The sequence below is a fragment of the Cannabis sativa genome, chromosome 5 (genome assembly GCF_029168945.1).
Source record: "Cannabis sativa cultivar Pink pepper isolate KNU-18-1 chromosome 5, ASM2916894v1, whole genome shotgun sequence".
Classification (NCBI taxonomy): domain Eukaryota; kingdom Viridiplantae; phylum Streptophyta; class Magnoliopsida; order Rosales; family Cannabaceae; genus Cannabis; species Cannabis sativa.
The window spans coordinates 57,375,145-57,447,233 of record NC_083605.1 but is presented as its reverse complement, the minus strand read 5'-3'; positions in this window follow the sequence as shown (position 1 = coordinate 57,447,233).

Below are 72,089 nucleotides of genomic sequence, written 5' to 3'. Positions count from 1 at the left end.
AATCCGCGGGCGCATGAGGTATGCTACTCAACCCCGATTTTTTCAAAACTTCAAAAAATCATAACTAATTCAAATTAAATCGAAATTGAGTTCTGTAAAAAAGTAACTTGCTTAATGTTTTCCATACTATCCAATAAAAATAATTCCAAAAACAAATATTCAATTATTTTTCACAAAAATTCACAAACATCAATCATTCATCAAATAACACTCAATACAACATGATACCATCCAAAACATCAAACAAGTGTTTTAAAGTCCAAATTTCTTACAAGCAAATCAATTACCATGGCTCTGAGGCCAGTTGTTGGAAATTATTTTACCAGGATCTTAGATCTACTCACAAGTATGTTGATTAACACCCTAAATATGAATTTTCTAAAACGATGAAATAAACACATATAAAGTTTAAGAAACCTTACATTGGGTGCAGCGGAATTAAATGACTCCTTCCGTTCAGATCTCTAACCCTTGTATCCTTTCTATCGCAGAGTATTATCAAGATCTGAACCTGGATCTATTTTTCTGAATCTTTGATGCTGAAACTCCTTTTGCTGAAAATCTTTCTTCACGATCTTCCTCACTATGATTGAGGTATTGCTTGCTGTGTGTGGGCACTACTCTAATCACTAAGGGGTTTCGAAATATGAAGGAAGAAGAGAGAGAGAGAGTGGCGGCCAAGGTAGAGAGAGAGGCTCAGGTTTTTCTGAATGAAAGTGTGTTTTTCCTGAAGCCTTCACTACCTATTTATAGCATTCCACTAGGGTTAGGTTTGAATTATTTGGCATTAAAATAATGAAAATATCAGAGGTAAAACTCCTATAAAAGTGGCCGGCCAAGGCTTATTGGATTTGGGCCTCACTTTTTGCAATTTTGCAGTTTTATCACTTTTGTCTCTGATTTTCTCAAAAACGCCAATTTTCTAAATTCAACCATTTAAATGCCAATACTAACTATTTAACAACTATAAATAATTATTAAATAATATTGTCATTTATCATATTTATTAATTGAACCATACAAAGTATCATAATTAACAAATATGCCCCTAAGAACTCTTTCTTTACAATTTCGCCCTTACTTAGTGAAAAATACACAAATAGACATAGTCTAATTTGAGAATTATAATCGATTAATCAAAACCAATTACATGAGTCTTACAAGAAAAATTATCTCAACTAGTGCGGGGACCATGGGTCTATATAACCGAGCTTCCAATAAGTAGATCAAGAATTTATCACTAAAATTCACTAACTTATTAATTCTTCGTTGAAGCCACGCATAGAACTTAGAATTGCACTCTCGGTATATAGAATGCTCTATATGTTCCACCATATAGACGCATCATTAGTTATCCATTGTTATAATCCTAATTTGATCAATGATCCTCTATATGAATGATCTACACTGTAAAGGGATTAGATTACCGTTACACCCTACTATGTATTTTATCCTTAAAACACTTGACCCTGTATTAATGATATTTCAGCTTATGTGAAATGAGTACTCCACCATTTATGTTCGTTTGGTCAAGCTCGAAGGAGATCATCCTTTGCTTACTATTTGCCAGATAGAAGCTATAGATTCCATGTTTATGTTAGCGCTCCCACTAAATTGCACTACCGTGTTCCCAAAATGTTCGTATCACCCTGACCTAAAAGTAGGCTTAACTAACAAATCAAAGAACACGAATAGCCTTTCAAGATTGAGTCTAATCATAACAAGATTAAGAACATTTGATCTAGGATCAACTAGGCGATATTGACTTGAATAGATTTTACGGTAAGTTTAATAAATCTAAGTCAAAGTTCAATATCGGTCCCTTCCGATGCATACTCCATGCATCCAACCTGAGCTTTACTTTAACTAATATTCTGGAAAGAACATAGCATTTCTCCAAATGCAAGTAAACTCTTGTTGTATATTATTGTTGGGTTTTATGCCCTAAATAAAACTCATTTCAATATAATCAGATTTACTTATTAATATAGATCAGAAATAACATTTAATTGTTGCATGGTTCACATGATTTATTTCATGATTATATGTACATAATGTATAAATTCATCTGAAACCCTTTTCACATACTTGATCCTGTTTATTGTGCCGTCAACACATTGGAAAGTAAACATGACTATGTGAATAAAGTTTCCTAGATTTATCAGACATAGGGTTTTACTGATATGATAATCTACAACAGAGTTTACTTGCATTTGGAGAAGTGCTATGTTCTTTCCAGAGCATTGGTTAAAGTAAAGCTCAGGTTGGATGCATGGAGTATGCATCGGAAGGGACCGATATTGAACTTTGACTTAGATTTATTAAACTTACCGTAATATATATTCAAGTCAATATTGCCTAGTTGATCCTAGATCAAATGATCTTAATCCTGATATGATTAGGCTCAATCTTGAAAGGCTATTCGTGTTCTTTGATTTGTTAGTTAAGCCTACTTTTAGGTCAGGGTGATACGTACATTTTGGAAACACGGTAGTGCAATTGAGTGGGAGCGCTAGCATGAACATGGAATCTATAGCTTCTATCTGGCGAATAGTAAGCAAAGGATGATCTCCTTCGAGCTTGACCAAACGAACATAAATGGTGGAGTACTCATTTCACGTAAGCTGAAATATCATTTATACGGGGTCAAGTGTTTTAAGGAATAAATACATTGTAGGGTGTAACGGTAATTTAATCCCTTTACAGTGTAGATCATTCATATAGAGGATCAGTGATCAAATTAGGATTATAACAATGGATAACTAATGATGTGTCTATATGGTGGAACATATAGAGCATTCTATATACTAAGAGTGCAATTCTAAGTTCTATGCGTGGATTCAACGAAGAATTAATAAGTTAGTGAATTTTAGTGCTAAATTCTTGATCTACTTATTGGAAGCTCGGTTATATAGACCCATGGTCCCCGCACTAGTTGAGATAATATTGCTTGTAAGACTCATGTAATTGGTTTTGATTAATCAATTATAATTCTGAAATTAGACTATGTCTATTTGTGAATTTTTCACTAAGTAAGGGCGAAATTGTAAAGAAAGAGTTTTAGGGGCATATTTGTTAATTATGATACTTTGTATGGTTCAATTAATAAATATGATAAATGACAATATTATTTAATAATTATTTATAGTTATTAAATAGTTAGAATTTGCATTTAAATGGTTGAATTAGAAAATTGGCGCTTTTGAGAAATTCAGATGCAGAAAAGATAAAACTGCAAAATTGCAAAATGTGAGGCCCAAATCCACTATGTAGGGCCGGCCGCTTTTGTAGGGTTTTTCCCTCTGATATTTTCATTATTTTAAATGCCAAATAATCCAAACCTAACCCTACTGGAATGCTATAAATAGATAGTGAAGGCTTCAGGAAAATTACACTTTTTCTGACACTTTCTGAATCAGAAAAACCTGAGCCTTCTCTCTCCCTATCTTTGGCCGAACCCACTCTCTCTTTTTTCCCTCTCAAATTTCGAAATCCTTAGTGTATGAGTAGTGCCCACACACAGCAAGTGATACCTCAATCATAGTGAGGAAGATCGTGAAGAAAGACTTTCAGCAAGAAGGAGTTTCAGCACTAAAGATTCAGAGAAAGAGATCCAGGTTCAGATATTGATAATGCTCTGCTACAGAAAGGAATCAAGGGCTAGATATCTGAACGGAAGGAGTCATTATATTCCGCTGCACCCAATGTAAGGTTTCCTAAACTTTATATGTGTTTATTTCATCGTTTTAGAAAGTTCATATTTAGGGTGTTAATCAACATACTTGTGAGTAGATCTAAGATCCTGGTAAAATAAATTCCAACAATTATCATATCAGTAAAACCCTGTGTCTGATAAATCTAGGAAACTTTATTCACATAGTCATGTTTACTTTCCAAAGTGTTGACAACACAATAAACAGGATCAAGTATGTGAAAAGAGTTTAAGATGAATTTATAAATAAGATGAATTTATAAATCAAATACACAAGCAATTGATAAAGTGAACCAAAACATACACAAATGAATGAAAAATACTTCTGTTTCTTTATTGATGTTAAATAAAATAGATTACATTGAAATGGAGTTTTATTTAGGGCATAAAACCCAACACTTTCATCTGTGTATGACCTAGCAACATGATAGGATCTATCCAAATGTGTGCCTGTATGAGCCTATATGTTTATTTTATTATATAGATGCATATAGGTTGTTGCTAAATAAAATGTCACACCATGATAGATTTTATTTAGGTCCATTTAGTTATTGGACCTATTCAATTAATAACAGTTATTTATTTTAAGGTTAAATTCCTCTCTTTTGGGCCTTGTGTGAGAGTTGGGAGCCATAGAAGTGGGTACGACATACTGAACCTAGCACCCCCTCACATGAACTACCCCAATTGTGAAGGCCCATTTGCCTGATTAGAATAACTGTACTAGGTTAATTATATTAGTTTGACCTAATAAAATTGAATTAGCAACATAATTAATTTTTAAAATATATGAAAATTTATTTTCATTTTTATATTTTAAAGTTAATTTTAAGAAAAACACCTTTAGTTTTAGATATTATTTCTAGACAAAACTATTTGTATTTTTCTTGTATTTAATTAAATAAAGAATTTTAACTAACTAGATTCTTTCTGGAGCTTATTTAATCAAATACTCCTATTTAAGTTATAAATTAGTTGTATCAACTGATTTTTAATATCTAACTTAAATTTGAATATTTTATTTAAATTTAAAATTTAAGTTGAGGAATCCTAGGCATTAGTTATTAAAGATTCTTAAGATATTTTTTAAGTTAGTTTTTAAACTTAAAATGGAATATTTTTCAAATTAAGTGGTTACAACTTAATCTTTGATATTTAATTAAATTTAAATTTGAAAATATTTAAGTTTTAGATTTTTTCTATACAACTTAAATTAGATATTTTTTTTCAAATTTTTGTTGAAAAGACACTTAGTCAAATAAGATATTTTCTAGATAGTTATTTCTAGACTACTTATTATTTCTAATATTTAAATAGGAAAATATTATACATTGTGAAATTAATTATTTAAATAATTAATTTTAGTACAATTTTATTTAAGTATATTTTTCCTAGTATTAAACTAGAAATTAATAATTAAGCCTTCACTACTCTTAATTATTTATTTCTTGAATTTAATACATTTAATTAAATTGAAAAATTTAAATATCTAAGTTGATTCTCATCATGATACTTAAATATTTATTTTTCATGACACTTAATTAAATAGAAAATGATTTTTTAGGTTGAAATTTATTTTTTCAACTTAAATTTAAATAATTTTCAAAATATATTTTTTAATTTTATTAATCAATTTTGAAAATTGCATTTTAATTATGCAATATTTTTGATTTTTTTTTGAAAAATAGATTAAGTTGTAAATTAATTATTTATTTTAATTAATTCTTAGACCAACTTAAATCAATGATTTTTTCATCTATTGATTAATTTAAAATAAATGAATTTAAATATATTATTAGAAATTGAATTAACTAGTCAAAAGAAAATCTAGATAGGTGATATTTTTGCTTGAAGTATTTTTTCTAAGTATTTATTATTTTATATTTTCGAAAAATTGGTATAGTTTTATACTTTATTTTTTCGAATACAATAAATATATTCTTATGGAAATTTTTAAGTTGCTAATTAATTTAAATTAATACAACTTAAATTAATTTCCTTAATATTTATATTTAAAATTACTACTAAGATGGAAATAATTCATTTTATTTCAATCACCATCTAAGTATAATTTTATAAATATTATATTAAATTCTAATTCTAAAATTCGAATTTAATGAATATATTTATTAGAATAATAAAGAAAATACATTTTAAAGAATGAGCTTTATTATTATTAAGATATTCGATCTCCATTGTTGGTTTTACATCGCGTTTGTTTTAGTGAGTAATCCTCCCTAATGGAGGAACGTTCATTAGCAATTTCGCACCGTTTAATCTCGAAAGATAAGTAGTTTGTAAGTGTTTTATATGGTATAGATCACCCTAATGGTGGCGACCATATTTGACTTGCAAATTGCGAAACAATGGTAGAAGCTCCTAAGATAGAATAGCCTTGACTCTCGACTAAACGGGACAACGCTGGATTCCAATCTTGATCGAATAAAAGGTTGCTAGAATGTTTAACATTTTAGATGAGCTGACAACTATATTCAATAAATGATAGCTTTGACTCTCGCCTAAACGGGACACTGATATCAGTTTGTTGAAAAACCTTGGAAATTATTTAGGATTGATTTTTTTTTTTGTATTTTCTCATATCATTCCTACATGCTATATGCTTATAATTTCTGAATTAATTTTGTATTAAACCATTATTGATTTCTATTTGTTGATTTCTTTTATTTTGTAGTATCCTGTATAAGCATGATGAATTCCATGTTATCACTGTTGACTGAAAATAAGCTAAATGGATCTAACTTTCCTAAATGGAATGAGAACATTAATATTGCTCTCATAGGAGAAAGTGCCTTGTTTGTTTTAACTGAGCCGTCACCTGAAGTGCCGGGGGATAATGCATCCAAAGCTGTGAAAGAAAAGTATGAGCGTTGGAAGAAAGCAAATGACAAAGCTCTATACTTTATGCTTTCCAGCATGGTTGACACCCTCAAAACTCGATTTTCTAAAACCGAAAAGGCTGCTGAAGTAATGACGAAGTTAAATGAGCTATTCGGTAAGGCATCACTTCAGTCTCGCTTTGACGCGACTAAGAAGTACATCAATGCACGGATGGAATCCCATCAAAACGTGTGTGATCATGTTCTCCTCATGGCAAGTTATTTCCAAGAAGCCCAGGATCATGGTGCTGAAATGGATAGCACTACTCAAGTAAGCCTTATCTTGAATAGTCTAACTCCAGCATTTCTACCATACACATCAAATTATGTCATGAATAAGAAAGACATAGACTTTCATGAGTTAGTCAATGACCTTCAAACTTATGAAAATTTAATTGGAGGACCCAAGAAGAAAGGGAGTAAACCTCAAAATTCTGGGAATGGTAATGGGACGATCAAACCTGAAGCAAATATTGCATCTGCTTCAAAACCCAAATCAAAGAAGAAGTGGAAGAACACCAAGAAGCGTGCAAAAGCCATGAAAAACAAAAAGGCTGCTGCTTCTGGTGATACTACACTCAAAGGAAAGTGTTTCTACTGCAATGAGAAAGGTCATTGGAAACCCCAGTGTCCTAAACTTCTTGTAAAGAAACAAGGTATTTCTTTCTATAAACTTTAAGAGTTTTAGTGAATTATTATCCACTTGAATTTATGATTCTGGACTAACTTTGTTTATTTGTTTCTTCTTCTTATAGGCCAAGCTACTTGAACTCAGACGAGTTGGATCGGAAAGCTGGACCAAGGGTGAAATCGTCCAGATGAAGATGAAGCTCTTCTATCTATTTTTGAATTAATTATTTTTGTTTAAAGACAATTTGGATTTCGAATTTTAGTTAGGGATATTTATCCCTGTTTTTCTCATATTGTTGCAATTTTTTTTATTATTAATAAAGTTTATTTTATTCAAACCAATTGTAATTTATGAGATTGAGCTTCATTTATTTTATCTTCATCAACAATTACCACATTATATTTATATGTTTGTATGTGTAAGTGTTTTTATTATTGATGCAAATTCTATAATATTTACAACTCTTCATAGAGTTATATTGAATAAACACTAGAAACTAATTCTAGGTTTATTAATAATTGTGAATCCTAAATACAATTATTAAGAATTTGTTTAATAAAAGGATCTTTTGATCTGATAGGGGTGGAGAAAAGTTAAGAAAACTATGCAGTTCAGTGATCTTTTATATCTAATGAACTCTGTATAGTATTCAACTCCACATAAACTCTATCACACTTAGAGAATCATGATCTTTACAACCTTTAGGGGTGGATCATAATCTCTATATACTTAGGGGTGGAGTATATCCACAATACCCTATATGTATATTCTTAGGGGTGGAGTTTACTCCATAATACCCTATGTAACACATATTTTCTTTAAAACATGGAAGTAATATAACGACTTAGCTATTATCAATATAAATCCTTGATCTTGATTGTATGTTCCATTTCGTTTTACTATTGTAGTAAAAGTTTGATATCTATAAAAGTTCTTTGATAAAGTTTCACACTACCTTAATTGAGTGGGAGAATTTTAAAATTCTATACCCATCTTCATCTGGTTGACACTTGTGATAGGAGCTTAAGAACACTACTGAAAAGCAAATCTAACCATACACATGGATAGGTATAACTTATCAGAATTATGAGAATAAGATAAAGAACTCTAGTTTAGTCTATTCGAATGACTTGAACCAAGAATTCTTAATCCTCATAAAATTTTATGGTATCTTAATTTTGATTACTTAATCTCTGGTATGTATTTTTCACTTCAAATACTAGTCTGCTATGTTGATGACTTAGTCTTAACTTAATGTTTCAGACTAATACAAAAGTCACAACTAGATAACTCTCTAAATAATAAAGATGTTAAAAGTATTATTTAACCAAACATCTGCTATTGAGTGGGAGCTATCTGAGATGTAATTAAATAAGGAACATTAGAAGATATTCAAGAAAGGTTTATGAAAGTGATCTTTATTAAGGAACTGTATATCAGTTATCCTTGTATCTCACCAACTCATTCGAAATTCTTGAGATGGTGCTTACTTTGGGGGTGGAGGAGTTATTCTATAATAATTCAAGGTCTACTAGAGAAGAATTATAACTATGTAAATTTGAAATTACCAGAAAGTTATATTGCTGAAGAAAATTCTACGCTGTATTATCTCAATTTCATATTTTAAAATATGAGAGATATGTCTTCTGTTTATTCAGATGTACTTTAAAACAGTAAAGATTTCAGTATCCCTTGATGAGTAAAGCATATAGTAAAGGATGTTTCATAAGTGTATTTATGAACTAGTTTCCAGAAGTTTGGGTGGATTCAAATATACTACACTTGATCTGAAGATCAAGACATTAGATTGACCTATTTGCACACTTTGTTTTATATTAGTGCAAGTGGGAGTTTGTTGGGTTTTATTCCCTAAATAAAACTCTTTACAAAATGATTAGTAATCAATAAAAGAAATTTGAAGTGATTAATGTTTGCATGAATTTTACATGCTAATGGTTTAATATGTTTATTACATTCACACACAAAATCAGTTAAATCCAAATCATATGTTTATTCACAATTACAGTATCGTCAACACAGTGGAATGTGATTGTGACCATATGAATCAAAAGACTAAGTCCCTGTTTCATCAGTGTTTTAGATTTACACTAATGTGATAATCAGCGATGATGTGTACTTACACTTGGAGTAAGTGTTATGTTCTTTCCAGGACATTAGTAAAGTATACTAGTTTCGAATGTATGGAGTATACATTGGACTGGACCGATATTGCAACTTATTTAAGATATTACAAACTTACCGTTATATCTTTCGAAGTCAATATAAGTAGTTGATCTTAAGATTAAAAGAATCTAAATCCTGACATGCTTAGGCTCAACTCAGGAGTGCTATTCATGTTCTTTGATTTATTAGTTAAGCCTACTTTTGGGTCAGGGTGATACGTATATTTTGGGAACATGATAGTATGATTGAGTGGGAGTGCTGAACATAAATATGGAATCTATAGCTTCTACTAGTGTATAGAAGTCAAGTGATGATTCCCTTCGAGCTTAGCAAATAGAAGTAAGTGGATGAGCTCTTGTTTAAGTTACTAATTTTTAGATCACTAAACACCATTTACAGGTAGCTAAGTGTTTTAAGGGGCAAAATACATTGAGGGGTGAGAACTGTAAAATTATCCCATCTCGATGTAAATCAACTATATAGAGGATCTTTGATCACAATAAGATTATAACAATGGTTAAATGAGATAGCATATCTATATCGTGGAACATATAATATGCTCTATATAAGTCTGAGAGTGTAATTCTAAGTTCTAAGAGTGGATTCAACGAAGAATTAATAAGTAGGAATTTACTTAGTAAATTCGGTTCACTTATTGGAAGCTCAGCATATAGATCCATGGTCCCCATTCTAGTTGAGAACATACTGCTTGTAAGACTCAATAATTGATTCGTGATTAGTCAATTATAATTCTAAAGTTAGACTATGTCTAATTTGTAAATTTTCACTAAGTAGGGGCGAAATTGTAAAGAAAAGAGATTCTATGTTTATTTATTTATTTATGGACTTTATATGTCTAATTAATAATTAAATTAAATGACAATATTATTTAATAATCTATTTTAGTTATTAAATAATCAGTTTTGGCATTTAAATGGTTAGAATTGGAACATTGGCATTTTTGAGAAAATAGAAATAAAATTTGTGAAAACTGCAAAACCAAGTGGGGCCCATTCTTCACACCATGGCCAGCCACTTTATGTGGAATTTTCAAATTGATATTTTCATTATTTTAATGCCAAATAATTCCTAACCTAAACCTAGTAGTTGCCTATAAATAGAAAGTGATTGCTTAGTCAAAATCATAACTTTGAATAACCTTTTCTGTCAGAAAATTCTCTCTTCAGAAAAACTGAGCCTTCCCTTTTCTATACCTTGGCCGAACCTCTCTCTTCTCTTTTCTTCTTCTATATTTCGAACCCTAGTGATAGAGTAAGTGCCCACACACAGCAAGTGGTAACTCAATCATAGATTGGAAGACTCTGAAGGATCAAACACAAAGAGAAGGACATTCGGGCTGAGATCTTGATAATACTCTGCGACAGAAAGGATACAAGGGTTAGAGATCTGAGTGGAAGGAGACATTAATTCCGCTCCATCAATGTCAGGTTTTCTTAACTTTATATTGTTGGAAATTATTTTACCAGGATCTTAGATCTACTCACAAGTATGTTGATTAACACCCTAAATATGAACTTTCTAAAACGATGATATAAACACATATAAAGTTTAGAAACCTTACATTGGGTGCAGCGGAATTAAATGACTCATTCCGTTCAGATATCTAGCCCTTGATTCCTTTCTGTAGCAGAGCATTATCAATATCTGAACCTGGATCTCTTTCTCTAATTCTTTAGTGCTGAAACTCCTTCTTGCTGTCTTTCTTCACGATCTTCCTCACTATGATTGAGGTATCACTTGCTGTGTGTGGGCACTACTCCAACACTAAGTATTTTGAAATTCAAGGAAGAAGAGAGAGAGAGTGGGGTCGGCCAAAAATAGGGAGAGAGAGAGACTCAGTTTTTTTCTGAATGAAAAGTCAGAAGAAAAGTGTAATTTTCCTGAAGCATTCACTATCTATTTATAGCATTCCACTAGGGTTAGGTTTGAATTATTTGGCATTAAAATAATGAAAATATCAGAGGGAAAACCCTACAAAAGTGGCCAGCCATACAAAGTGGATTTGGGCCTCACTTTTTGCAATTTTGCAGTTTTATCTTTTCTGCATCTGATTTTCTCAAAAATGCTAATTTTCTAATTCAACCATTTAAATGTCAATTCTAACTATTTAATAACTATAAATAATTATTAAATAATATAATCATTTATTATATTTATTAATTGAACCATACAAAGTATCATAATTAAGAAATATGCCCCTAAAACTCTTTCTTTACAATTTCGCCCTTACTTAGTGAAAAATTCACAAATAGACATAGTCTAAATTGAGAATTATAATTGATTAATCAAAACCAATTACATGAGCCTTACAAGCAATATTATCTCAATTAGTGGGGGGACCATGGGTCTATATAACTGAGCTTCCAATAAGCAGATCAAGAATTTATAACCTAAATTCACTGACTTATTAATTCTTGGTTGAATCCATGCATAGAACTTAGAATTGCACTCTCAGTATATAGAATGCTCTATATGTTCCACCATATAGACACATCATTAGTTATCCATTATTATAATCCTAATTTGATCAATGATCCTCTATATGAATGATCTACACTTTAAAGGGATTAGATTACCGTTACACCCTACAATGTATTTAATCCTTAAAACACTTAACCCCGTATAAATGATATTTCAGCTTATGTGAAATGAGATCTCCACCATTTGTTTTCGTTTGGTCAAGCTCGAAGGAGATCATCCCTTACTTGCTATTCGCCAGATAGAAGCTATAGATTCCATGTTTATGTTAGCGCTCCCACTCAATTGCACTACCGTGTTCCCAAAATGTACGTATCACCCTGACCCAAAAGTAGGCTTAACTAACAAATCAAAGAACACGAATAGCCTCTTGAGATTGAGCCTAATCATAACAGGATTAAGATCATTTGATCTAGGATCAACTAGGCGATATTGACTTGAATAGATATTACGGTAAGTTTAATAAATCTAAGTCAAAGTTCAATATCGGTCCCTTCCGATGCATACTCCATGCATCCAACCTGAGCTTTACTTTAACCAATGCTTTGGAAAGAACATAGCACTTCTCCAAATGCATGTAAACTCTGTTGTAGATTATCATATCAGTAAAACCCTGTGTCTGATAAATCTAGGAAACTTTATTCACATAGTCATGTTTACTTTCCAATGTGTTGACAGCACAATAAACAGGATCAAGTATGTGAAAAGGGTTTCAGATGAATTTATACATTATGTACATATAATCATGAAATAAATCATGTGAACCATGCAACATTAAATGTTATTTCTGATCTATATTAATAAGTAAATCTGATTATATTGAAATGAGTTTTATTTAGGGCATAAAACCCAACAAACTCCCACTTGCACTAATATAAAACAAAAATGTGCATTTCAAATAATCTCAACACCTTGATATACAAATCAAGTGTAGTAGTAGTAAACTCCTCGTAATAGGATCTGAAAGGTTGAATTAACCACAACCTTTCCTCCACTATTACTCTTCCTTAATCACAAAATCATTGATAGTGTGAAATTCCTCTCTATATGTCTACTCTCTTGGATACTGGATTCTATACCTTTGGCAACTACTTCTTGGTTATTCAGGAAGTAACACTAGTAGTTAAGGCAATTTGGAATGGTGCCAAAGATGTATAGAACTTTCCTTAGACTGAATAAGTACCTTTCCTGCAACTTTAACATTCAGTCCCTTTCTGGTAGACCTAGAGACTTCAGATAGGTTTTTACACTTCTCCAAAATCACTATTCCACCCCAAGAGTAGTCACCATCTTATCAGAAAGATTTACTAGCACAAAGGAAAATTTCGAAATCTGATGTGGTGTAGTCTAAGAGTTTTAAACACACCCTTATAGACTAACATATAGTTCCTCTTCTTTATCTTAAGATTTACTTGATTGTCTTCCAATGTTCTTCTCCTGGGTTAATCTGATATCTACTCATTACTCCCACTCAACAGCAGGTATCTGGTCTAAGGCATACAAAAGCATATCTAAGACCTCTTACTGTTGATTTAAGAAATTCTTTCATGGCTTTATCTTTTCTGGAATATTTGAGACTTTTCCTTAGATAAATAAAATCTATGCCTAGAAGTCGAGAAGCTTCTATAGATTGCCATTAGAAAGAAAATGCTTCAGCATCTTACTAAAGTAAGTTGCTTGCATTAGAGTAAGTAATTACCAGATATACCACAATCCATAGGTTTAGATGAACTCAAACCTATAATACTAGGAACAGGAAGTTTTGTTAAGTCCATTGAATAGACTTATAAACGAAAATTTCCTTTTATGTCCTTGGAATAGAAAACTTTAGGTTATTCCATGTGAATGGATTAAACCATAGTTCTGTTGGCTTTTCTTCTTAGTTTATTATCTTGACAATCCATTACTTGTTTAAACTCACAATGGATTTTAATCACTAGTGTCTCCCAAGTCATAAGAAGGTGAGTTCCTAGAAACTCTCCCACTACGACAAGGTACCGTGAATTATGTCTAATAAAACTAAATGGTATTGATCTCTTCGGTTGTGACAAGACAACAGAGGCAGTGGGATCATCATATGTCAAATAAGATTATAGAACACTTTTGGAATCAAGAAATAAATATCTCCTTTTATTTGCTACTTTGTTTTCAGACTTAGTCATTTTCTTAGAAAAGAAGTATTTGTTTAAACAAACACTTTCTTATCTATTGACTATGGGATGGTCCACCCCTAATCACTTAGAATAGCTAACAAACCATGGTTAAATGTTCTAGCTTTTCTTAAGATTTTGATTAGGTCATCCATGAATCTAGTAATGATTTACATTAAGTATACAACCATTACATCATTCTGAAATTGTATTACCATAGAAGGAATTAGGCAACGACTAGTAACTAATCATCAATATGCAACTCGAAATTTCTGGGGAGGTAAGTTTGGATATAATTGAAAAATAAATTTAATGATCTTTGAACTGCATATCTACTAACTATTTCTCCACCCCTATCAGTTTGAAGATCTTTAACCACTTACCTTAATGGTTTTAACCATTGCTAGAAATTAATGAAATTTTTCAAACATTTCAAATTTCTTGCTAAAAGGTATAATCTAGAGTTATTGTTCCAAGAATACAACGAAAAACTCATATCCACCCCTGAATGTACATCCATTTGCGAATGAGATGAACTACTTCCATTGGATATAGGCATATTAACTCTTTGCAGAGATTGATCTTGTCAAATCCACTATGAACAAGATACAAATGCCATAGATTAAAAAAAATGTGGTAGTGTCTTTTGATGACTTAGGTTTAGTTACATCAAAGAATTCTTAGAATAGTGCAAGTGGATCCTGGTCACAGAATACCTAACTCATATTCCATACAGTTTGAATCCATTAATAGAAGATGGATATTAAACCCTTGTGAAGGTGTAACTGTATTGCATCCTGGAATTAGAAATATAAGAAAATTTCTGTTTTGATTCTAAAATTAAAGTCAAAGGCTTAATTTATACCAAATAAAATGAGTAATTCTATCTTGGACCACCACTACTAATTTAACTCTAAGTCTGATTTGCCCATACAAGTAGGAGATTTCTAAGATTGAGGATTTATATCAATTGGGAATAGAATTTCGGGATTATAATCATATGCGTCATTTAATTTCTTAAGAGAAAATATAGAATGACATGAAATGATTTATAGACCATTCATCCAATGATATGTTATTGAGCTAATTCGAAATGAATAAGCTAAGAGGAATTAGGATAATTTCGTTGTTTAAATAAGAATCCAATGATGCTTCGATTAGCGAAAGTCAAAGTAATCTTATTTATATAATCTTCTTGTTTCATATTGTAAAAATACTAGTCTAAGGTGTCATCAATTGATGAACAGCTAGATGTTGCATATACAATATTTATCATTCGAGATCTAACACTATTATGTATGTCTAATGGTGAAAATCCACTAGGGATTTATCTCATTAGATAAACAAACCAAGTTAGACCAACAATGAAGATTCAAAATTAAACTACAATTTAATAACAGAAAATAACATGGTTCAATATAAATTCATACACAATTCAGAAATTATTAAACATATAGCAAGTAGGAATGACAAGTGAAAATACTAAAACATACAATCCTAAATAATTTCCAAGGTTTTCAACAGACTGATATCAGTGTCCCGTTCAGGCGAGAGTCAAAGCTACCATCCATTGAATAGAGTTGTCAGCTCATCTAAAATGTTAAACAGTCTAGCAACCTTTTATTCGATCAAGATTGGAATTCAGCGTTGTCCCGTTTAGGCGAGAGTCAAGGCAATTCTATCTTATGAGCTTCCACCATTGTTTCATAATTTGCAAGTCAAATATAGTCACCACCATTAGGGTGATCCATACCATATAAAACACTTACAAACTACTTATCTTTCGAGATTAAACGGTGCGAAATTGCTAATGAACGTTCCTCCATTAGGGAGGATTACTCATTAAAACAAACGCGATGTAAACCCAACAATGGAGATCGAATATCTTAATAATAAAGCTCATTAGTTAAAGAGAGTTGTCTTTTCTTTGATTCTCTTTATTTAATATATTTAATTAAAATTTCCAATTTAGAATGAAAAATTCTAAATATAAATTTTAATTTAATATTTATAAATTTTACTTAGATGGATATGAAAATAACATGAATTATTTCCATCTTAGTAATAATTTCCAATAAATATTTAGAAAAATATTCAATTTAAGTTGTTACAAAATTAATTTAAATTAATTTACAACTCAAATTTAATTTTCTATAAATATATATATTGCATTTCGAAAAATTAAAGTATTTAAGAATACAATTTTCGAAAATGCATGTTAAAATAAAAAATAAATCCTGGAAAAATTATTCTAATTTAATGTTGGCCCAAAATTAATTAATAAAATTAATTTACAACAAAAAATATAATTTTCTTATTTAATTAAAAATACATAAGAAAAATTTCAAATATTTAAGTATGATGATGAAAATCAACTTAAATATTAATTTTCTATTTAATTAAATACACTAGAAAAATACTTCAAGCAAAAATATCACCTATCTAGATTTTCCTTTGACTAATTAATTAAATTTCTAATAAAATATATTTTACTTCATTTATTTTAATTAATCATTAAATGAAAAAATCATTGATTTAAGTTGGTCCAAAATTAAAATAAATAATTTACAACTTGAATCTATATTTCAAATAAAATTCAAAATTCCAGCATTTAAGAAATGCAATTTCGAAATTTGATTAATAAAATAAGGAAAAAATATATTTTGAAAATTATTTAAATTTAGTTGAAAAAATAAATTTCAACTAAAAATAATTTTCTATTTAATTAAGTGTCATGAAAAAGAAATATTTAAGTATTATGATGAAAATCAACTTAGATATTTAATTTTCAAATTAATTAAATGTATTAAATTCAAGAATTAAATAATTAAGTGTAGAGAAGGCTTAATTATTAATCTCTAGTTTAATACTAGGAAAAATATACTTAAAATAAATTGTACCAAAATAAATTATTTAAATAATTAATTTCATAGTGTATAATATTTTCCTATTTAATATTAGAAATAATAAGTAGTCTAGAAATAACTATCTAGAAAATATCTTATTTGACTAAGTATCTTTTCCACAAAATTTGAAAAAATATCTAATTTAAGTTGTATTAGAAAAAATCTAGAACTTAAATATTTTCAAATTTAAATTTAATTAAATATCCACTTAATTTGAAAATATTCCATTTTAAGTTAATATTCGAAAAGATATTAACTTAAAAAATATCTAAAATATTCCATTTTAAGTTAATATTCGAAAAGATATTAACTTAAAAAATATCTAAAGAATCTTAATAACCAATGCCTAAAATTCCTCAACTTAATTTTAAAATTTTAAATCCAAAAGATATTCAGATTTAAGTTGATTAGTTAGAGATAACTAAATATCAACTCAAATAGGAATATTTAATGAAAATTTTAAATTAAGCTTCAGAAAGAATCTAGATGGTTATAATTCTATATTTAATTAAATACAAGAAAATACATATAGTTTAGCTTAGAATAAAATTCTTTAATATATGATTTTCTTAAATTAATTTCAAAATAAATGAAATTAATTATGTTGCTAATCAATTTTATTAGGTTAAACTAGTTTAATTAACCTAGTACAGTTATTTAAATCAGCAAATGGACCTTCACAATTAGGGTGGTTCATGTGAGGGGGTGCTGGGTTCAGTATGTCGTACCCACTTCTATGGCTCCCAACTCTCACACAAAGCCCAAAAGAGAGGAATTTAAGCTTAAAATGAACAACTGTTATTAATGGAATAGGCCCAAAAACTAAATGGGCCTAAATAAAATCTATCAAGAACTATGATATTTTATTTAGCAACAACAACCTATATGCATCTATAATGAAATTCAACACATAGGCTCACACAGGCACACAATTTGGATGGATCCTATCATATTGCTAGGATATACACAGATGAAAGAAGATTGTGAAAATTACCTGTTACAAATTATTTACTTGACCAAGGGAACCATGAGTTAAAATCAGATCATTGGATCTATCAACAAGTTAACCATGGCTATTTGCAATCAAGCAATAATAGAATTTAAAAACTTAGAAACAAGCTAAAACACATACTCCTGCAACAAGGTTAGCTGGATAGTTAGATGTAGGATTTATTTAATTTTAAATAAATAATTTCGAAAAATAATTAATTAAATAAATAAAAAATTTATTTTCGAAAATTTAAAAAAAAAATTCAAAATTTAAACAAATATTTAAAAATATTTAAAATTAAACCCACAATTTTGAAAAATTAGGTTTCAACCAACCTAAACATCATTTCAAAATTTGCTAACTACATTTAAAAATTTAATGTTATTTTATAAATAAAAATTAAATAATAAATTAAAAAAGATAAATGAATATCTTTTTCAGATTTTAAATTTAATTTAAATAAATAAAATAACAAAATTTAAAAGTTAGCAAAATATCTTACATCTATTTAAAAATTACATGATTATAGTTATCTTATTTTAAATTTAAATAAGGTCAAATTATTTAAAAAAAAAATTAATTTAAAAAATTTAATATTTGACCTTAAATTTAAAAATAAGATAAGATATAATCAAATTTAAAAATAAGATAGATAATTAAGCAAAAAAGGTAGATATTTACTATTTTTCAAATTCAAATTACACTAATATCATGAATTAAATTTAAATAATATTAGTTAATTTAATTATGATAATTAAAATTGAATTAGGAATAGTAAATGTATAAATACAGAACTACAGAAAAAATCGGAAGTTAAATCCATGAAAAAACATGAAAAATCGAAGAAAAATGAAAAAATTACGAGCTGTACGAACGGGATGCAGTGCATACCCGTCCGCGCGCGCGTTGGAGTGTGTTGGGCGTGGTTTCTCGGCGCAGGAGGAAATCAGCAAGATTTCCGCGCGCGCAGGAGCCCTGCTGCTCAACCCTGATTTTTTCAAAACTTCAAAAAATCATAACTAATTCAATTTAAATCGAAATTGAGTTCTGTAAAAAAATAACTTGCTTAATTTTTTCCATACTATCCAATAAAAATAATTCCGAAAACAGATATTGTAATATCAAGATTAAAATAGTATTTAATTTTTTTTTTTGGAATATTAATAGTGCGGGGATAATTATCTCATTTATTTGTGTTGTTAGTAAGTAGAGATTATTGCTTAGAGTAGTTGTACCAATTTTCTAAAGAGAGTTAAAGTTGTATTAACTACGAAAGTAAAATATTATAGTATTTTCATCTGTACGTAATCGTTTAATTAAAGTCCGATATGAAAGTCCATTAAGTTTTCTTTTGTAATATATTTATTTGATTTAAATAATTGTATAAGTGGTATTAAATAATATTATTATTTAATTAATGTGAGAAAATTCGTAAGTTTAGAGAAATTCGCAGGTTTAGAAACTGTTTTACTAAAACAACCATATCTGGAGTTTTATAACTCCGATTGGGGTGATTCCAGTGGCGTTGGAAAGATAATTCAAAGATCTATAAATTTTGTATAAATAGCTATATCATAATTCGTAATTTTTCTAGGTCAAAATTAAGCCCTAAAATTACGAGATTTAGAGCTTATAATTTAAACTTAAAAGTAAGATATTTATTTATTTAATAATTTATCATATTATTATTGCTATTATGTTAATATTATTATTATTCATAAAACTAAACCTAATAAGAGTCAGAATAGTAGTATAGGTTTCATTAAAACCCTAAAATTATATCGTTCTATTCTCAAGACTAACCCTAAAATTTTCAAGTCATATTTTCATTACATCCTTAGCCAAATCTATACCACTCTTCACTCTCATCTTTGATCACCATCATCTTATGTCTATTGATCCAAGAAGCTTGATGTATTTGAGGTAAGAAACTCTACATTTACTTATTTATTGATCACAATAGGAGAATATTCGTAGGTCTCCTTTTCTTATTTTTCAGAATGAAACATGTCTCAGTAAAGCTGTCATAACTCTTTAAATACTCATCCGATTCTCGCAATCTTGGGGCCTATAGAAAGCTTATTAAATTTCCCATAATTCGTATAAAGAAAGGTTTTGCTGAATCGAAACTTATCTATGTCAAAAATTAATATTTCTACGCTGTTTCTTATAAATTATTTTTTATAATATTCTATATAAGTTGTCTCAGTAAAACTTGAATATCTCTTTGAATACTTATCCGATTCCAGCGTTCTTGATATCATTGAAAAGCTGATTCAATTACCTATAATTTTTATGAAGAAATCTCTTACAAATTCGGAATCTTTCTATGTCCAAAATCAGTATTTATATACAGTTTGTCGTGAATTATTTTTCTCATATTTCCTGAAAAAGTTATCTCAGTAAAATTGGAATATCTTTTTCAATTCTAGCCCGTTTTTAATAATCTATATATCATTTTAAAGCTTAGAAAGTTATCTACATTTTCCCTTCAGAGAGTTTTCTCTAATTTGGAGTTTTACTTGGTCGAAAATTATCATTTTGTTGCTGTAGTCTAAAGTTCGTTTGCTTTAGGATTTCTAAAAAACTGTTTCGGTAAAACTATGATAACTCCCTCAGTTTTAATCTATTTTTAGTGATCTTTGTATCATTGGAAAGATAATTTAATTTTCTATAATTTGTATGAAGACAACTTTCACTGAATTAGTGTAGTTGCTGGTCAAAAATAGTGATCTTTTCGCTATATTGTAAGAGTACGAATTTTAATGTTAGGGCCTTGACCCATGTGTTGTTATAGGTAGTAGTGACGAGATAACAAGTCTTAAGCAGCGGGATTTGAGGTAAGGAAATTAGATAGTTTTATATGTGTTTATCTGCATAAATTTAGATTCTTTGTGTACTGAAAAATGAGTTATGATTTGTTATTATAAGTCTGTATATGGTACTGGGAATGTGTGGTATGGACACAATATTCGTAAATTGATATATAAAATATGGTTGTTATGACTTGTATATGTTGTATGTTGTATGTTGTATGTTGTATGTTGTATGGTGTATGGTTTATGTTGTATGTTATATGTTGTATGCTAACGTCTCAGGTAAAGTGAGGGACCATGGTGGGGTATGATACGGGATAAGGTCGTTGAATGTAGAGATACCCTACCCTACATTTTACTGAGTCGTGTATGAGATTGTTATGGTGGGTATGATACAGTGATGTTACTGTTGAATATAGAGATACCCTATCCTATAACAATGGTAGGGCTGTATAGGCCCAGGTTATTATATGGGCAGATTAGGCCCAGGATACTGTAGGGCCAGGCTAGGCCCGGGTTATGTAAGTAATGGCTATGATATGCCAATGTTATGGTAATTACATTATTATTTATAGTATTGATATGATTGTGCTATGAATATGATACTGGAGTTATGATCTCTGTATATATGTATGGTGTGAACAATTATTATGGACCTATATGATAAAGGTTTCCATGTATACAGTTATTTGGTTATGGTTATGAAATAAGGTGTATGATATTGCTAAAACTTAATAAATACATTAATGGTATGTGTGATATTATATGGTATTGTATGATAAGCATTTCCTTACTGAGCTTTTAGCTCACCCCCTTACTTTCCCCCTACAGGTATTAGACAGGGAAGTATGTATAGTGAGGAGGGTCAGATCTGGTACGTATACTGTGAGCGGCTACGGACGGGCAAACGATCTAGAACGCTGGTGGTGCCTTAGTTTTATTTTAAGTAGTTGATAAATCTAACACAGTGGAAATGCATTATTTAAAATTATTTACTTACTGTATCTTGTTTTACAAATGAAGGATCCTTCTCTGTTGCATTTTGATTTTTAAAATCCACTATTGTATTTAAATTATTTTTTTTCATCTTTTCAAATTATGCATGAAAATAGTATTTTTCGTAAAATAAGGCAAAATATTGGGGCGTTACAATTGGTATCAGAGCCGATCGTCCGTTAGCTCGAAGGATACTCACGATATACATACAGAAGACTGAAAAAGATCCCTCTCACTATAACGTAAGTGTTGCTTTAATATATTTGGTATTGCCATTAATAGTTTTATATGTGATACGCAGATTTTTGATAAAAATATACCTCCTAGAATAAGAGCGTCACGTGATGTGGTACTTAGAGAAATTAAGAGCATCTTATCGCTTAAGATCGACCAGGTTTTGGGCATGGAAGATAAAATACTTAGAGCTTTGAGGGAGATTATGTTGGAAATTATTTTACCAGGATCTAGATTTACTAACAAGTATGTTGGATTAACAACCTAATATGAATTCTAAAACAATGAAAATAAACACATATAAAGTTAGAAAACCTTACAGTGGGTGCAGCGGAATAATATAACTCCTTCCGTTCAGATCTCTAGCCCTTGATTCCTTTCTGTAGCAGAGCATCACCAAGATCTGAACCTGGATCTTCTTTTCACCTTCTTTGATGCAGAAATTCCATAGTCTTCCATACTATGATTGAGATACCACTTGATGTGTGTGGGCACTACTCATCTCACAAGGATTTCGAAATTTCTCTCTATTTTTCTCTCTTAATTTCGTGGCTTTTCATCCATAGAAGAGAAGAGAACAAGGTTGCTTTATATAGGGAAAAGGGAGAGCACAACTTTCCAAATAAACAGTTTCCTTAATTACTGTGTAATCAATTAACTGTCTTATTTAGTGTGATCCACCACTTTCCTATTATAGCTAGGCTTTGATTAGCAATTACATGGCAATTAAAAAATAAAAATAATAATTGGGAAACACAAAGGGAGTGCTCGGCCATAGAGGGAATATGGGCCTCACTTGGATTTTGCAGTTTCCTCAATTTTATTTCAATTTCTCCAAAAATGCCATTTTTCCAATTCTAATCATTTAAATGCCAAAACTAATTATTTAATAACTAAAATAGATTATTAAATAATATTGTCATTTAAAATAATTATTAATTAGACATACAAAGTCTCTTAATTAATAATTAAACCTAGAAACCCTTTTCTTTACGATTTCATCCTTAAACTGTGAGAATTCATAAAGTAGACATAGTCTAACTTTTAGAATTATAATTGATTAATTAAAATCAATTAACTGAGTCTTACAAGCAGTATGGTCTCAACTAGTATGGGGACCATGGGTCTATATAACCGAGCTTCCAATAAGTCGAACCGAATTTACCAAGTAAATTCCCTAACTTATTAATTCCTCATTGAATCTACACTTAGAACTTGGAATTGCACTCTCAGTCATATAGAAACGCTCTATATGTTCCACGATATAGACACGTCATTTGTTATCCATTGTTATAACCCTAATGTGATCAATGATCCTCTATATAGATGATTTACACTGTACAGGGATTAAATTACCGTAACACCCTACAATGTATTTTATCCTTAAAACACTTAACCCTGTATAAATGATATTTCACCTAAGTGAAATGAGATCTCCACCATTTATCTTCGTTTGGTTAAGCTCGAAGGAAATCATCCTTTACTTCTATTTGCCAAATAGAAGCTATAGATTCCATATTTATGTTAGAGCTCCCACTCAATTGCACTACCGTGTTCCCAAAATGTACGTATCACCCTGATACAAAACTAGGCTTAACTAACAAATCAAAGAACACGAGTAACACTCTTGAAATTGAGCCTAACCATATCAGGATTTCGATCATGTGATCTAGGATCAACTTATGATATTGAATTGAATAGATATTTACGGTAAGTTTCAAAATCTAATTCAAAGTTCAATATCGGTCCATTCCAATGCATACTCCATGCATCCGATACTGGTAAACTTTGCCAATGTCCTGGAAAGGACATAACACTTTTCCAAGGTGTAAGAATACCTATCGCTGATTATACCATGTCAGTCTAAATCCAGTGTTCTGACAAATCAGGGAATCAACTTTTGAACATATAATAAAGATTATATTCCACTGTGCTGACAACACTATAATCTTTAAACCAACTCATATGTTCTGGACTTAAAAAGAATTCATACATTATATACATATAATCATGAAATAAATCATGTGAACCATGCAACATAAAATGTTATTTCTGATCTTTATTAATAAGTAAATCTGATTATATGAAATGAGTTTTATTTAGGGCATAAAACCCAACAGATTATTGCTATTAATGGAGAGATCAATAAAATAGTAAGAAAACGGGGAGCTTTGATCTGGTCACAAGAGAAGTTTTTAGTATTAAGGGTGGCACTATCTCACGTCCCCGAATTGCTTTCTTATATCGATAGCATTTGGCATAGTACCATAAAGAATGTTAATGAGACAACTAGGTACACAATGTTGATACGGGAGTTAATTAGCAATGAAATTCCATAGTTTCTCTTTTGAGAAGACTTATACTGTAGAAGTCAATGGTGTGGAGAAAACATGCATCAAGACCGTACGGTACAAACTTAGTGATAAGAATAAGAAAGATATTACCGATTCCATTGACCCTACAACTGAACGGGACTGTGAGGAAACAAAAAGGCCTGACTATTTTGAGGAGATAGAAAATATGTTAGTAGTGGAATTAAAGAGCCTACCAGAAATTGAAGTAGAAGAGATAATAGAAATGATGGAACTCCTTTTGGACTCAAAATCTGAAGATGAAGAGATGGTAGAAAATTTAGGCGAATTAGAGTATTCCCCATCATTAGATAATGAGGAATTAGAAAATGCAGAACTGTCTCCAACAACAAATGATAACAAGTCAAATGGAGATATATCGGATTATCATTTCGAGGTAGAGATCAAAATCAGAGTCAGGAAATGAAAATTTACCGGCATACCACCCATCGCCAGGACAAGAAGTCTCAGTTGCACCAACACCAATTTAAGAGGATGTGAGAATGGTAACATATTCAGAAAAAGGGCTTGAAGAGTCAATAGTTGAGTCATGCGTGGAGGACAATTAGTTATTGAGAATTTTTTTTAGTTGTTTAGCTATTTAGTTTGTTTATTTGCTTTCCACTTTTAAATTTTAGAAGGAAAGGAATTTAACCCTTTTCTCAAAAATTTAGAATTTATGTTATTAGGAATTCATAAGACTTTGTTTGATAAATAGAAAAATATGTACTTGTTATTTTTTGCAACATTAAGTTTAGATGTGCATGGGATCTTCTCTCCCAAGAATGAGACCCTTTTGTACCTATTAAATCAAGCTTTCTTGTAAGAGCTCACAAATACAACTAGTAAATCAATTAGAATGAATGTGAAAGGAACAACCAATAGAGGTGGGGGCTAAGGATGTGTGTTCCGCTGACCCACAGATGGTTGATGTTCCAAAGAAACCAATAGTAGTTAAGGCTAACGATCTAATAGAGGCCTTGGAAGGAATACGAGCATGACTGAGACGATTTGTTGAAGAGTTTTCATAGGCTCAACGCCATAGATCACCAACACTGGTAGTGCAACTTGAGGCACATAATAAAATGTACCAATAGCTAACTAAATACCGATGCATAGGATTGTACCTGTCTACAAATGGTTAAAGAAACAGTCCCCACACCTAGTTATGAAAGAAAGCCGAACCTATAGGAAGTAGGTAATGGCTTAGGATAGTTGATGCTATACTAGACTGGGACAGGGCATTTCACCAAACTCGATTATTAAGAAGGATGAAAAAAATATATACCTTTAAGGAAAAGTACTATCTTGATGGATGTTTTATAAGTTACACACTCCTAAGTTAGATAGTAAGATGTATGTATGTGAAGACTTTAGAGATAAGTCTGTTATAGAAATTAGTCCAAGGAGGACAATGCCATCATGTAAAGGAGTGTAGTATGCTGAATAGAATCTAAGATAAGAAGTTAGAGAGTAGATCGCAAATTCAAAACTTGAGGAAAAGGAGAAATTTACATTCAAGGTGACATCCCTAGATTCCAATACTCATCGATACAACAACAACTGTGTGGAGCATCACTCAAGGAGGAGAGGTTTGGAAAGCCTCGCTTTGGGATAAGAGACAAGGGAGACACAACTAAGACTAAAGTGACATGTCTTGAAGAATTTTATGGTATGGAAAGGACGATACTGGTTTCAGAGAAGTGTTGGGATTATTAAATTCTCAGGCAACATACATGGATTCAAGGAACAACATAATCAAATGATACTACAATCTACTTATAATTCATGGAAAATAGCATAAGTATGTTGGAGTGTCACCGCAAGGAGAATTAAGAGGTAAACTTTCAATGAGTGCCAATTTTTGGTTAAAGAGGTGGCATTTTAGGTCTTATAGTGCTCGAGAAGAGAATGACAACAAATCTCTTAGAAAGATAAAGCCATTAAGATTTAAGAATTTTGACAAATATTAGGAGATTTTCTCGACCTAGAAGGCTAGTCATGGGGACTTTTAGATGGACTTTCCAAAGTCAGAATACTCCATTAACAAACGTCTATACAAACAATTGAAGATCATCCAACTAGAAGTGGGGAAATAAGAAGAAAAGAACAAGATAGGTATTGATAATTTGGTTGCGCTTGGATATAAAATGAACTGATTAAATAAAGTATCGACTTGTGCTTAAAGGTAGTATGGGAAGTAAGAATCAAAGATCCCTGACTAAGGAATTATAAATAGTGAGTCTCTAGTAGTAAATCAAATACAAGTGGGGGTATAGGAGGTATAATAGAGATGGACAGAGTAAAGTCTGTTCGGCATAGTTTGTCAATTATATATATAGTATCCTTACCCTAATAACTTGGTTGATCAATACATTATGAGATAGGTATGGTTGACTTATTGTTAAAAGTCAATGGAAAATAAATAGTTGGGTTACGATAACCCATGGTAGGGTTGAAGTTATTTTAAAGGGGTTATTAGTGCGTTTTTTTAATACATATATGGTATAGTCTTAAGTAAATAATCAGTATAGGAATGTATGTTTAAGAGATTTGGAAGTTTTAGAGGTACAATTAAGAAGTTAAGATATGTTTTGGCGAACTAAAAAGAAGCGCAAGATACAGGGCATGAATATGGCTGGAATAATCAATGGTATGATAAGTATGAAGTTATGTGATACCTCAGATAGTTAGTATTACAGAAGAAGTGATCATTGAGCATAACTACAAATTTATCAAGATTACAGATTTGACCACTATCGTAAAGTATCACAAAAGTAGACAAAAGTTATTGTGTAAAACTAGCTAATCTCATAATTAAGTCGACTTGATTGGAAGAGTATTGGAGGACCAGGAACCAGAGGAGAGATTAGCAAAGAAGATACAATAGAGTGGTACAAGAATCAAGAGACTGAAAAAAAAAGGAATCAAAGACTATACTATACGAGAAATAGAAGGAAGGACAAGTGCAATGAACATACGACTAAATGAAACTAAAAAGCAAGCTCATACTGAGTGGTGGCTGAATGGATCATTAAAATTATATAAGGAATTATAAAGGGCCTGAGTGATTATTTCCCAATGTTATGAGAACAAGTATCTATAACTGATAGAGTAACAACTATGAAACTATAGGTGACACTGTAACTCTATGGTGGAAATTAATAAATAGAAAGTTAAGCTTTTGTATGTAGTAACATTCAACGGAAGAGCATGATAGTAAAGAGAAGTTTGCATAAGCTCTTCTAACCTACTCTTTGTTGTTTGTTATTATTATTATTTTTTTTTTTGTATTGCATAATGTGTTCTCAAGTGACATGTAAGGATGTTCAGAGGAGAATAAATAGTTTACTCTTAATGGCATGTAAGGATGTTCATAAGAGAAGGAAAACTTTTATAATATTACGAGCATGCAATTGTAGGAGCATGTTTTGTTATTAAGTAAAGTATAGTAGAATAACAATTTTTAAATAAAGGAGTATATTAAATGCGATATCATTTTACCGATAAGACAAACGTTACATACATGACTATTGGGTTCATGTGGTAGAAGAGGAGGTAATGTGGTAGGTAGGAGACACAATACCCTGAGTGCTTGGAAAGTCAAATTTCGAGGACGAAATTTCTTTTAAGAAGGGTAGAATGTAATATCAAGATTAAAATAGTATTTAATTTTTCTTTTTGAAAAATTAATGGTGCGAGGATAATTATCTCATTTATATGTGTTGTTAGTGAGTAGAGACTATTGCTTAGAGTAGTTGTACTAATTTTCTAAAGAGAGTTAGAGTTGTATTAACTACGAAAGTAAAATATTATGGTATTTTCATCAGTACGTAATCGTTTAATTAAAGCCCGATATGAAAGTCCATTAAGTTTTCTTTATAATATATTTATTTGATTTAAATAATTGTATAAGTGGTATTAAATAATATTATTATTTAATTAATGTGAGAAAATTCGTATGTTTAGAGAAATTCGCAGGTTTAGAAACTGTTTTACTAAAACAACCATATCTGGAGTTTTATAACTCCGATTGGGGTGATTCTAGTGGCGTTGGAAAGATAATTTAAAGATCTATAAATTCGATTTTTTTCTAGGTCAAAATTAAGCCCTAAAATTACGAGATTTAGAGCTTATAATTTAAACTTAAAAGTAAGATATTTATTTATTTAATAATTTATCATATTATTATTGCTATTATGTTAATATTATTATTATTCGTAAATTTAAACCTAATAAAAGTCAGAATAGTAGTATAGGTTTCATTAACCCTAAAATTATATCGTTCTATTCTCAAGACTAACCCTAAAATTTTCAAGTCATATTTTCATTACATCCTTAGCCAAATCTATACCACTCTTCACTCTCATCTTTGATCACCATCATCTTATGTCTATTGATCCAAGAAGCTTGATGTATTTGAGGTAAGAAACTCTACATTTACTTATTTATTGATCACAATAGGAGAATATTCGTAGGTCTCATTTTCTTATTTTTCAGAATGAAACATGTCTCAGTAAACCTGTCATAACTCTTTAAATACTCATCCGATTCTCGCAATCTTGGTGCCTATAGAAAGCTTATTAAATTTCCCATAATTCGTATGCGGAAAGGTTTTGCTGAATCGAAACTTATCTATGTCAAAAATTAATATTTCTACGCTGTTTCTTATTAATTATTTTTTATAATATTCTATATAAGTTGTCTCAGTAAAACTTGAATATCTCTCTGAATACTTATCCGATTCCAGCGTTCTTGATATCATTGAAAAGCTGATTCAATGACCTATAATTTTTATGAAGAAAACTCTTACAAATTCGGAATCTTTCTATGTCCAAAATCAGTATTTGTATACAGTTTGTCGTGAATTATTTTTCTCATATTTCCTGAAAAAGTTGTCTCACTAAAATTGGAATATCTTTTTCAATTCTAGCCCGTTTTTAATAACCTATATATCATTTTAAAGCTTATAAAGTTATCTACATTTTCCCTTCAGAGAGTTTTCTCTAATTTGGAGTTTTCCTTGGTCGAAAATTATCATTTTGTTGCTGTAGTCTAAAGTTCGTTTGCTTTAGGATTTCTAAAAAACTGTTTCGGTAAAACTATGATAACTCCCTCAGTTTTAATCCATTTTTAGTGATTTTTGTATCATTGGAAAGATAATTTAATTTCCTATAATTTGTATGAAGACAACTTTCACTGAATTAGTGTAGTTGTTTGTCAAAAATAGTGATCTTTTCGCTGTATTGTAAGAGTACGAATTTTAATGTTAGGGCCTTGACCCATGTGTTGTCATAGGTAGTAGTGACGAGATAACAAGTCTTAAGCAGCGGGATTTGAGGTAAGGAAATTAGATAGTTTTATATGTATTTATCTGCATAAATTTAGATTCTTTGTGTACTGAAAAAAGAGTTATGATTTGTTATTATAAGTCTGTATATGGTACTCGGAATGTGTGGTATGGACACAATATTCGTAAATTGATATATAAATTATGGTTGTTATGACTTGTATATGTTGTATGGTGTATGTTGTATGCTGTATGTTGTGTATTGTATGTTGTATGGTGTATGGTTTATGTTGTATGTTATATGTTGTATGCTAACGTCTCAGGTAAAGTGAGGGACCATGGTGGGGTATGATACGGGATAAGGTCGTTGAATGTAGAGATACCCTACCCTACATTTTACTGAGTCGTGTATGAGATTGTTATGGTGGGTATGATACAGTGATGTTACTGTTGAATATAGAGATACTCTATCCTATAACAATGGTAGGGCTGTATAGGCCCAGGTTATTATATGGGCAGATTAGGCCAAGGATACTGTAGGGCCAGGCTAGGCCCGGGTTATGTAAGTAATGGCTATGATATGCCAATGCTATGGTAATTACATTATTATTTATAGTATTGATATGATTGTGTTATGAATATGATACTGGAGTTATGATCTCTGTATATATGTATGGTGTGAACAATTATTATGGACCTATATGATAAAGGTTTCTATGTATACAGTTATTTGGTTATGGTTATAAAATAAGGTGTATGATATTGCTAAAACTTAATAAATACATTAATGGTATGTGTGATATTATATGGTATTGTATGATAAGCATTTCCTTACTGAGCTTTTAGCTCATCCCCCTTACTTTCCCCCTACAGGTATTAGACAGGGAAGTATGTATAGTGAGCAGAGTCAGATCTGGTACGTATACTGTGAGCGGCTACGGACGGGCAAACGATCTAGAACGCCGGTGGTGCCTTAGTTTTATTTTAAGCAGTTGATAAATCTAACACAGTGGAAATGCATTATTTAAAATTATTTACTTACTGTATCTTGTTTTACAAATGAAGGATCCTTCTCTGTTGCATTTTGATTTTTAAAATCCACTATTGTATTTAAATTATTTTTTTTTTCATCTTTTCAAATTATGCATGAAAATAGTATTTTTTGTAAAATAAGGCAAAATATTGGGGCGTTACAATTGGTATCAGAGCCGATCGTCCGTTAGCTCGAAGGATACTCACGGTATACATATAGAAGACTGAAAAAGATCCCTCTCACTATAACGTAAGTGTTGCTTTAATATATTTTGTATTGCCATTAATAGTTTTATATGTGATACGCAGATTTTCGATAAAAATATACCTCTTAGAATAAGAGCGTCACGTGATGTGGTACTTAGAGAAATTAAGAGCATCTTATCGCTTAAGATCGACCAGGTTTTGGGCATGGAAGATAAAATACTTAGAGCTTTGAGGGAGATTATTTCTATTAATGGAGAGATCAATAAAATAGTAAGAAAACAGGGAGCTTTGATCTGGTCACAAGAGAAATTTTTAGTATTAAGGGTGGCACTATCTCACGTCCCCGAATTGCTTTATTATATCGATAGCATTTGGCATAGTACCATAAAGAATGTTAATGAGACAACTAGGTACACAATGTTGATACGGGAGTTAATTAGCAATGAAATTCCATAGTTTCTCTTTTGAGAAGACTTATACTGCAGAAGTCAATGGTGTGGAGAAAACATGCATCAAGACCGTACGGTACAAACTTAGTGATAAGAGTAAGAAAGATATTACCTAGTAGTTGCCTATAAATAGAAAGTGATTGCTCAGCCAAATAACAAGTTTTCAAAAATAAGTTTTCATTATTCTTCTGACAGAAAGTTCTCTCTTCAAAAAAACTGAGCCTTTCCTTTTCTATTCCTTGGCCAAACCTCTCTCTCTCTTTTCCTCTTCTAAATTTCGAACCTTGGTGATAGAGTAGGTGCCCACACACAGCAAGTGGTAACTCAATCATAGATTGGAAGACTGTGAAGGATCAAACACAAAGAGAAGGACATTCGGGCTCAGATCTTGATAATACTCTGCGACAGAAAGGATACAAGGGTTAGAGATCTGAGTGGAAGGAGACATTAATTCCGCTGCATCAATGTAAGGTTTTCTTAACTCTATAGGTGTTTATTTTATCGTTTTAGAAAGTTCATATTTAGGGTGTTAAACAACATACTTGTGAGTAGATCTAAGATCCTGGTAATATAAATTTCCAACAGAAAAGTTATGCAGATCCCAAGCGACGGGATGTTACATTCCAACCTGGAGACCATGTATTTCTACGAGTATCCCCAATGAAAGGGATCAGACGCTTTGGGAAGAAAGGCAAGTTAAGTCCTAGGTTTATTGGACCTTTTGAAATACTGGAGAAAGTCGGACAAGTTGTTTATCGGTTGGCTTTACATCCGTCATTGTCAGCTGTGCATAAAGATATTTCATGTTTCCATGCTGAGAAAGTACGTGTCTGACCCAATGCACATTCTGAGTTATAAGACATTCGAATTGCAACCTGACCTATCTTATGATGAACAACCAGTGCAAATTCTAGATAGGAAGGAAAAGTCCTTCGAACCAAAACCATATCGTTAGTTAAATTACTCTGGAGGAATAGTAAACTGGAAGAAGCCACTTGGGAGTTGGAGTCTGATATGAAAACTCAGCATCCAGAGTTGTTCAGGTAGATTTTGGGAGCGAAATCCTTTTAACGGGGGGATAATTGTAAAGACCGCATATGATTAATACCTTGAATTATTAAATAATTAGGGTTTATGTAAGAGATTTTGTTAGTATTTATAAAATTACATATTATGGGAATTCATTTGAGTTCGTATATGTTTATTATGCTATTTATGTAAATTTCTCGATTTCTGTGATTGTGTTCGGAAGCTGTGAAAAGCGACGTTGGGCCTTTAGAGAGTCGTATTTTATAATTTGGATTATTATCGGGGTATCATTGTTAGATATTAGAGGTGTTAGAATTTTTGGGGTTTGGTAATTGACCATTTTACCCTTGGTTTGCTTTAACCTTTGTTTTTAAAAGGAGGGGCATTTAGGTCTTTTATCATTTGGCTTATAGTGAGTTTGAGAAGCTGCCATTACTTAGTTTAATTAGGAAAACAAAATTATGATAATTAACTTAAGGAAAGAAAGGAAAGAGGTGTGAATAGAGAACTTTGTAGCTCCAATCTCTCTCTCTTTTTCATGCAACCCAAAGACCAGCAAAGGAAGGGATTTTGTTGCTGAAATTGTAGTGCTGTAACCTGTTTAAGGAGATTCAATCTAAGGTAATAACTCCTAGCCTTTCCTATTTGATTTTAGTAAGCAAAAGTTAGGTTAAAAGCTTGATTTTGGGAATTTTTGGGCTGTGAATATAATTGCCATTCTAATTAGAGTTCTGAAGCTTATTGGTAATAGATTAAGTTGTTAGCAGCTATCTTTGTGGGTTGTTTTAAGGTTTTGGCAAGGATTGGATTTGATAACTCAAACCTAGCTCTCTAATGGTGTTTTTGAAATTGGTATGAATTATTGAGTTTTGTTGGTTGGGTTGAGTTTATTTGGGTATATGCAGGTACTCTAGCGAAAATTATGAGATTTGGGATTGAATTGAGGTGTGGGAGACGGATTTTTGGTTCCCAGTCCAGAACCGGAATTCCGGTTCGTGGGAGCCCGTGGCAACTGGTCGACCGGTTGGTCCCAGGAACCGGACTTTCGGTTGGGAACCGGTCTGCCGATTGGAGCTTTTTCCCAAACCTTAGTTTTTCTCGTATTTGCGTTATTTAGGGTATTAGCATCCTATTTATCGATAGGGTAATTCTTAGTTATGATTTTAAATTCCCGATAAGTATTTTAGAGTGTCTCTCATTGTAACACCCTAACTAAAATAGGCGTATTACGTGAGTTTTAAACATGCTGTGCAGCTCGTTGCTAATCAACGAGGTTTATGGAAAACGTGATTAATTAAAATTTTTGCTTTTTAATTAAACTTATAAAATAATAATACAAAAGACTCGGGATCCCGATTATAAAATCATTTACAAAAAGATTTAACTATTTAACTGATACATAAATAAATGTCGTCTAACGACCAGATACAAAAATCAGCCTTGCTGTCCCGATGATCGTACGCTCCAGGCCTAACCGCCCCGACATGTACAATCTTCACAAGCTCGCTCACGGTCCATCAGCTTTAGCCTTGCCTTTACCTACACATAAACGTAGAACTGTGAGTCGACAGACTCAGTAAGAAAAGCATAATAATACTCATACATAATTCTAACTGCCGTGTCCAACACGATACTGAGTCCCGCTACTGCCGTGTCCAACACGATACTGAGCCACTACTGCCATGTCCAACATGGTACTGAGTTCTGAACGTTCATGGGGACGGTACTATTGACACGTAACAACCTGATCGGTCGAACCGGTCATACTCCGGCTGCTGGTCATACTCCAGCCTGTACCGACGTGTTACTATATCCTCCTGATCGGTCGAACCGGTCATACTCATTCTTGGTCATACTCCGGCTGTACCGACGGGATACGTCAATAGTACGGAACCACCAACCAAGTGTCACTGATCGGTCGAACCGGTCATACTCCTTGGTCATACTCCAGCCTGTACCGACGTGACAGGGTTGGATGGTTCGAAGCCAACATACATATCTAATGTAATCTAATAGGCTTCCTACATGCACGCTAAACATGTAATCTACATATGCATACTGTTATACTAATCTTACCTGGATTCCGAATTCAGGTGTGCCGGTCAACCTGACTGGAACTTTAGCTGAGCGGCGGATTACAGGCTCCTAAACCATAAAAATCACAACACTATGAGTGACACGCTAAATCACTTCCCGGGGACTAAAACTAGGAACTAAAAGTTTCCCTATTGATAAAAAGCATGGCAATACCCCTTAAAACATAGAAACGAGGAAAAACACGGGTTCTGAAAATTCCCCAACCGGTAGACCGGTTGTCCAACCGGAATTCCAGTTCTGGGAAATTCAGGACCCCCATCCGGAATTCCGGATGCACAACCGGAATTCCGGTTCCTCGCAAAGACAACATCAAATTTTCATAACTTGCTCAAATCAACCCCAAATTGATTCAAACCTTCCAGACCTATTCCATATATCCCAAATAACATTTCCAAGGCATCAAACCTACCCAGAAACCACAAATACAAAATTTGCCATTAAAGCTCAAGCTTTGAGTTCTAAACTCAAACTTGAGCAAATCCCTCAAACATGCATTCAATCCAGCTTAATTCTACTTAATCAAGCTTAACTAAGCCTCTGAAAACAATTAAAAACAATTACAACAACACAGAAACAGATTCACTACATTTCCATCAAAATCACATATTTGCATAGAAAAAGCTATAGCTTGCTCAACCTAATAATCATGCATCAAAACAACTTAAATAACCCTAATCTAACAAGTTTAAACCTCAGAAATTAACCACAGAATACAGCAGCAACAACATCCAAATCAACATGCATTTACTCATTTTTTTATCAAAAATTCCAAGAAGACAAAGAAGGACAAGTTCAAGAACCTTACCAACAATTGAATTACACTTAAAATGGTTGAAAAATGTTTGAATTGCTGAGAAAATCCCCCAGCCCTAGCAGCTCACACCAAGCCGAGAGAGAGAGAGAGAGAGAGAGAGAGAGAGAGAGAGAGAGAGAGAGAGAGAGAGAGAGAGCTTTGAGTGAAAATTTTTCTAACTTTGATTTTTTTGATAAAATGAATAAAAACTAAGTAATATAAATCAACTCCATTTCAGCCAAATATACAATGAAATAAACATTTAATTTTCAAATAATCAAGTCACTAAAAGACAAAAAAAATCATTGGGGCAAAAAGACCATTTTGCCCCTCCACACTAAAATCACATAAAAATCACTAAAGGGGTATTTTTGGGAAATTCTAAATTCCCGGCCATTCCCGACATTCCCAATGTCTAAAACCAGTCCCAAACTACTAACCTGCTAAGTTGTGATTTCTACTGAGCCAAACGCCGAGTTCCAAAATACCGGGCACCGGAAATGCAAAATATGAAAACTACTGAATAACATAACCATGCATTTCTGAATTCCATAAATAACAGTATAATAAATTATTTAAATAGCTATAAATAATTTCATAAATAATCATGATTAACTGCTAATTTCCAAATTAACTAAGCGGGCTTTACACTCATCGAATTCTGAATATTATGGTTAGGGCCCTGCAAAGCGTCGAGCTGCGCTTCCACTCAAGCTGACCGGCACACTTGAGCACGGAACGAGGTAAGATAGCATAAGAATATATATATATATATGAATATATGCTTGTTTTAAATGTTTGCACTACTAGCACTAGTATGAATGTAATTTATAGAGTGTTAGTATAGCGTTGTATATAAGTGTGGTTACGGTGTTACCAACACGAGTACCAGGGGTACGTCGTGCATGTGGTACAACACTTAGTAATTCCCGGGTGTACAGTTATGGCTCTACCAACACGAGTACAGGGTTGGTACTTTAGTGAATCTGGTACAGTGGTCCTACTTCCCTTAAGAACGTTCTTATCCACTTGGTGAGCTTAATTATCGAGCTCAGGGCGGCTTAATTACAAAGTCGGCATCGTATTACTTATATATATATTTTGCATATCTTACTGAGTTTGTTGACTCATCAGTTTGCTACCTTGTGTAGGTAAAGGAAAAGCAAAGCTGGAGGAATAGTGAGATGGAGCTCGGCAATGATTGTACATATCGCGGCAGTGCAACCTGGAGGGTTTCGGTCTTTTAATATTTTGAGTCTGTATTTAGAAGTTGCATGTTCGCGAGTTTATAAAAAAAATATTATATGTAAATATTAGTAAAATACTTTTAAATTGTATTTTGATACTCGGAATCCAGACCCATATAAGTATAAAGTTATAATATAATCAAGATATCTTTTGGGTTTAAAAATATTTAAATACGGGCGTTACATATATGAAAAAAAATAAGTAAATGATTTTATTAATAATTACTTAAACTTGACAAATATTGAAAAATACAAAAATATAATTTGTATTTATTGTAAAAAAATTATAACTAATTGGGCAAGATTAAATTTATCAATCACCCACATAAAAACTAAATAATATTAACTTTGAAACAAATCAAAGCAAAATAATAGTGATTGAAAAATACAAAAATATATTTTGTATTTACATTAAAAAATTATAACTAATTGGGCAAGATTAAATTTATCAATTACCAAGATAAATAAAAACAAAAGAATAATGATATATATAATGTAAAAGTATACCACCCACGATGATTTTTAAACCATGTGGGACTTTTTTAACATGACTCTCATATTACCAAAAGTATAAAAAAAATATTAAAAAATATGAAAAAAATGAGAAAAAAAGAAAATAAAACAAAAAACTCACGTAGAATGTCATATCATCTCTCTTTAAACCTTCCTTTATATATATACATATACTGATTATTTAATATATTTTTGTATTTTTCAATATTTTTCAAGTTTAAAATAATTATTAATAAAATTATTTAATTAAATTTTCATATAAAAATTATTTTCTTATAATTATTTATTTAAATAATTAAAACTATACTAATTTATTATTACATGAAATTATAACTAATTGAGCAAGATTAAATTTATCAATCACCCACATAAAAACTAAATTAATATAATTTTAATTATTTAAATAAATAATTATAAGAAAATATCAAAAAATAAGTAAATGATTTTATTAATAATTATTTAAACTTGACAAATATTGAAAAATACAAATATAATTTTGTATTTACTTTAAAAAAAAATTATAACTAATTGGGCAAGATTAAATTTCTCAATCAACCACATAAAAACTAAATAATATTAACTTTGAAACAAATCAAAGCAAAATAATAGTGATTGAAAAATACAAAAATATATTTTGTATTTACTTTAAAAAAATTATAACTAATTGAGCAAGATTAAATTTATCAATCACCATAATAAAAACTAAATTAGTATAGTTTTAATTATTTAAATAAATAATTATAAGAAAATAACTTTTATATGAAAAAAAATAAGTAAATTATTTTATTAATAATTATTTAAACTTGACAAATATTGAAAAATACAAAAATATATTTTGTATTTACTGTAAAAAAAAATTATAACTAATTAAGCAAGATTAAATTTATCAATCGCCCACATAAAAACTAAATAACATTAACTTTGAAACAAATTAAAGCAAAATAATAGGGATTGAAAAATACAAAAATATATTTTGTATTTACATTAAAAAATAATAACTAATTGGGCAAGATTAAATTTACCAATTACCAAGATAAATCAAAACAAAAGAATAGTGATATATATAATGTAAAAGTATACCACCTACAATAATTTTTAAACCATGTGGGATTTTTTTAACATGACTCTCATATTACCAAAAGTATAAAAAATATGAAAAAATATGAAAAAATGAGAAAAAAATGATAATAAAAGAAAACTCACATAGAATGCCACATAATCTCTCTTTAAACATTCATTTATATAAATATTGATTATTTAATATATTTTTGTATTTTTGAATATTTTTCAAGTTTAAAATAATTATTAATAAAATTATTTAATTAATTTTTCATATAAAAATTATTTTCTTATAATTATTTATTTAAATAATTAAAATTATGTTAATTTATTATTACATGAAATTATGACTAATTGAGCAAGATTAAATTTATCAATCACCCACATAAAAACTAAATTTATATAGTTTTAATTATTTAAATAAATAATATAAGAAAATTATTTTTATATGAAAAAAAAATAAGTAAATGATTTTATTAATAATTATTTAAACTTGACAAATATTGAAAAATACAAAAATATATTTTGTATTTACTTTAAAAAAAAATTATAACTAATTGGGCAAAATTAAATTTATCAATCACCCCCATAAAAAGTAAATAATATTAACTTTGAAACAAATCAAATCAAAATAATAGTGATTGAAAAATACAAAAATATATTTTGTATTTACTTTAAAAAATTATAACTAATTGGGCAAGATTAAATTTACCAATTACCAAGATAAATCAAAACAAAAGAATAGTGATACATATAATGTAAAAGTATACCACCCACAATGATTTTTAAACCATGTGGGACTTTTTTAACATGACTCTCATATTACCAAAAGTATACAAAAATATTAAAAAATATGAAAAAAAGAGAAAAAAAAAAAGAAAATCAAAGAAAACTCACATAGAATGCCACATCATCTCTCTTTAAACCTTCCTTTATATATATACTAGGGAACTAAGCCGCGCTACGCGCGGTGTTGTCCAAACTTTTATAATTTTCTATATTTTGATTTTTTTTATGCTGATTAAGTGATATAATTGCATATAAAACATTTAGAATTGTATATTATAAACAAAGTAACATTTTGAAGTTAGAAACATAAATAATTTATTATTTTTAAAATATATAAAAGAATAGTCATTTCATGACAAATATTAAAAATAGTAGAATGAACAGATAAATTCTATGTGTTTTTATAATAAAATAATTAAAAAAGATAACAATTTTTTAAGTTTAATAAAAATAAGCTTGTAAATGATGGTATAGTTTTTTTTTATTATTTTTATTTGAAAGATTATTTTTTTTTTCTTTAGTAAAAAGAAACAAATACAAAAATAATTTAATATTATTATTCTAAATCAATATTATTGAAATAGAGTGTTCAAAAAATATTATTGAAGTAGAATAATTGTTTTTGCTCGAATAACTATGCTTGTGTAAAAATACACATATATATATATAGATTATAAACCTGTACTTATATCAATAAAAAAAAGTTTGTATTTAATTGTTAATAATACGTAAATTTTGTTACAGGAAATTTATATATTATACCTAATCTATAAATTAAAATATTTTTTTAGGAATAATCATAATCTAAAATAGCATAAATAAGTATAAGAAAGGGTTAATTTCACAAATGCACAAAAACAACAAAAAAAAACAAAAATACGGATTCACGGAATTTTAAACATTTTTACGATTTTTTTGATTTATTTACATAAATACGCTCTTTTTATGTTGAAATTTTGTTCATTTATTGTTAATTTTTTGTTATATGTATGTTATTTTTTATTGTGCTTTTGTTGTTATTTTGATGTTATTTTCATGTTACTTTTATGTTGTTTTCTTGTTGGTTTTATGTTATTTTTGTGTTATTTTTTGAAAAACCGTAAAAATGTAAAAAAAAAAAAACATTCTTTGAACGTAAAAATATAAATATTTTATAAAAAATAGTGCCTTAAGTAATTATTCCTATAAGAAATACTAATATATATACATGTTTTTCAAAGCAATTTGAAAAATAAAGTGAAAGACGTCATATAAAATTAAAACCAATATATTTATTTATATATATACATGTCTAATATCGTAGCACAAAATGATGAGAGTGATGATTTTAAAAGAAATATTAACACAATAATACACAATATTATATAAGAATTTATTTTGTATTGTAATATATAGCATGACATGACAATATAGTTGCACTCAATGTTGCTGCCCTGAATCTTGATCAATGTTGGTGAATAAGCATATATTGCCATCTCATTTTGTTATAATCTATGAGTTTTTTTTCTTCTTGTGGAGTTTTATCCTGCTTCTTTATAAAATAATAATTACGTTCTTTTCATTCTTTCTTGACTGTTTTGTGAGTCAAAGCCTTATCATGTGTGTATTTATATTATAGAATGGTCTAGATAACTTGCTTTAAGAACGTTAGTAGCCTGATCACTTAGAATCAAAATTTAAAACAAAAAATTCCATTTATATGAAGACAATCAACATACCTACAACATAAAAAATAATTTTAAAGTTCCAAGAAGCACTAATAATGTAATGACCGCTCTAGTATTGTGGATTAGTAAAGGCAATTAGCACTAATTTTTATTATTTTATTATTATTTATGAATTAATTTAATTGTGGACCCCAATATTTTGAAATAAATATTAGAGTTATAATTTCTCAATTCTGGAGATTTTATTAAACTCTAGGGGTATTATTTAGCTTATATGTGAAATATGTTATTTTTGTAATTTTTGCTCGGCGACAACGGAAAATGCGATGGATGGCTAGATTGATCACATGGGTAAGTTTAGAACCTTATCTCATAGTGGGAAATAATTTAGAGAAAATTAATTATCGGGATTAAGCGGGGTTATGGAATTTGACCATTTTACCCTTAGCTTTAGAAATACCTAAGTTATACATTAAAGGGTATTTTAGTCTTTTCCTTGGTGGGAGTAGGTGGCAGCTATGGGTGATGACACCTAGTTTAATTTAGTTAGTAATTAAAAAAAAAGATTACTTTGAAGAAAAGAAAATTAAGAAAGAAGGAAATTAGAATTTGAGTTGTTCTTGAACTCTCTCTCTCTCTTTCTTTCGGCTGGGGCAGAACAAGGGTAAAGAATCAAAGTTTTCATCTTGTTTTTCTGGGATTAAGCTAGGATTCAAGGAGGTTTCATCTAAGGTAAGCCCTAGAACTCTTGTTTATGTATCATTGAGCTTTTTACTTAGTTTGAGCTTGTGATTTTGAGAGTAAGTGGCTGTTAGGTTTTAAAATGTTTAGGGTTCGAATTCTAGAGTTATTTTGAGTTGATTTAAGTCCCTAGCTTCTGGTTTTGATGCTTGATATTGGTTCTAAGCAAGCTTGAGTTTTGAAACTCAAGCTTTGAGCTTTAATGGCATAATTGGATTTATTGGTTTGTTCTGTGAAATACTGCTTGGATTCTATTGTGTATGCATTGTATAGGTGTACTGGAGAGTTTGGTAAGGTTTGGGCTTGATTTGAGTTAAGGGGAATGATTTTTGGGTTCCCAGCGCAAAACCGGAATTAGGTTGCGGGGGACAGATACCAACCGGTCGACCGGTTGGTGACCCAAAACCGGATTGCCGGTTGGGAACCGGTCTGCCTGTTGGGGGAAATTCCAGAACCCTAGTTTTGGCCAATTTTGAGATATTTAGGGTATTGACTTTGGTTTATCGATAGGGAAACTTTTAGTTTCAAGTTTAATTCCCGGAAAGTGATTTAGCGAGTCACTCATCTGTGTTGCAATTATTGTGATTAGGGCATCCATCTAGCGCGTGAATTCCGTTCAGGTCGGCCAGCACACTTGAATTCGGAAAACAGGTAAGAACTGTGTATAATGTATGATGTGATTATCTGAATGTGTGTATATGTGTTTATATATGCATGCTTGAATTATGTTAAGCACTACCAACACTTGTATGAATAAGTTATAGAGTGCAATGGTATAGTGATTATTGTGATTGTGAGTACGACACAGTGATACCAACACAAGCATGGGAAAATGCTAAGGTGTGTGGTACATCACTCAGTGTTACTCAGTGATCGGGGTAAACCCTACCAACACTCGTACAGTGAGGTACGATGTGTATGTGGTATAGTGGTTGTACCCTGGTATTGAACGTTCATACTCATCTGTTAAGCTCTGTAAATAGGTGTATGGGCGCCTATTTACAGGTCGGAAATTATATGGTATGTTATATGCATTTCTTACTGAGTCTGTTGACTCACAGTTTCTGCTTCCATGTGTAGGTAAAGGAAAGGCGAAGGCTGAACAAGAATGAATCTGAGCTCGGGTGAGATTGTACATGTCAAGCGGCGCGACCTGGAGTGTTCGGTCTCGGGACATCTGGGAGTTATATTTTGAAAGTCGCTGTGCGACCTAAAAATTATGTATTTTGAAATGTAAACTTTGAATAGTAAATTTTACAAAGTTTAAAATCGGGATCCCGGAATTTGTAAATATTATATTATATTACAAGTTTAATATTTAAAGCAAAAAGTTTTAATTTGACACGTTTTTCGAGAAATTTCTTTGATTAGCAAAGATTGCACAATAGTTGAAAAAGCACTGTAGCGTGCCTTAGCATTAGGGCGTTACAATTTTAGTATCAGAGCCGCCAGGTTTGTCTACCGAAGCTTGCTATGACATGTACAATCTTCATCAGAGAAAGCTCGGTTCACGGTTCAGTAAGCCTGTACTTGTTTAGTATTTTAAATAAATGTGAATGTGAAAGCATGTTAGGAAGCATATTAGATTTAAATTAAATATATTTCTTTAAAAAGAAAAGAAAGTGTGTTGCCTTTAAGTCTTTAAGAGCGGTGTTAAGTTTTGATCGTTGTCTAACCTGCCTGGCTTATGGATCCGCAGGCTAAGTCCTATTAAATGGACGCCCCGCGAAATACAAGAAGTCAGGGTGGCATGGTTGAGACCGGAGGCGGTCAGGGGAATCCTCAAAATCCTCGTGGTCGCAGCCGTGGCCGTGGCAGAGCTCAGGGTGGTCGCCCTGTAAATCCACCTCAAGCTCCTCCTGATTGGGAGCAAAGATTTGCTGAGATGCAAGATAGAATCCGCCAGCAAGATGAAGAGATTCAAAGATTGAGGCAGCAGGGTCCTCCTGCCGTGCCTCCACACGTGGTTCAGGCCGTTGCAGTTCCTGCGGTGCCACCAGAACAACCTGTTGCTGGCAACCGTATGGAGCCGTTGTATGAAAGATTCCGGAAACAGGCACCTCCAGTGTTTTTGGGAGGCCCTGATGTGATGAAGGCCGAGCAGTGGCTTTCAGTGACTGAACGCATCCTCAATTTTATGGGAGTGGTTGGAAATGACCGGGTGACCTGCGCCACTTTCCAATTTTAGGAAGACGCTCTCGTGTGGTGGGAGTTGATAACCCTCACTCGAGACGTCACGCTGATGACCTGGGAAGAATTCAAGGAGTTATTTAACTCCAAGTATTATAATGAAGCAGTCCGCAGTGCAAAGCGGAAAGAGTTCACTGATCTAGTTCAAACCGAGGGAATGTCGGTTACTGAATATACGACAAAGTTTGATCGGTTGGCTAAGTTGGCGGCGGGAATTGTGCCGACTGATTTTAGCAAGAAAGAAAAATATTTGGCGGGTTTGAGTGCAAAGATTCGACATGACCTAGTGATTACTACCACTGAAACAACCACATATGCGGAGATGGTTGAAAAAGCTTTGAGAGCCGAGGGAGCAGTGAAATTCCTTCAGGAGCCCCGGGTGACTCCGAGTGTTGGTGGAACCCCCACTGTTCCTACTCCTGTTTATGGTAGGGATGGTGGTGACTCCACCACTGAGTAGAAAAGAAAAGTTGTTCCAGCTTCTGGTGGTTCGGGGCAAAGTAAGCGGTTCCGTGGGAACCAAGGTAGAGGAGGACGCCAGGGTTACTCTTACCCTGAGTGTCCACGGTGCAAGAAACATCATCCGGGAGAGTGTAACCGGAAGACATGCTTTCTGTGTGGCATGGTGGGGCATTTCAAGAAAGATTGCCCCCAGGCAAAGAAAGAGGAGCCGAAAGCTGAAGTGAAACCGGTTCTTGCTCGTGTGTTTGCCATTACCCAAGCTGATGCTGCAGCCAGTCCGTCTGTTGTGACAGGTCAGCTTCCCGTCAACAACTTGTTATTTACAGTATTATTTGACTCGGGAGCTACATGTTCATATGTGGCTACAAGAGTAATTGACCTTTTGGGTAGGCCTTGTGATATTTTAGAAAGAGGGTTTGGAACCCTAATGCCTAGCGGGGAATTGGTTATCTCTAATAGGCGCATTAGGTCTATGCCAATTAGGATTGAAGATAGGGAATTGAGTACTGACCTCATAGAATTGAAATTAACTGAGTTTGATATTATACTGGGAATGGATTTCTTATCCAAGTATTCGGCTAGTATAGATTGTAGGCGTAAAATGGTGACTTTTCAGCCGGAAGGTGAAGATCCATTTGTTTATGTTGGATCAGTTCAGGGGTCTCGGATCCCGGTTATTTCTGTGCTGAGGGCTAGGGATTTACTATGCAATGGTTGTATAGGATTTCTAGCAGTGGTATTTGACTCCAGCAGACCTGAAACATTTGGGCCTGAGGTAGTCCGGGTGGTGAAAGATTTTCTTGATGTGTTTCCCGAGGAGTTGCCGAGATTGCCGCCACAGCGAGAGATTGACTTTGTAATTGATTTGGCACCTGGAGTCGAACCTGTTTCTAAAGCTCCATATAGGATGGCTCCAGCAGAACGCAAGGAGCTTAAGTTACAGCTTCAGGGGATGCTTGACATTGGGTTTATTCGACCCAGTGTATCGCCTTAGGGAGCTCCGGTTCTTTTTGTGAAAAAGAAAGATGGTTCCCTCAGAATGTGTATTGATTATCGGGAACTAAATAAGTTGACGATTAAGAACAAGAACATGTTGCCCAGGATCGATCATTTGTTCGATCAGCTTCAGGGAAAGACAGTGTTTTCGAAGATTGATTTACGGTCTGGTTATCATCAACTTAGAATTCGGGAGGAGGACATACCGAAGACTGCCTTTAGAACCAGATATGCGCACTATGAGTTTCTGGTAATGTCGTTCGGATTGACTAATGCTCCTGCAGCCTTTATGGATCTCATGAATAGGGTATTCAAGGATTTCCTCGATAACTGCGAAATAGTGTTTATCGATGACATTCTTGTATACTCTCAGTCAGAAGAGGAGCACGAGCATCATCTTCGAATGGGGTTACAGCGACTTAGGGATCACAAGCTGTATGCCAAGTTCAAAAAGTGTGAATTCTGTTTGTCTGAAGTGTCCTTTCTGGGACATATTGTTGGAAGGAATGGAATTATGGTTGATCCAAATAAGATAGAATCAGTGAAGAATTGGCCAAGGCCCAAGTCTGTGACGGAAGTTTGAAGTTTTCTCGGATTAGCAGGGTATTATCGGCGTTTCGTCGAAGGATTTTCTAAACTTTCTATGCCCCTAACCGAATTGACCAAGAAAAATCAGAGATTTGTGTGGTCAGATAAGTGTGAAACAAGCTTTCAGGAGTTGAAGCAACGTTTGATAACAGCTCCGGTGTTAGCTTTGCCATCAGATCAAGAGAAATTTGTTGTTTATTGTGATGCATCCAGACAGGGTCTGGGATGTGTTCTGATGCAAGCTGACAGAGTCATAGCCTATGCCTCTCGTCAATTGAAGGATTATGAGCAGCGTTATCCAACTCATGATTTAGAGCTCGCTGCTATGGTTTTTGCTTTAAAGATATGGCGACATTATCTTTACGGTGAAAAGTGTGAAATTTATACTGATCATAAAAGTCTTAAATACTTTTTCACCCAGAAAGATTTGAATATGAGGCAGAGAAGGTGGTTGGAGTTAGTTAAAGACTACGATTGTGAAATACTGTATCACCCCGGAAAAGCCAATGTTGTGGCCGATGCTTTAAGCAGAAAAGGTCCCGGTCAAGTGTGTACTACGGTTATGATAGCCCCTCAACTAGCCTCGGAAATGGTTAGTGCAGGAATTGAGTTTGTGGTCGGGAAATTACATAATTTAACACTCCAATCTGATCTGTTGGAGAGAATCAGAAAGGCACAACTGGAAGATCCCGAGCTAGTTAGAGTTCGAGACGAAGTAGTGGTTGGTCGGCCTAGAGGCTTTTCAGTCTCGAGCAGTGGAATGTTGTTATATAAAGCTCGAGTTTGTGTTCCTAGTGTTGATGAGCTTAAGAAAGAAATACTGGATGAAGCTCACACCACGCCTTATTTGTTGCATCCGGGAACCACCAAAATGTATCAAGATTTGAAACCCTACTTCTGGTGGTATGGGATGAAAAGAGATGTGGTGGATTATGTGTCCAAGTGCTTAACCTGCCAGCAGATTAAAGCTGAACATCAGAGGCCGGCAGGGTTATTGCAGCCTTTAGTTCTTCCAGAATGGAAGTGGGAGGACATCGCAATGGACTTTGTAACTGGTTTGCCTAGAACTACGGGGATGTATGATTCAGTATGGGTCATCGTGGACAGATTCACAAAGTCAGCTAACTTCCTACCAGTGAAAGTTACATATTCAGTGGATCAGTACGCTGAGTTGTATGTGAAAGAGATAGTCCGTCTTCATGGAGCCCCTAAATCTATTGTATCAGATAGGGATCCAAAGTTCACATCGAAGTTTTGGGTGAGTCTTCAGAAGGCTATGGGTACCAAGTTAAAGTTTAGTACAACCTTTCACCCTCAAACTGATGGTCAGTCAGAAAGAACTATCCAAATTTTAGAAGACTTACTGCGAGCCTGTGTCATGGACTTTGAGGGTTCATGGAGTAAGTATTTGCCTTTAATTGAATTCTCCTACAACAATAGCTACCAGAGTACAATAGGGATGGCTCCCTATGAGATGTTATATGGTAGAAAATGTCGTTCTCCTATTCATTGGGACGAGACAGGAGAAAGGAAGTACTTGGGTCCAGAGTTAGTGCAGAGGACCAATGAAGCTATTGATAAGATCAAGGCTCGGATACTTGCTTCTCAAAGCAAGCAGAAAAGTTATGCTGATCCGAAGCGCAGAGATGTTACATTTCAGGCAGGGGAACATGTTTTCCTGCGGGTTTCACCAATGAAGGGTATTAGGCGCTTCGGGAAGAAGGGTAAGTTAAGCCCTAGGTTCATTGGGCCATTTCAGATACTCGAGAAGGTCGGGCAGGTAGCATATCGGCTAGCCTTGCCACCAGCATTATCGGCTGTTCATGACATATTTCACATTTCTATGTTAAGGAAATACGTGTCAGACCCGACTCATGTCTTGAGTTATGAAGCCCTTGAACTACAACCAGACTTATCCTATGAAGAGCAACCTGTTCAGATCTTGGATAGAAAAGAAAAAGTTCTTCCGAACAAGACTATTGCACTGGTTAAGGTGCTCTGGAGGAACACTAAGGTGGAAGAAGCCACCTGGGAATTGGAGTCGGATATAAGGACTCAACATCCAGAGCTATTCAGGTTAGATTTCGGGGACGAAATCCTATTAACGGGGGGATAATTGTAATGACCGCTCTAGTATTGTGGATTAGTAAAGGCAATTAGCACTAATTTTTATTATTTTATTATTATTTATGAATTAATTTAATTGTGGACCCCAATATTTTGAAATAAATATTAGAGTTATAATTTCTCAATTCTGGAGATTTTATTAAACTCTAGGGGTATTATTTAGCTTATATGTGAAATATGTTATTTTTGTAATTTTTGCTCGGCGACAACGGAAAATGCGATGGATGGCTAGATTGATCACATGGGTAAGTTTAGAACCTTATCTCATAGTGGGAAATAATTTAGAGAAAATAAATTATCGGGATTAAGCGGGGTTATGGAATTTGACCATTTTACCCCTAGCTTTAGAAATAGCTAAGTTATACATTAAAGGGTATTTTAGTCTTTTCCTTGGTGGGAGTAGGTGGCAGCCATGGGTGATGACACCTAGTTTAATTTAGTTAGTAATTAAAAAAAAAAAAAGATTACTTTGAAGAAAAGAAAATTAAGAAAGAAGGAAATTGGAATTTGAGTTGTTCTTGAACTCTCTCTCTCTCTTTCTTTCGGCTAGGGCAGAACAAGGGTAAAGAATCAAAGTTTTCATCTTGTTTTTCTGGGATTAAGCTAGGATTCAAGGAGGTTTCATCTAAGGTAAGCCCTAGAACTCTTGTTTATGTATTATTGAGCTTTTTACTTAGTTTGAGCTTGTGATTTTGAGAGTAAGTGGCTGTTAGGTTTTAAAATGTTTAGGGTTCGAATTCTAGAGTTATTTTGAGTTAATTTAAGTCCCTAGCTTCTGGTTTTGATGCTTGATATTGGTTCTAAGCTAGCTTGAGTTTTGAAACTCAAGCTTTGAGCTTTAATGGCATAATTGGATTTATTGGTTTGTTCTGTGAAATACTGCTTGGATTCTATTGTGTATGCATTGTATAGGTGTACTGGAGAGTTTGGTAAGGTTTGGGCTTGATTTGAGTTAAGGGGAATGATTTTTGGGTTCCCAGCTCAGAACCGGAATTCCGGTTCTGGGGGACCAGTACCAACCGGTCGACCGGTTGGTGACCCAGAACTGGATTGCCGGTTGGGAACCGGTCTGCCTGTTGGGGGAAATTCCAGAACCCTAGTTTTGGCCAATTTTGAGATATTTAGGGTATTGCCTTGAGGTTTATCGATAGGGAAACTTTTAGTTTCAAGTTTAAGTCCCGGAAAGTGATTTAGCGAGTCACTCATCTGTGTTGCAATTATTGTGATTAGGGCATCCATCTAGCGCGTGAATTCCGTTCAGGTCGGCCAGCACACTTGAATTCGGAAAACAGGTAAGAACTGTGTATAATGTATGATGTGATTATCTGAATGTGTGTATATGTGTTTATATATGCATGCTTGAATTATGTTAAGCACTACCAACACTTGTATGAATAAGTTAGAAAGTGCATTGGTATAGTGATTATTGTGATTGTGAGTACGACACAGTGATACCAACACAAGCATGGGAAAATGCTAAGGTGTGTGGTACATCACTCAGTGTTACTCAGTGATCGGGGTAAACCCTACCAACACTCGTACAGTGAGGTACGATGTGTATGTGGTATAGTGGTTGTACCCTGGTATTGAACGTTCATACTCATCTGTTAAGCTCTGTAAATAGGTGTATGGGCGCCTATTTACAGGTCGGAAATTATATGGTATGTTATATGCATTTCTTACTGAGTCTGTTGACTCACAGTTTCTGCTTCCATGTGTAGGTAAAGGAAAGGAGAAGGCTGAACAAGAATGAATCTGAGCTCGGGTGAGATTGTACATGTCAAGCGGCGCGACCTGGAGTGTTCGGTCTCGGGACATCTGGGAGTTATATTTTGAAAGTCGCTGTGCGACCTAAAAATTATGTATTTTGAAATGTAAAGTTTGAACAGTAAATTTTACAAAGTTTGAAATCGGGATCCCGGAATTTGTAAATATTATATTATATTACAAGTTTAATATTTAAAGCAAAAAGTTTTAATTTGACACGTTTTTCGAGAAATTTCTTTGATTAGCAAAGATTGCACAATAATTGAAAAAGCACTGTAGCGTGCCTTAGCATTAGGGCGTTACAAATAATTTTGTAATTTTTTTTAAAAAAATACTAATAAAAAAAAAAGATGAGATAGTGAGCATGATAGATACTTTACTTTCAATGTCCAAAACAAAAATACCATGAATGAGAATTTTGCTATATGATCTTCTCTTAGACCAACCATTAAGTAAATTGGAAACTCCATTCTCATTACTAACTCACAAGTGAAGCCATTTATTTGTGAAATCTTATATACTTATTTAGATTTAAATTGTGGATATTATATATTGTACAGTGATGGGAATACAAAAAGAATTTTATAATTATAATTATAGTAATAAAATGGTATTGAAATGGGAGTTATAAAATTGAGAAGACATTCATAATAATATGTAACTTTTTTGTTATTTAAGCATTTATATATTACAACTATGATTTAAGCGTTTAATATGTAACTTGTGTATGTGTATTTTTTTTTTTTTTGGATAAAATATGAAAATTTCAAAAAATAAGAAAAATGGAAAGAAAAAAAATTATAAAATGCCACATAAACTAATATAAATTAATGTTATTAGTGATGGGAATACAAAAACAGTGTTATATATAATTATAATCATAATAATAAAATGGTATTGAAATGAGAATTATGAAAATGAAAAGATACGCATAATTAATATGTAACTTGTGTATGTGTATTTTTTTTCTTGGACAAAGTATGAAAGCCTCAAAAAAATAAGAAAAATAAAAGAATTGAAGAAGTTATAAAATGCCACATAAATTTGTTTGTGCTTTTCTATATTTCTATATATAGATATAGATCCTTTCAAAAAAAAAAATATATAGATATAGATAGATATAGATATTATAATTAATATATAGTAAATGATAAAAGAAATAGAATAGTGCTATTGCTTTATAAATAAAAATCTAACTAATAAAGAATTAGAAACTTTCATTTTAGTTGGATATTCTATTATTACTATATTTAATATTAGTTAATTATTAATAACTTATTACATTTTTATTGCTTCACTAAAAAAATAAATAAATAGCAGAGGTACATAGAGAATATAAATTTAAAATATTGGTTTTTTAAATATCTATTAAATATATTTATGTGTTAATGAATTATGAAATGATGATAAATCTAAAACGTTTGTACATTAAATATTGGGTTTTCATTAAATATTTATTATATGTAAATATATATTATAAATGACTTATGATAATTTATGATAATGAGCCATTATTACAATTTTTTTTCTACAAAATTGAATAATAATCTAATTAAATTAGAAAAATTGAGTGAAAAAAATTAAGCAAAACAAATTATATAATCTACCACATCATCTTGTTTAATTTTAGGATTATATATACAATTAAATATAGATTAAATATTGATATAAATAAATAGATAAATATGTTCTAATCATATGTAATTTATAGCTTGTAAATTAATGAAAACTAAAGGATTTACTTGTAAATTAATGAAAACTAAAGGATTTACTTGTAAACTAATGTAAATCATATTATATGTATTTATTAAAAAAAAATTAAATTTATAAAAGTGTACAGTAACATAAAATAAATATTATTAATTATAAAAGTTATATAAAAATATAAATTTACATACTATAAATAAATAACCAAAACTAAATTATTATTAATAATTAGTTATAATTATGTATAATTGATATGTACATACATGAATATATATTATTATAATAGGTATATATCTATTAAAATATAACAATTATTATCATTACAAATAATTATAAATAAAAAAATAATATATATATATTATTTTATGTGTTATATATACCCACCTACACCAATATTTATATATATTTCTCTTTATAAATATTATTATTACTTTCACTATCTATAAAAAATTTAATATAAAATATCAATTAGATTTCTATTTTTTTATCAATTAATTTTTGTTATTAGTAAATATTAAATACAAAAAACAAAAAAAAATATAAATTAGATAAAGTAGAACTTTAAAAGAGAACACCACATGACCTTTTAGATTGGATGTTCTCCTTATGTTTGATGAAAATATCTAGTGAAGAAGAATTTGTCTATACATATAGTCATTTTCATGGTAATCTGCCATGAGAGAAAAATTTGTCTATGATGAGTATCCCTTGTCATAGTAATATGAAGAAACAACATCAAGAATTAGAAAAAAAAAAAATAATAACAAAACTTTAAAAATAAATAGTCATGGCTAAATAATTTGAAAATAAAAAATATGAATTAGAAAAAAAAAAATAAATAATAACAAAAACTTCTAAGTTAAGAGTGAAGAGTGGATACAAAACTTTGACTTGTATTTGAGACACTATATATATACACATAGAGGGGTAAGAGCTATATAAAGAATACCAATAGTTTTTATTTTTTAGTAGAAGAATACAAAAAGTTTTAACAATTAATAATAGAATATTAATATAACATAAATAATAAATATTAAATAGTATGTCTTTTGAATTTTTTTTATTGAATTGAATTAAAGATAAAATTAAATTAGGAAAAATAGTTTAAAAAATTACAAAATTATAAAAACTATAAATTAGAGAAAGTAGGAAAATAGAAGGAGATGAAGCCACCTCAACTCTTCTAAACTTTCCTTTTTATATATATATATTGACTAGTCAATAGACCCGCGCGTTGCGCGATTTTTATAATTATAAAAAATTTATAATGGTTAAATAATTGATTTATTAAATTTCAAGTTAAATACTTTTGGTTATTCTTTCATAAATAAAATGAGAAATTATTTAGTATGAAATAAATTTTATTATAAAAATATATGATGCAGTGTATATCAAACTGTTTAACTAAAATTTTCAAAAAAAAAAAAAAAGAAAACTGTTAGACTAAATTTATTGTGCATTTCTTTTCAATATATGATTATAAATGGAATTTTTTTTTTTTTTGTATAGATTAATTTTTAAGAAGAATGACATTCTCCTTTTTTATTCTTAAATTAGGAAGATGAAATACTATTTTTATTAAATTTTCATGATGTTATAATAATTTCACTTTTTTTTTTGAAACAATTATACTTGTAATATATTTTTCTTAGATAAATATATATACATAAATTTATATGTGTTCTAATAAATTAAATTAAGAAAAAATCAAAAATATCTATGTAGTATTAATTACTATTCTTAATAGTATTATCTTATGAATAATAATAGTAATAATAATAAACATCTCAATAGTTATTATTCAATGAATATGAATAGAAAATACATAGACAAATTGGATTCATAAATCACTCATTTCTTCCTCTTTTTTTTGTAAAAAATAAAATTTATTTTACGATATTTATATATACAAAATTATATAATAATAACTCTAAATCGATGAAGGAAGCTAAAAGAAATATAAAAAGATCTAATGAAACAGTTGAATTAATCAATTCAAATCTCATAAAATCATAAACTTTTATCATATCAAAACTCCAAGTTATTATTGTTTAGTTCAAACTTCAAGATAATTGTAGAAAAAATCATGAAAAGGGCCACAACCACTTAACTTAATCGGTGCGGTCTTCATAAATTGTTATAAACCTTCTTATCAATGAAATTCATATCTACACAAATTGTTATCACTCATGTTTGTCATTCTTTAAGTTTTCAAGAAGATATGGTAAACGATGGTTAAGCTCAAATATCAAATAATAAAATACAAAAAATCTGTGAAAGAAGAAATACTGTTTGTACATAATAATAATATAGATTTGATTAGTAGACAATTATATATATATATATATATATGAAATAATAATTTTACACATTTCCTTAACTATTTCCTTTCCAACTTCATCAGTATAATTACATAGAGAATAAAGAGACGGTGGAAATAGTGATATAAAATATGAGAAACTTATAAATATATACAATAAGAAAAATAAATAAATGTGCAAAATAATGAAAAAGACTAACACAATACAAATTCACAACATTATGTTCAAAAAACAAAAAACAAAAAACAAAAAAAAATATAAATTAAATAAAGTAGAACTTTAAAAGAGAACACCACATGACCTTTTAGATTGGATGTTCTCCTTATGTTTGATGCAAATATCTAGTGAAGAAGAATTTGTCTATACATATAGTCATTTTCATGGTAATCTGCTGTAACGTCCCCGCTTCAAGCCTCCATTGGGTCCTTACACCCACGAAATGAATGGCTCTTATACACGAGTACGTCACTCTGGCTACTTCATGGACTGATGACTGACCCTACAGACCAACACAAGTGTTTCCAGCGTGCTTTGTCCTCACTCACACGCTTCCTGAGAAAACTTCCCAGGAGGTCACCCATCCTTGAAATTGCTCCAGGCTAAGCACGCTTAACTGTGGAGTTCTTTCGAGATGGGCTACCAAAAAACAAGATGCACCTTGTTGATTTAGGTAGTACCAATCAATCCATTTAAGCTCTCTTCAACTGTGTAGTCACATACCTACACAGCCTCAGAATCATCCCACTTGACCTTCCCCAGGCGGTGTAGGATTGCACAGCTTACCCGATATTTCCCCTTACGGATCGCGGGACTACTAACTGTCACAATCACCCCCCCTTACGGGGTCCGACGTCCTCGTCGACCACACTTCCGGCTGGGTCAAGGCTCTGATACCATTTGCAACGTTCCCACTTCAAACCTCCATTGGGCCCTTACACCCACGGACTAATGGCTCTTGTACACGAGTTCGTCACTCTGGCTGCTTCATGGACTGATGACTGACCCTACAGACCAACACGAGTGTTTCCAGCGTGCCTTGTCCTCACTCGCACGCTTCCTGGGAAAACTTCCCAGGAGGTCACCCATCCTGAAATTGCTCCCAAGTCAAGCTCGCTTAACTGTGGAGTTCTTTCAAGATGGGCTACCGAAAAACAAGATGCACCTTGTTGATTTATGTAGTACCAATCAATCCATTTAAGCTCTCTTCAACTGTGTAGTCACATACCTACACAGCCTCAGAATCATCCCACTTGACCTTCCCCAGGCGGTGTAGGATTGCACAGCTTACCCGATATTTCCCCTTACGGATCACGGGACTACTAACTGTCACAATACTATTCTCAAATACTATTTTAATCTAGATATTGTAACGCCCCAATTTCCCGAGACGTCACACTAGCTAGTCCGTTTAAAACCATTTAAGATAAAGACAATAAAAGACTTCTTTAATGAAAAATAACTAAGCATGAGATCTCATTATTTTTAAAACAAAACATTTATTTATTCATAACCTTAAAATATAAAGCTTTACAAAAACTGTTTGAATCATAATCTTAAATGAAATATTTTTAAACCAAAACATCGTGACAATCCCCTAACATGTAATCCACGCCTCGAGCTCGCCACCCTCACTATATAGTTTTGCCTTTACCTGCACAAAGAGTACCCGTGAGCTAACGCCCAGTAAGAAGAGCTATGTAGGACATAACCCCCCCCCCCCAACCAGATAACATAGTCATAAGTATAACAATATCACAACATCAAATCAATTCATACCATACTTGCATACATATACCAACATATCATATCACATACTATTCTCAAATACAATATAACATCACATCACAATGTAATCTTAATGCATGTTATACTCACACACATAACACATAGTATCTTATCGCACATTGTCCTCACATACGATAATCTACTCCCACTCATGTTGATCAGACATGAAGTGTAACTTGCCCTGCCTTGTGCTGTTCTCACACTCGGCATCCAATAGGGCAATCCCTTATCACAAGTTGTACTCACCCATGAAAGGATAACCTGCAAGTAAACCCATACAAGCAGCCAAAAATATATCCTGCAGTGCTATGCTCACACCAGCAGCAGAAAACCTATCCTATAAGTGCTATCCTCACACAAACAGTCAAAAGCCTTATCACTATCACACACTAATAACATTAGCATAAAACAACAATCTACCATAAAATATGTAAATACAAACCCATAATACAGTTGTATGTTTCAACATACACCCTGTGCACAGATGTCCACTCTTCTTACCTCAGTTGTTAAGAACACCTTCTTGCTACTCCAAGCACCTCAATAAATTTTCTTGTTGAGGACAAGATCCTCAAATCCCACTGCTTAACTAATTGGTTTGGAGAGGAAAAATAAAACTATGATAGTTTAGGGTTTGATAAAAAGATTATGAGATATCGTATTCTGATAGGTTTAGGTTAACTAAAAATAATAATATATAATAAAATGCTAAAATATTATTAAATCAACAAATATCTAAATTTTTAAATTTTAAAAGTAAGCCCTTTATTTCGTAACTTTAGGCTCAGTTTTCACCTAGAAAAATTCCGAATTATGATATAACTATTTCTACAAAATTTATAGATCTTTGAATTATCTTTCCAACGCCAGTGGAATCACCTCAATCGGAGCTCTAAAACTCTAGATATGATCATTTTAGTAAAACAGTTTTTAATCCTGCGAATTTATCAAAACCTACGAATTTTTGTGCCATTAATTCCATTATAATGTTATTTAATGCACTTCATACAATAGATTAAACCCACTAAATAATCTATAAAACTCTAATAGACTTTCATATTGGGCTTTAATTGAGTAATTATCCTAATTCGTAAAAACACCATAATTTTACCTTGACGCTTACTATAATTTCAACTATGTTTAGAAATCTATCAATACTATTCTAAGCAATAGTCTCTATTCACTATTAGTAGAAATAAATGAATATTTATTCTCACACAAATTGTTTAACAAATAAAATTTAAAAATATATGTATATTTTTACCGGGTATTACATTCTACCCTCCTTAAAGAAATTTCGTCCTCGAAATTTAACTACCAAATACACGAGGGACTTCATGTTTGTCACCACTGACTACATGACCTCCTTATCTACCTTATGGACCCAACAAATATGTACTTAACTTTTATCTTATTGGTTAAACTACAACACATATAACATATACAATCTAATTTAAGTATTGTTATTCCTTTATATATTACTTAAATAACAAACATATTCCATCCCAATAACTTACATATACGTGCTTTAAATACATAAATTTTGCAATAACATGCTCGTAATTTTATATAAAAAAAAACTCTTCTCTTATGAACATCCTTATATGCCACTTGAGAACACATTATACAATACAAAAATAACAAACAACAAGGAGTAGGGTAGAAGAACTTATGCAAACTTCTCTTTAATTGTTCCCATTCTTTCATTGAATGTTAATTTTTTTTTTAACTTAATTTCCTCCATAAAGCTACAATTCCGTTATTATAGTTACGTAGCATAATTATTAAGAATGTTGCCCTACACATAACGATCCAATATATCATCAACAAACCGATGTCATTCAAACAGACCACATGTCTTCTATAAATTACATGAACTACATGTAAGCTAAAGATCGTTAAAGGTCTTCTTACACATGCGAGCTAGCCAATATATAGGCTTAGAAGCATACAAGTTAACATACTCTCAGGAATGAGCTACATGCATATCACTATAAAAGAAACATTTACTAATCCATCCAACTAATGAAATATGAATAAAATTTTCTATCAAAATCACTCTTTCTAAGAATAACTCGAGAACGAAAATCGCTTAATCCAATTCTCATATATATTTTTCTTTACTCGCTTAATCATATACCATTTATTTGTACTAAACGAAACCATTACATATATGTAGGGATCACAACCCTAACATCATACTCATAGCACAATCATAGCAATAACATATAAAAATTATTTCAATCATATCATGTCTTTACCATAACATTGGCATATCATAGCCATTCCTTACATAACCTGGGCCTAGCCTGACCTTACAATATCCTGGGCCTAATCTGCCCATATAATAACCTGGGCCTATGTAGCCCTACCATTGTTATAAGATAAGGTATCTCTATATTCAACAGTAACATCACTGTATCATACCCCACTATAACAATGTCATACACGAATCAGACAAATGTAGGGTAGGGTATCTCTACATTCAACGGCCTTATCCCGTATCATACCCCACCATAATAATTTCAAACACGACTCAGAAAAATGCAGGGTAGGGTATCTCTACATTCAACGGCCTTACCCCGTATCATACCCCACCATGGTCCCTCACTTTACCTGAGACGTTAGCATACAACACACAATATATGAATGCAACATACAACATATACAGGTCAAAACAACCCTAATCAATATATCAATTCATAAACTCATATTGTGTCCATACCACACATTCTCAGTACCACATACATATTCATAATAACAAAGCATAAACCATATTCCAATACATAAAGAGTTTAAATTTATGCAAATAAACACAAACAAAACTATCTAATTTCCTTACGAATCACGGGGCTACTGACTGTCACAATCTATTCTTCTATTATAACCTTAATGATTAGATTTCACCCTTAACCAAAATTCAACTTAATTATTTATAATAAAAGAGTAGAGCTTAAAATTATCTATCCATTAACACTTAAAAAAAAACAAACTTAAGAACGTACCAATAGTTATATATGTCTAATTTATTAAACCTGAAACATACACTCTCGTTAGAAATACTAATATACAACTAAATTCTTTTTTTTTTTTTTCCAAAAATATCTCATAGATCGAATCCTACCCATAAAATTTTAAGACATATTCTTCTAAACACAAAGAAAACTTCTAGTTACACTAAAGATGTAACGCAACATAAAATATGTAAGACTAACATGAACAGATTAACTAAAACTTACAGTACAGTGAGTCGAGCTCGTCTTGTGGCAATGAACTTTACATGTTAGGGTCAACCACATCCTTTAGGACCGTATTGCTCTGATACCATATTGTAACGCCCAGTAAGAATTGAATCGTGTATAAGAGCCATTCATTTCGTGGGTGTAAGGACCCAATGGAGGCTTGAAGCGGGGGCGTTACAAATGGTATCAGAGCCTTGACCCAGCTGGAAGTGTGGTCGACGAGGACGTCGGACGCCGTAAGGGGGGGTGATTGTGACAGTCAGTAGTCCCATGATCCATAAGGGGAAATACCGGGTAAGTTGTGCAATCCCACATCGCCTGGGGAAGGTCAAGTGGGATGATTCTGAGACTGTGTAGGTATGGGACTGCACAGTTAAAGATAGCTTAAATGGATTGATTGGTACTACCTATATCAACAAGGTGCATCTTGTTTTTCGGTAGCCCATCTCGAAAGAACTCCAGAGTTAAGCGTGCTTGGCCTGGAGCAATTTCAAGGATGGGTGACCTCCTGGGAAGTTTTCCCAGGATGCGTGTGAGTGAGGACAAAGCACGCTGAAAACACTCGTGTTGGTCTGTAGGGTCAGTCATCGATCCAGGAAGCAGCAGAGTGGCGTACTCGTGTATAAGAGCCATTAGTCCGTGGGTGTAAGGGCCCAATGGAGGCTTGAAGCGGGGACGTTACAAAATGGTATCAGAGCCTTGACCCAGCCGGAAGTGTGGTCGACGAGGACGTCGGACCCCGTAAGGGGGGGTGATTGTAACAGTGAGTAGTCCCGTGATCCGTAAGGGGAAATACCGGGTAAGCTGTGCAATCCCACATCGCCTGGGGAAGGTCAAGTGGGATGATTCTGAGACTGTGTAGGTATGGGACTGCACAGTTGAAGAGAGCTTAAATGGATTGATTGGTACTACCTATGTCAACAAGGTGCATCTTGTTTTTCGGTAGCCCATCTCGAAAGAACTCCACAGTTAAGCGTGCTTGGCCTGGAGCAATTTTAAGGATGGGTGACCTCCTGGAAAGTTTTCCCAGGAAGCGTGCGAGTGAGGACAAAGCATGCTGGAAACACTCGTGTTGGTCTGTAGGGTCAGTCATCAATCTAGGAAGCAGCCAAAGTGACGTACTCGTGTATAAGAGCCATTAGTCTGTGGGTGTAAGGGCCCAATGGAGGCTTGAAGCGGGGACTTTACATCTGCCATGAGAGAAAAATTTGTATATGAGTATCCCTTGTCATAGTAATATGAAGAAATAACATCAAGAATTAGAAAAAAAAAAAAAGTAATAACAAAACTTTAAAAATAAATAGTCATGGCTAAATAATTTGAAAATAAAAAATATGAATTAGAAAAAAAATAAATAATAACAAAAACTTTTAAGTTAAGAGTGAAGAGTGGATACAAAACTTTGACTTGTATTTGAGACACTGTATATATACACATAGAGGGGTAAGAGCTATATAAAGAATACCAATAGTTTTTATTTTTTAGTAGAAGAATACAAAAAGTTTTAACAATTAATAATAGAATATTAATATAACATAAATAATAAATATTAAATAGTATGTCTTTTGAATTTTTTTAATTGAATTGAATTAAAGATAAAATTAAATTAGGAAAAATAGTTTAAAAAATTAAAAAATTAGAAAAACTATAAATTAGAGAAAGTAGGAAAATAGAAGGAGATGAAGCCACCTCAACTCTTCAAAACTTTCCTTTTTATATATATATTGACTAGTCAATAGACCCGCGCGTTGCGCGATTTTTATAATTATAAAAAATTTATAATGGTTAAATAATTGATTTATTAAATTTCAAGTTAAATACTTTTGGTTATTCTTTCATAAATAAAATGAGAAATTATTTGGTATGAAATAAATTTTATTATAAAAATATATGATGCAGTGTATATCAAACTGTTTAACTAAAATTTTCAAAAGAAAAAAAAAGAAAACTGTTAGACTAAATTTATTGTGCATTTCTTTTCAATATATGATTATAAATGGATTTTTTTTTTTGTATAGATTAATTTTTAAGAAGAATGACATTCTCCTTTTTTATTCTTAAATTAGGAAGATGAAATACTATTTTTATTAAATTTTCAAGATGTTATAATAATTTCACCTTTTTTTTTTTGAAACAATTATACGTGTAATATATTTTTCTTAGATAAATATATATACATAAATTTATATGTGTTCTAATAAATTAAATTAAGAAAAAATCAAAAATATCTATGTAGTATTAATTACTATTCTTAATAGTATTATCTTATGAATAATAATAGTAATAATAATAAACATCTCAATAGTTATTATTCAATGAATATGAATAGAAAATACATAGACAAATTGGATTCATGAATCACTCATTTCTTCCTCTTTTTTTTGTAAAAAATAAAATTTATTTTACGATATATATATATACAAAATTATATAATAATAACTCTAAATCGATGAAGGAAGCTAAAAGAAATATAAAAAGATCTAATGAAACAGTTGAATTAATCAATTCAAATCTCATAAAATCATAAACTTTTATCATATCAAAACTCCAAGTTATTATTGTTTAGTTCAAACTTCAAGATAATTGTAGAAAAAATCATGAAAAGGGCCACAACCACTTAACTTAATCGGTGCGGTCTTCATAAATTGTTATAAACCTTCTTATCAATGAAATTCATATCTACACAAATTGTTACCACTCATGTTTGTCATTCTTTAAGTTTTCAAGAAGATATGGTAAACGATGGTTAAGCTCAAATATCAAATAATAAAATACAAAAAATCTGTGAAAGAAGAAATACTGTTTGTACATAATAATAATATAGATTTGATTAGTAGACAATTATATATATATATATGAAATAATAATTTTACACATCTCCTTAACTATTTCCTTTCCAACTTCATCAGTATAATTACATAGAGAATAAAGAGACGGTGGAAATAGTGATATAAAATATGAGAAACTTATAAATATATACAATAAGAAAAATAAATAAATGTGCAAAATAATGAAAAAGACTAACACAATACAAATGCACAACATAATGTTCAAAAAACAAAAAAAAAAATATAAATTAGATAAAGTAGAACTTTAAAAGAGAACACCACATGACCTTTTAGATTGGATGTTCTCCTTATGTTTGATGCAAATATCTAGTGAAGAAGAATTTGTCTATACATATAGTCATTTTCATGGTAATCTGCCATGAGAGAAAAATTTGTCTATGAGTATCCCTTGTCATAGTAATATGAAGAAATAACATCAAGAATTAGAAAAAAAAAAAAAGTAATAACAAAACTTTAAAAATAAATAGTCATGGCTAAATAATTTGAAAATAAAAAATATGAATTAGAAAAAAATAAATAATAACAAAAACTTCTAAGTTAAGAGTGAAGAGTGGATACAAAATTTTGACTTGTATTTGAGACACTATATATATACACATAGAGGGGTAAGAGCTATATAAAGAATACCAATAGTTTTTATTTTTTAGTAGAAGAATACAAAAAGTTTTAACAATTAATAATAGAATATTAATATAACATAAATAATAAATATTAAATAGTATGTCTTTTGAATTTTTTTTATTGAATTGAATTAAAGATAAAATTAAATTAGGAAAAATAGTTTAAAAAATTAAAAAATTAGAAAAACTATAAATTAGAGAAAGTAGGAAAATAGAAGGAGATGAAGCCACCTCAACTCTTCAAAACTTTCCTTTTTATATATATACTAGGGAATATAACCGCGCGTTGCGCGGTCTTCATAATAATAATAATTGAACTTATATATTTTTTAATTCTTTATTAGTTTATTTATACATATGTAAAATTACTATTTAAGAGTAAATATCATTTTAACTTCTAATTAATTAATAATATTATTATTGTAGTGTTTAAAACCGCTACAAAAAAAATTAAAATAACAGACAATTATAATATATATTACACATTAAGAAGTATTCCATATATATATATATATGGAAGAGGTTTCAATGGTTATATTTTTATTGTAACCATCATGGTTACATTTTTTTAAGCCATTGGATTACTATTAAATGGTTGTGATTAATTTGGAAATTAAATAAAAATAAATAATAAATAACTTGTAACCTGAAAGTAACCTAATCATTTATTTCCTTATAAAACTTTAATTAAGATTCATTATATTTTAAAATTAAATTAATTATAATTATTAATTATTTTTTTTGCAATTTATTACTATATAAGGATCTTTTAGCAATTTATTTTTTATACTTAAATTATTTAAAATTTTATAGCAAAACTTTTTATAATTTAAAATTATACACATATAATTTCATAATTTAAATTTTATTATACTTGTAATCTTAATTTTAAATTATTACACTTAATTATTTAATTTTTTATTTAAATATTTAAAAAGTAAAAAATGAAATAAGTTGAAGGATTTTTTTGAAAAAAAATGGCTGCACTTGTTATCGATTGATTTGCTTGAGGCCTCATACTCAGTTCATACAATTGTAACAAAATAATTAAATATCATTTAAAAATAATTAATTATTTGAAAATTTATTATAAGAAGAGAATTTTAATTTGTGTCAAAAGAAGTTTAATTTTTGTAAAAAAAAAATAAATTTTATTGTAAATATTATAATTAAATGGCTTAATTATTAAAATAATTCAAGTAAGGATTTAAATATAAATATTAATTGCTAAAAGAGGTCTTGTTGAATATTTAATTAATTATTTTAAGAAAATAGTTAATTATAATTAATTAATTCTAAAAAAGGAATGTCTACTATTTAATTAATTATTTTAAGAAAATAGTAAATTATAATTAATTAATTCCAAAAAAGGAAAGTCTACCTATTAGTAACCTGCTATTACAGGTCAAAGAAAAATGTAACCATATGGTTACAATAAAAATATAACCATTGAATAGTCACCCATATATATATATATATTAGCTATTGCAATAATATTATTTCAACAATATTACATTTTACAATAACGTGTATTTATATATACTTATGAGGAATACTTCTTAATGGGTATTACCCACTAATGAGTAATAAACAAATTTAACTATAAATATTAATTTTAAAAATACTAAACTATTAGATTTTGGTCCGATAGCGATTAATAAAAGAGAAATTTAAATTATATAATATTGAATTAATATATGTAATATATATATATATTTATTTCTATATATTATTTTAATGAACTAAGCCGCGATTCGGATGATTTTTTACAGTAATTATAATATTTTTATATTGTTAAATCTTTATGGTAGCTTATGTACTAACCTACTCATGCCTCTTAGGTTGCTCTTGCTCTTTCTATGTAGCATATATCATGGTATAATTAGTTCCAAACTTCTCACCCAAAGCTTTTTCCTCTTGCCATATATATGCCATTTATATTTTTGATGTCCCATCTCATGATCTATATATTATATGTATACATGAGAAAGTATAAGATCTAAATTTTTAAATAATCAATGGTATAACAAAAGGTCTCCTAAATTAATTACAAAATAAATTTATTATATAAGTTATATTTTTTTATTAAAAAATGCCAAAAACTTTGATTCTCCTAAAATTAACATAATTATGTAAATATTAATGCGAATATAAATCAATAAAGAATTAGTAAAAAAAAATAATTGTTGCTAACTTATGAACTAATATATTTTATCCTAACTAATGATTATTTCTTTATTGGGGATGTAAAGTTTAGAAAAAATTATTACAAATCAATTATTTTATAGATAAAGAAAATTATCACATCACCGTCAGTATATTAGAATTATATATATTATTTTTTTCTAAAAAAACAAATCACTTCTATATCAACTTACGAAGTAGATGAGATTTCATTAAAATTCAAGGAAGTAAACAAACACATGTATTTTTTTTTTACTCTTTCAACATTATACTTTTTTATTCTCTCACATAAAATTGATATTCTTAAAAAAATCATTATTATAACATAAAAATTAAAATAATCATTATCTTGAAAAAAAAATCTAAAATAAACGGTTAAGATTTGTCCTTACAAAAAAAAAAAAAACTGTTAGAGTTTGTACAAACAAAATTAAAATAGTTTTATGATACTCTTAGGAATATAAAGACAAATGCAATCTAGATATATAGAAAGATCTTGAGATTTGATTTTTTTTTTTCTTTTACTTGATTGGTTGATTTAATGATTTTTAGTAAAAAATTGTGAGCATAGGTAGAGAATATGATAAATGGATGTATAAAATAAAAAAAAATACATATTTATTTGAAATATCAATAATTGTTATATATTGTACAAAATACATAGAGTATATATTATTTATACCATATGTTTATAACTTTAGCATTTAATATACGTTTATTTTTATCTTTTAGTTTTTTCTAACAAACATTAACATGTAATGATGTTAATATTTAATATGAATTGCAATTAACAGTTGAGAAAAAATAAATTAAAATTTTTGAAAAATAGGTATTATATATTATGAAATAATATTATTGAAGGGGAGTAAATTTTAATTTTTTTTGCTTAAATAATTATGCTAATGTAAATATATATATAATATTCATAAAAACTTGTACATGTATCAAAAGACTTTTTTTTTTATTTAATTATTAGTAATATGTGAACTTTGTTACTTAAATTGATTCATAAGAAAATTTATGATGTATACATCTTTTTTAAATCAAATAAAAAAAATGAAAGAAGTCATATAAAATTGAAATCTCATTTAAATATATAAAGCTCTAATACTTATAATGTAGCATAACAGGAGAGTGATTCTAAAAGAAGTAATGTAAATATAATAATACACAATGTTGAATAAGCATATATTGCCATCTTATTTTACTATGACCTATAAGTTTCTTTCTTCTCATAAAACTTCATCTCACTTCTTGTTGTTCTTTTTTCATTACTTCGTGAGCCAAAGACTTACATATATATATATATATATTGATTGTATACAATGGTCGATTACCTGCATTAAGAACATTAGTAGACTCATTGAAAAATTAAAATTTGAGACAAATAATTTCATATAAAAAAAATGGAGAAAATAATATACCTACAATGTTTAAACCAAAAATGTGTTGCACGACAACTTTGCTATGATCATCTCTTAGAAGTCTATTTTCAAACTAAAAAAAACTACACGAAATAACATTCTTAATATTAAAAAAAAACAAAGACTAAAAAGAAAAAAGATACTTTCAATGTCCAAACTAAAAATACCTTGCATGACAACTTTGTTATGGTCTTTAGCCATTAAGCAAAATCTATCATTCACTCCTTAAGCTAAGCCATCACAACTATTTGGTGAAACCTTATATACTATTTGAAGATTGAGAATTATATGTTATTTAACCCTAATAAAAAATACAAATTAAATGTTATTTGTGATGGGAATACAAAAAGAATGATATAATAATAATAATAATAATAATAATAATAATAATAATAATAATAATAATAATAATAATAAAAGGGGAGTTATGAGAATGAAAACATTAATACTTAATGGCTCTAAAAAAATTAAATCACAATAAAAAAATATAGTAACAGAATTAATGTTAAAGAAGGCTACGGTTATGTAAAAATCAAAAGCCACAATGACTAAATTAAAAATTAATAATTGAAAGTTGGAGATTAGGAATAATTTTTATTGATATAGTACTAGTAATAGTTATTAAAATTAATTAAAAGAAGAGAACAATTAGAAAAATATAAAAGAGATTAGAGCAATTGTAGAGAGACACCTCATCTACAATATTTTTTATTGATATATATCATTTACAATTGTCTTTAAAACTTTATTTTTAAATTATAATTAACAATTAATTAATTATTGTCTTTTCAACTTTTTTTTTTATATTATAATTAACAATTAATTAATTATTATCTTTTCAACTTTTTTATATACGGTTACAATATATTTAACAATATCATTATTACTATGTGTAAATTTTGTCATTATTACTATGTGTAAAATTTAAGTTTATTGAGTCTTCTTTTTCTTAACTGAACATTAATTTTTGTATAAAAAATATCATATATGTAATAAAATAAATGAAAAAGTTAAAATAAATCACAAATGAGAGAAAATTAAACACTGAAAGGAGAACCAGCCACATCATTAGCCCTAACAACACAATTATATATAGATATAGATTGACTAGTCAATAGACCCGCGCGTTGCGCGATTTTTATAATTATAAAAAATTTATAATGGTTAAATAATTGATTTATTAAATTTCAAGTTAAATACTTTTGGTTATTCTTTCATAAATAAAATGAGAAATTATTTGGTATGAAATAAATTTTATTATAAAAATATATGATGCAGTGTATATCAAACTGTTTAACTAAAATTTTCAAAAAAAAAAAAAAGAAAACTGTTAGACTAAATTTATTGTGCATTTCTTTTCAATATATGATTATAAATGGAATTTTTTTTTTTTTTTGTATAGATTAATTTTTAAGAAGAATGACATTCTCTTTTTTTATTCTTAAATTAGGAAGATGAAATACTATTTTTATTAAATTTTCATGATGTTATAATAATTTCACTTTTTTTTTTGAAACAATTATACTTGTAATATATTTTTCTTAGATAAATATATATACATAAATTTATATGTGTTCTAATAAATTAAATTAAGAAAAAATCAAAAATATCTATGTAGTATTAATTACTATTCTTAATAGTATTATCTTATGAATAATAATAGTAATAATAATAAACATCTCAATAGTTATTATTCAATGAATATGAATAGAAAATACATAGACAAATTGGATTCATTTATCACTCATTTCTTCCTCTTTTTTTGTAAAAAATAAAATTTATTTTACGATATTTATATATACAAAATTATATAATAATAACTCTAAATCGATGAAGGAAGCTAAAAGAAATATAAAAAGATCTAATGAAACAGTTGAATTAATCAATTCAAATCTCATAAAATCATAAACTTTTATCATATCAAAACTCCAAGTTATTATTGTTTAGTTCAAACTTCAAGATAATTGTAGAAAAAAATCATAAAAAGGGCCACAACCACTTAACTTAATCGGTGCGGTCTTCATAAATTATTATAAACCTTCTTATCAATGAAATTCATATCTACACTAATTGTTACCACTCATGTTTGTCATTCTTTAAGTTTTCAAGAAGATATGGTAAACGATGGTTAAGCTCAAATATCAAATAATAAAATACAAAAAATCTGTGAAAGAAGAATACTGTTTGTACATAATAATAATATAATAATAATATAGATTTGATTAGTAGACAATTATATATATATATATATGAAATAATAATTTTACACATCTCCTTAACTATTTCCTTTCCAACTTCATCAGTATAATTACATAGAGAATAAAGAGACGGTGGAAATAGTGATATAAAATATGAGAAACTTATAAATATATACAATAAGAAAAATAAATAAATGTGCAAAATAATGAAAAAGACTAACACAATACAAATTCACCACATTATGTTCAAAAACAATGTTCCACACCAATACCTACTATATCATTTCTTTTCCAGCTTCATCATTGTAATTACACAAAGAGAATAGGAAAGATTGGGAAGAAAAAAAAAGGTGAAAGAGCAATATAAAATTGAAAAACTGATATAAATATACAAAAAGAAAAATAAAAAAATGCTTAAAATAATGAAAAAGACCAACACAAATATAAATGCAAATTCAAAACACTCTTATAAAAGACAATGTTTTTCAAATCTACACCTACCATATAATATTCTTTGGCATTTCCCATAAAGGTGAGAGTCATATGAGCCTTCCTCATATCAAATAGTGCATGTGATATCTCTTGTAAATATAGATGTAAGAATTTAGGAACATATGCTTTAAATATAGAAACACATAAACGCATAATAATAATAATAATAAACTCTTACGGTAAATGTTGTTACTAGAATTTCACAACACCAAGAAGTGTAATTTAGCTGGTAAAAGATAGAATTGTTTGAGAAATGATAAATGCGAGTATTCAACCTAAAACGGCGAGTACTCCAATATGCAATGCGATAACAGACAATAAAGCTGGAAAAAATACAGAAGACAATGAAATATAGTGGTTCAGTCAGATTTTGTTCTGCTTAGTCCACTGTAGCAAGGGATTCGTAGGTGCATTTTCATGGTGGATCACCCCTTTATATACAAAGCAGGTGCCCAATCGGTTACATGAGGATCACATTTATTGTTAATCCATTATTTACACATTGAATTGTCATGATTAAACTCAGACAACGTTAACATTAATAAATATATGACAGTTACTGAACTCATCAACGTATGCGTCCTTCGCATCTGCGAGTTGACCGTTCGTGTTCCGTCTGTTGAGTTCGTAGGGTCGCACGTACGTTTGGAACGCCTGCGTCCTTAGGTGATCGCTCGATACGGACGTCGCATGCTGAAGTTGGTAGCATCTGGACATGCGAACTTACACTGGTCCGTTAGGGCTATTGGGTCATTGGGACCAAAACTGCATCATAGGGCATTGGCCTCTATACTTGCCGCGGAGGTATAGAGGGAGGTACTCGCACATGTTCTGACATATGCGAGCTGGGTCTACCCTGTATGATGAGGATTACAGTTATGCGGTATGAATTAAGTCGCATCCGCGATACCTCGCTGATTTTATCCTGGGCGAGGTCTAAACTTCGAGAAGTCTCCCCTGGACGTTTCAGCCTTCACTGGAAGTCTGGATACACGTGTCCTTCAAAGAGGGGTCTGGTCTCGAGTTTCTAAGTGAGAGAAATCTCACTATAACACATGCCCCTAGTTTCGCGATGTGACTTGAGCGGTCACTGAGGGAAACTACTGCTCGAGAGACAGGTGAAAGGTTGTCACGAGGAGGTGACCTTTTGGTTGTCCCATCGAGGGTTTCGAAAAACGACGGCTGTAATGATTAATTTTCATTATCTCTAGGATGCCACGTCACGAAACTCTTCGGTTTTCGTGTAGGCGTGGCCATAGCTGGCCGTTGGATTGGGCGACCTTAGGCATTCTGGTTGCCACGTGTCACAATCCCAATAAATAAGGGATAGGGGTATTTAAACGCTTTGATACGAATCAAATATCCCATTTTTCCCTCCTTTCTCTTAACTTCTCCCCAGTATATACAGCCCAGAAAAAAGAAATTCATTCCAACTTTTCTGTCATTTCCCACCGCATTTGCATTCTCAGAAGTGATCAAGAACAACCGCAGGAATCGAAACTAAAGGTTAGCTTCTAAATCCCTGCATTTTCGTTTTCTGCACTTTGAAGAAAATGTGTTTCTGGTTTTGGGTGCTCATGGAAAACTCTTTTAGGAAGGTATGCTAGTGGGTATTTATGTGTTTTGGTAAATGATACTGGGTAATACTCATAGTGTAGGGCCTGTAAATTGACATAATCGCGAAAAACCGATCACTACTGATTCACGTCTTCGAATGCTCGCGGATATTCGGATGAACAATTTGAATACTCGCGAGGGTTCAGTCGAACAACTTGAATAATCGCATGTTTCCAAACTTATTTCTGTTTAACTGTTGATTAGACTTTTTAGGATCTTTTCATGTTGCGGGCTGAGTGGTAAGAGTATTAACTGCCTTTTCAAATGGTGGGTGTGTCACAGTATTCTAATGGCCATATACGCGATTATATGTCCCTTGAGATACTGTGATACGCCCAGCCATTTGCTGACGTGCGTTAATACTCGAATGATCGTACTTTTTGGTTGGTAGGTTGTCTCGAAACGGTGGGTGTCTCCCAGTAACTTCAGGGTTATGCTCAAAAATGCATACTTCTTGAGTCACTGGGAAACTCCCAGCCGTTTCTGGAGGTATACCGCACAACCAAAGATGCGTGAATTACTCGCCCAAAGATAGTTACGTTTCTTCTCGCATATCGATAGAAGGGTCAGTTTTTCGCACGAGTCGACTTTCTTGTTGAATGCGACTTTTATAGTTTACTGCGGGTGAGATCACTTATTTTTATCTTTTCACACATTCATCACGCTGAAAAGATCTTGTATCTTTCAGATGAGCGATCTATCGGATAGCCAGCAGCTCGGATCAGGAGGTCGCGCCTTTGACGGGGAATCGGACCAGGAGAGGGACAGTTTTCTCCCTACGGACATCTCCGAAATGGAGGCCGCGGAGATAGAGTTAGGTCCTATGTCTTCTGTGGAGATCGAGAAGATGGTACGGGAGCTTACCGAACCTGGGGCAATCGATATCCGGGATAGCGAATCCACAGTGTCAGCTCGCGACTACCTCATCCGTACGAGGCAGGCTCCTGACATCGAGGTCGAGGAGGTGGAGGAGGGATGGACTACTCCAGTCCGCGAGTCAGGTGGGGAAGAAGAGGAAGCGGAAGGGAGCGGGACGGACTCGGTTGACGACTCCCAACTGAACGAGCCTTTCTCATGCGAAGACCTAGTCTCGAGAGTCGTCAAATCTGACTTCACCACTTTTGTGAGGTTAAATCTGTTGCGGCTTGCGTTTCAAAGTCCCAAACCCTCTCAGAGAGCGCATCTTCCGTTCACCAACCTGCGATCATCCCCACGGAGGACGTGGTCATCTCAATACCCATTCTTCGATGTGGTGTAACCGTCCCATTTCATCCTTTCGTCGCGGCCATTCTTAGACGCTATGACGTATCGCCTTTTCGGCTAACACCCAACGGTTATCGCACTGTTCTAGCCTTCTATGCGATGTACATGGAGTACGCCCATAGAGCTCCGTCAGTAGAGGAATTTAGTTATTTTTATGACATAAAGAGCGTGGGCCTTCATAACGGCTTCTTTTGCTTTAGTAAATGGGCGACTTCTGAAATCAACGGGGTTGAGGGGATGGTTTCGAATATGGGTGATTGGAAGTCAAAATGGTTCTATGTTTTTAAGGTTCCTGGGATCAGAACCGACTTTAATCGAGACCCGCATGTCGCACATTTGTTGACTTAGATAAAGTTTGTTACTGCGTTTTTTCGAGATCTTTTGCTAACTCGTTCTTTTGTTGTCATCGCGAGATAGACCGGCTCGACCAACGCTTAACGCTCATAAAAAGGGGGTAGCTGAAATTCTCGGGAGTCTTCGGTACAAGATCGCGACCGGCGATTGCGTGTACGACCGCCAAATTGCGAGAACACAAGGCGATCACGAGAACGCGAGTCTTCAACGGGAGCCAGTATATAAAGAACCATCTGAGAGACAGCAGGAGCGGATAGATAAACGGCTTTCCAAACAAACTCCTCGAGAAACTTCAGGTAACTCGTCCTTTCGCTATAACGTGATGAGTAGAGTCGTGATTTTTACTTATCTGTCTTTTATGTTTGCAGACATGACTTTCCTGAAGTCTGCCCCTGTCCTGAAGATCAGCAAAAGGGTGGGACACCGGCATCTTCACCAGTCGTCGCACAGAAGAGGAAGAGCGATGTGATGACTTCGCTCGGCTGAGATTCCTCCAAGAAGTTGGCCAAGACCGCTCGGGATAAGGGGAAGAAGGTTGTCATTGATTCTCGGTTCGTCCTCGCGACTTCCCGGCTATGCGGGAAAAATTACTGGCCGAGATTCCTTATGAGGAACTTGTTTCT